This window comes from Danio rerio, chromosome 5 (genome assembly GCF_049306965.1).
Source record: "Danio rerio strain Tuebingen ecotype United States chromosome 5, GRCz12tu, whole genome shotgun sequence".
Lineage (NCBI taxonomy): Eukaryota > Metazoa > Chordata > Actinopteri > Cypriniformes > Danionidae > Danio > Danio rerio.
In genome coordinates this window covers 78,611,511-78,683,599 of record NC_133180.1, presented here as the reverse complement: position 1 = coordinate 78,683,599, position 72,089 = coordinate 78,611,511, and the positions used below count along the sequence as shown (strand labels likewise).

At 37.4% G+C, this 72,089-nt stretch overlaps 2 protein-coding genes across 8 annotated transcripts; both read left to right on the top strand.

Moving 5' to 3' along the window:
- The first annotated feature begins 5,220 nt into the window (after positions 1–5,220).
- Positions 5,221–12,824, top strand: tbx3a (T-box transcription factor 3a). 2 transcript variants are annotated; one of them, NM_001101670.2, is given in 8 exon segments: positions 5,233–6,066; positions 6,746–7,013; positions 7,401–7,547; positions 8,291–8,367; positions 8,564–8,721; positions 9,139–9,764; positions 11,027–11,693; positions 11,722–12,824. In NM_001101670.2, coding segments are annotated over 7 exon segments (2,070 nt in total). In that variant the 5' UTR covers positions 5,233–5,692; the 3' UTR covers positions 11,447–11,693; positions 11,722–12,824.
- Positions 12,825–28,312: 15,488 nt separating this feature from the next.
- Positions 28,313–61,897, top strand: tbx5a (T-box transcription factor 5a). Of its 6 annotated transcripts, XM_068221090.2 has the most exons (10): positions 32,213–32,654; positions 33,253–33,430; positions 34,568–34,662; positions 36,166–36,285; positions 38,653–38,800; positions 46,207–46,359; positions 50,423–50,514; positions 56,070–56,290; positions 57,809–58,339; positions 59,753–61,897. In XM_068221090.2, the coding sequence occupies exons 2-9, from the start codon at positions 33,287–33,289 to the stop codon at positions 58,312–58,314; spliced, it is 1,479 nt and encodes a 492-aa protein (XP_068077191.1). In that variant the 5' UTR covers positions 32,213–32,654; positions 33,253–33,286; the 3' UTR covers positions 58,315–58,339; positions 59,753–61,897.
- The last annotated feature ends 10,192 nt before the right edge of the window (positions 61,898–72,089 follow it).

Sequence of the window (72,089 nt, the reverse complement as noted above, 5' to 3'; positions counted from 1 at the left end):
TGATCAAACACAGTAAACACAACAAAAGATTAAAAAAATAAAATAAAAAATCCCCCTTATTAACCCAATGTTGGGTCAAATACAGACAAACCCAGCTGTTTAGTTTAAAAATGTCATTTAAATTAAGTAAAATGTTGTGTTTTACCCATATTTGGCCCAACACAGAACTCAAGCAACCCAACATTTTTACTGTAAATATTTGCCCTGAACATATACTTAAAAAGTTTAAAATAACAAAATGAACCCATGATTGGGTCAAATAGGCATATCCAGCTGTTTAATTTAAAAATGTTGTTTCAGTTGAGTAAAACATTGTGTTTATCCACATTTGGCACAACACAGCGTTAGAACAACCCAACATTTCTAGAGTAAATAATTACCCTGAACATATACTTTAATAAATGGCCCCTATTAACCCAATATTGGGTCGAATATAGACAAAACACGCTGTTTGGTTAAAAAAAATAACATAACTAAGCTAACACAGTAAAAACAACTCAAGATTTAAAAAAATAAATATAAAATCCCCCTTGTTCCACCCAATGTTGGGTCAAATATAGACAAACCCAGCTGTTCGGTTTAAAAATGTCATTAAAATTGAGTAAAACGTTGAGTTTGTCCATATTTCACCCAAAACACTGTATTTTTAGAGTGTGTAGTTCCTATGTGGAACTTTACTGTTATTCTCTTTGTAATTCTCCATAATTCACTTTTCTTGATCAAGCTGTTCATATCTGAAGAGTAACAGTATCAAAATTTGCAGTGGATCGAACATGTTTAAGAAAAACGTCTAAAACTATTGAACAACTTTCATTTTGATCTTAGGAGAACGTTGATTAACTTCTTATGATCCATTTCAAATGTTGACTACTGTATATAGTGTATACCATAAACTTCATAAACTGCACTCTGAAGAATGCCGGGATCCACACAACTCATTCATGTTGTCTCAACACAAATTAATTGAGGTGAATGTAACAAATTTAAGTGTTTAAAATAATTAGATTGTCCTAAAAATATCTCAGGAATTGTGTTGTTTCAGCTCATTTTAAATTAGTAGTTTGAACAAGCAGCAAAATTCCCTTTTTTAATGGGTACAAGTAAATTATGCAGAACAAAAAGCAACATGATGTGTGTTCTTCTTTAAAAATGACCCCGTGGAGAAATCAGCAATAATTACACACCAACTCAAACATCAGCTGAACGCATATAGAGAACAAATGTGCATCAGCTCAAACGGGCATCCTCAACACAGCAGTTCTGTAGAATTTATCAATGCACAAAAATCAAATCAAAGTTGACAGCCTGCGGCGAGCTGACAGGAATTTCCCGGCAGTAAATACCAGATCAGTGTAGTTCAGCGTCCGCGGCTCAGATCTGAGGCTTTTCAATGACCCAAACCAGCAGAGCAGGAGATCCCTTTGTTTATCAGCTCATCTGACTCAAATCTGGGTCTGAGCATGCAAACTCTGTGTGTGTGTGTGTGTGTGTGTGTGTGTGTGTGTGTGTGTGTGTGTGTGTGTGTGTGTGTGTGTGTGTGTGTGTTATTTAAAATAAAGTTTTGGCATAGATAAATTACTATTAGAAAGTTTGGAAGTTCTGCAGTGGCACAGAGTTTGCGGCATGCTTTAAACAGATTGAGCTCATTCTTGTATAATTATTATAGATTTGTGCACTCTAAAAATGCTGGCTTACTTCAACCCAAAGTCTGGGTGTAACACTGACTGGTTAATTTTTTGAATATCATCTATAGGTGCATTTGAACCCAGCATTTGTTAAAGTTTTAAGTGTTCACGCTTTACAATAGGGTTTCATTAATTCATGTATTTACCAACATGAACCAAATATGAACGATAGTTGTACAGCATTTACTAGTTCAGCATTTATAAATGCAATATTAAAATACTACTGCATGCTGTTAATGCACAACAACAAACAATGACTTTACTTTCAATACCTTAAACGATCATCAATCAATACTGTGTTCATTGTTTGTTCATGTATATTAATTAATATAACCATAATGTAAAGTAAACATGGATTATTTCTACAGTCTGCATTGCATTTCTTTAACAGCAACATTTATATTAATTTAAGACAGAATGATGCAAAACGGCTGCCATTAACCTTCACTTATTGCTTCATTGTTTGTTTGTGCACTGTTTGAACACTCCGCACAATACATTCATATTGTCCCAGCACAAATCCATTACCTTTAAGTAACATATTGAATAGGATTGAACATAAACTATTAAGTTGTCTCAAATTTAAGCTCATTTTACATGAGTAGTTTGAACAAGCAGAAACGGTTTTTGTGTTTATTTTAAGTTGTAATCTGCATGTTGAGAAAGCCTGATTTGTCAAAACTGCCTGCAGATACTGTCAGGATTCACAGCAGGAGTGCTCCAGTACGGCATGAATGGTGTGTGTGTATGTGTGTGTGTGTGTGTGTGTGTGTGTGTGTGTGTGTGTGTGTGTGTGTGTGTGTGTGTGTGTGTGTGTGTGTGTGTGTGTGTGTTGGAGGAAGAAAGCAGAATGACTTCAGTGTAGACTCTGCTCCTGAATGAAATATGCTTTACTGCAGTGCAGTTCTGAAGGAACACATTTGTGTGCCAATAAACTCAAACTTGTGTGTGAAACCTCGGTCAAGGGAAAAACTGCTGAACACCTCTGAAGAATGCGGAGGATTTGCCTGCCTGGTATGAACATTCCTGGCAGATTTAGGAAAAGCGTATAATGGAGCTGCCGCATCACGCAGGATCTGTTTGTGCTGACTGATCGTGGAGGTTTCCATCTCAATGCTTGTGCACAGATTGGTTTAAAATGTAAATATTGTTATGAAGCTTGTACAAATTGTAAAAAAGTTGGGTTCAGATTGTGCAGATTGCATTCAGGACTGAGAGATTAAAAAATGATTGAGTGGATCCTGTGTTTGGCGTCGTCTATTAATCTTCCTTTAACTACATCGATGAAATAAGCTTATAGCATTATAGAAGCATCCTCTCAAAGAATACAAGGTTGTTTTAATACTGCGTTGGGTCAAATATGACATTTTTTAATCAAATTTAAATTACAATTTTTGGTTTTGACCCATATAAGTGCTTTTTCATGCCACTTATTTTCTTCTGATTCTCGGGATGCATGGGTTATTATGCGTATACTATATGGCCAGCGATTATATTGTCATTAACTTGATAAATCCACTCAAAGACAAACACGCAACTGCTTAAATGTCAAGTGGAGATAAATGAAGTTAAATATTTCTGAAGGAATTAACTCTCTCCGTTGGTATGTTTACTATTTACAAAGTATGATCTTTAATTACGAGAAGCGCTCTCGGGAAATAGGATATTTTAAAATCCCCTCTGCTGTAAACAAGACCGGAAAATAATCATCGTTCATTCAATGACTACACGCAAAAATTGTTTTTGTAAAATATAGAGTATGCCAAAAATGTGCGAGCCTCAGACACAATATCAGAGTATCTTTCATTAATAGTTGACACTGTTCATTGCTATCTCATTGCAGTGGAAGGAGAACATTGTTATTGAGCTTCTGCTTATTGTAGCCATCAGACAGGCCACGGCAGCGATAGTATTTGGCCATCTGATGACGGCTGATAAATGCTTCTGTGCTGACTCGATAATTGAGTCAGTTTTAGGCACTGTTTAACTCAGATGTCTGCGTGTGTTGTTTACGTGTGAATGAAGGCAGTGTTTGTGTCGGGCGCCAGTGACAAACACACCGACCAGCGTCAGATCAACATCCATATCAACACAACAATGCGGCATTTCCAAACACAAAGTTGAGCAACGCGCTGATAATGCAGTGAAAACAAGTGAAAATAACAGCAGCCTGAGCTCATAACGTGTTTTTCAGCGCTATTAAAAATAAAGACGCGTCATGAAAACACTGAATCAGGGGAACATGCAGAGCTCATGACTGATTTTGCTCTTCTGAAATGTAAAAACTGACATTTATACACATTAATCCTCACTCTGTAAACGCTGGGTTTTTAAAAGCTCATTTTGGGTGAAAATGAACAGACAGGAGCATGGGGTTATGTTTAGTTCTATAAATTGAATTTTAAAAACTAAGCCAATGTTAATTTTGTCCATATTTATTCAACATTTTCAGAGTGTATTCAATTCAGTTCATCTATATTTCGCTTTATATGGCGCTTTTTACAATGCAAACTGTCAAAGCGGATGAAGAAACTTGTCATAATATGTCAAATGTTCAATTAAAAGCGTTTCAGTTGAGTTTAGTATGAGTGTCAGCGTTAAAGTTTATTCTATTTAAAATAAAGAAGTGACTGAAGGAAACATTTTAAAGGGGAGTTTAGTAGAGAGTGTTTGATTTACTAATTTAAAAAAACAAACTGTTATCGATCCTTTGGTTATTTAACATGTTCAGCAGTGAAACTCACATCAGGTGCATATTAATATAGTCTTTCTCATTTATGCACGCGCAATTTCTCTTGAAATATAGACAGGGGAGGGATGTGTACTCTGAATGAAAGTGGATCATGAATATGAGGTGATAATGCGACGCGTAAAAAGCTGCAGTGTGCTTTAATTAAATCTCGCTGGCGGCCGGCGCGGCGCGGCGCGGCGCGGCACAGTACTATATGGGTCAACGCGCATCGACTGGGTCAAATTGTTTTAGCTCACCTCATAGAAAAAAAAGTGTTTAAATAAAAACGAAACGGAGGAAGAATATTGAATAGTATTGAATAGAACTGAGCGAAAGCATTATGCTAGAAATTATCAGAACTAATTTCCTAAATAACACCACACTGGAGGATCCTCCGGTTAGTAATTTGCGTCGCTAATTTCGACGCGTGCGTCCGTGTCCTGTTGCGTTTCTCAGGTAGAGGAGCGCGATATTTGATCTGCAGTGCGCGAAAAGAGGCCAACAGTGACGCTGTGCGCACGAGACCGGGAAGTTCAGCTTCCCTGGGTCCCGCAGACCGACAGATGCGTGTCCTAATGATGTTGACATATTCACACAACAGAGAGTGAAGCAGCGCTGTTTCGCGGCAGCAATAGAGTTCTCAAACACCTCTTTATAAGTCTGAAGTCTTTTCCCTCCACCCGACCTGTTAAAACCACGCCTACGGAGCCACACAATTGGTCCGAAAGCGTCAAAGGGCCAATCAACAGAGAGCTGCGGCTCGAAACACGCAACACATCCACACCGCCGAAGCCCATGGAGTGCAGAAGCGCTGGGAATATCTGTGTGCTGGACGCGCTTCTGCTCTGCTGAAATGTGTGTGTGCGTGAAAGCACGGGAGAGAAAGTGTGTGTGCGAGCGTGTGAAGGTGTATACCTCCGACAAGTAAAGACAGAGGAATTATTCCGAGGCATCGAAATATTTCAACACGTCTCCTTGGCAGGACTTGGTCTGGACGATCTGATTATTAAGGGAATGTCTATTTTACTGACAGCCGAAGGAAGCGTAAATACGCCGCGAGTTGACGTACAGCGTCCTTCATTTTAGTGCTTTTATTATCATATATTTATATATTTTAAATTTCATTGCTCGGTGGTAAAAGACAACGATTAATGGATAGCTGTTTCTCACGACACTTTGCTGGAACTCAGAGTTAGGGGAACCGCAGATTTTAAGCGACTCTACATCCAGGCGATCGATTTAAGGAACACCGCACATCTGCAATCTGGACTTCCCGATGAGAGATCCAGTTATTCAGGGATCCAGTATGGCATATCACCCGTTTTTACCTCACCGGGGTCCGGAGTTTGCCATGAGCGCAATGCTGGGTCACCAGCCGCCTTTCTTCCCGGCACTGGCACTGCCACCCAACGGCTCGCTGTCGCTGCCCGGGGCGCTGGGCAAACCCATCATGGAACAGCTGATGGGCGCCGCGGAGACCGGCCTGCACTTCTCCTCGCTGGGACACCAAGCCGCGCATCTCCGGCCTCTAAAGACACTGGAGCCCGAGGAGGAGGTCGAAGACGATCCGAAAGTTCACCTCGAAGCCAAGGAACTCTGGGAGCTTTTTCACAAGCGCGGCACCGAGATGGTCATCACCAAGTCGGGAAGGTAAATGAAATTATCCAGCGCTTTGAATTCAATTAAGACAAACAGAAACCGAGATTTTATTTTGCAGCGATTGCTCCGTCGATGTGATTTGTAAGATTTAACTCGCATGTAGACGAGTTTCTAGCTTATTTTTGTTCTTTTGTTATTGTGTAAATGTTTTGTAACTAGGCCCATACATGTCGGAATCGAAATTCAGCGATCGGAACACTTTTAATTAGTGCATGTAGAGGCACTGCTTAATATTGTAAATAAACGAACAACTCAGCTGATTCTGAACAGATAACTCCAAGAATATACACACTCCTAAAATGCTGGGTTATAATTAAGATATTTAAATTTCAGCAATTTAAAATACACTTTTTATCCCAGCTGTTGGGTTTCAGTGTATTTGTAATGTTGTGAAATTTGAGTTGTCAAATGGCTTTGCTTTTTAACCGTGAACTGGTTCACTATTATCCTTAAATCGCATGTACAACTATTGCGCTGTTTTTATATTTTGGGGCATTTCACATGTTCAACCCAATGTCTGGGCCTACACGTGCACACAACTAAATCACGTCTGCACGCAATGCTGCTTCAATTCCGATCCACAGTAAATTAAAAGCCTCCAAATATACAGCTCGCTGTGCAGAGATGCAGAAATGTAACCCTGCTCGTTTATTTCTGCCCTCCTCTGTAGGCGAATGTTCCCTCCGTTTAAAGTCAGATGCACGGGCTTGGACAAAAAGGCCAAATATATTCTGTTGATGGATATTGTCGCCGCTGATGACTGCAGGTATAAATTTCACAACTCTCGCTGGATGGTGGCAGGAAAGGCTGACCCCGAAATGCCAAAACGGATGTACATTCACCCCGACAGTCCGGCCACTGGCGAGCAATGGATGTCTAAAGTCGTCAATTTTCACAAACTTAAACTGACAAATAACATCTCCGACAAGCATGGATTCGTAAGTTACAGTCATCAACTCCTATTAATGCATTGTGATTAGCATTATTATTGCTGTAAGTATTAGAAGTATTGTGGTTGATATTGATATAGGTGTAATCTTTATACAGTTTATTTGTATTAATCGAAAACACTCGATGCTGTCTGGCAAGCTTCAGTAATAAGAATTTAAACTATTGGATAATTGTTTTTCTTTATTAATACTTTGTATTATATTTTAAATAAATACACGGATGTGTTTGAGCTGGAAAAGATTGTTTAGAGGAGAAAATAAATAAAATGTATGACCTAGAAATACAGATTTGCACAATTCGTAAGTGCAGGATTATTAAATGTTATTTAAAAATCACGAATATTTAATATAACGTCAGCCTAATTTGTGTTTTAGACGATACTAAACTCCATGCACAAATACCAGCCAAGATTTCACATCGTGAGAGCCAACGACATACTGAAGCTCCCCTACAGCACGTTCAGGACCTACGTGTTCCCCGAGACAGACTTCATTGCTGTCACTGCCTACCAGAACGACAAGGTTGGTCAAAACGAACTTCTGTGTGTTTAAAATGACTGCAATGCATATCGCTGAATGCTTGTTGTAAATGTTTGGAAACCAGAAGAGCAGTCGTTGTTGCATTTCGGTCAAATATAAGCCTGCGTGTTGTTAAATGCTCCAGTGAGGCCTACATCATCACAAAAACTCGCACAGACAGAAAAACACAGAATCGCAGCCGCAGAAATTCAAGTTAGTGTGTGTGTGTGTGTGTGTGTGTGTGTGTGTGTGTGTGTGTGTGTGTGTGTGTGTGTGTGTGTGTGTGTGTGTTTGAAAGAATGAGAAGAGGGAGGAAGGAAGGGAGGACTGCTCACTGAGGGAGGTTCAGAAAGAACAAAAAGGAGACTCCGAAATTAGCGTGTGTGTTTATTAGAAAACAACTGAACAATATTACACAGTGACAACATTAAACGACGAGGAGGAAACTGAAGTCGTGTTGAGGGGTTGTAGATAATATAAAAGCCTCCCAAATTTTATGAGCTGGAAATGCTCTCTTTGTTTCCTGTGAAGTTGCTTCTGAGAAAGTAAAAAGTAGACAAGTTACTGCGTGCAGGCAGAGCTATATGAATATACAGCAAGCATACAGGACAGCTCATTACGTCTAATATAAGTCACAAAGACTTGTCTTCTGAAGTGCATTTTAGTGTTGCATTCAAGCTTATTGCATTTGCACAGAATGACGTAAATAAAAGCTCATGTTCTGTTTAAATGTGATTGCATTTTAGATCACACAACTGAAAATTGACCACAATCCTTTTGCAAAAGGATTTCGGGACACTGGAAATGGGAGACGCGAAAAAAGGTAAAGCTGGGCTCATTTAAAGACTGGACTCTGTTGGTTTTAATAACTGAATCGTGCATTTTCGTCGTAAAACGCGAGGAGAGCGGTGAACTCAAGAACACGCTCTTGTTTGAATCGTCTGTAATACAATTCTGAGTTTGCTTACAGAGGCAATTTCTCTTCTCAATGGCCTGTCTTGGAAATGTGTGTGATACAGGAAGCAGCTGGCTCTGCAATCGATGCGTTCATATGAGGAGCAGCAGAAAAAAGAAAACGGGACGTCAGACGATTCCTCAGGCGAGCAGGCGTCCTTCAAGTGTTTTCGCCAGGCTTCATCTCCTGCGGTCTCGACTGCTGGACACAATCATTTAAAAGGTACGACAGTCAGACAGACATGAGCCGTATGCATTTTCTCCTAGATCAAAATCGACATTTCTTTTTCTAGAGAATGTCCTTGGAAATGCGAGAACAAAAGTAGCCTGCGATTAATTCTGTCCGCGAGACTAAAACAAGTCATTGCTAATTTAAGAGCACGATGATTAGTTTTGTACGTGCAGTTATTTAGATGCTGGATGAAAGTGTGCTGCAGGAAGTCTGAGTCTGCTGTCCGCAGTGCACCATATTAGTATTAATGCGTGCGCGTTCTGAGTTGTGCTTTCGCCGTTTAAAACGATATGCATCTCGCTGCTGGTGTTTATAAAAAGTGACACATGTGTGTGGTGTAACCTTTCGGTTAGATTCGCATGATTAAACAATGAATGGTCTTACAACTTTCCCGATCTGTGTTGACAGATTTCTGTGACAGCGATGAAGACAGCGATGAAGAAGACAAAGACGCGAACGCGAAAGAAGGGCCAGACTCCAGCAAAATCTCCACCACCACCGAGGACTCCAAGGACCAGGACGCGGGTTTGGGCAAGAGTGTGTTCGGCGAGAGCGACTCCTCCTCGGGTCGCAGAAGCGAGAAGACCCGCGCGGACTCTCGGAGCCCCATCACCCTCATCTCCAGCACCACCCGCTCCGGAGAGGAGCTCAAGAGTCCGGTAAGAGAACCGGCCAAGACTACAGACGACTGCCGGACAGTGAGCAAGGAAAATTACATGCCATTGACTGTGCAAACAGACGGCGCAGCGCACTTAAATCAAAACCACTTGCACAATTTCGGATTTCCGCCGGGTTTGGCCGGGCAGCAGTTTTTCAATCACTTGGGTGGTGCCCATCCTTTCCTCCTTCACCCCAGCCAGTTCAACATGGGAGGCGCTTTCTCCAACATGGCCGCAGGGATGGGCCCCATACTGGCCGCGGTGTCCTCTGGTGGAGTAGGCTCACTGGACGGGTCCAGCCTGCCCTCGCCCTCACAGAGCCTCACCGGAGCCCCGATGCCGTTTCATCTGCAGCAGCACGTGCTGGCGTCTCAGGTAAGTCCATTAATATTAATGCACAGCAGTGAAAGTCATGTCATCGATGCTGTAGTCTACTAAAATAATGATTAATTTATTAGCACACTAAATGCTTTATATTTCAGTTATGGGTAATACAATAATATTCAGACCTAAAAAATAGTTTCCAGACTTGCTCTTTGAAAGTTTCCATAGGGAACACGATGGATTATTTTTAGGACATCACTGCGAAAATTCTGTCTTGGATTTATTTGTGTGCGTCTTTTTGAAAAATCTTACCCTCACTCAAAAAAACAACAAAAAAAATTGTAAAATATGAACAATCCCGTTTTTTTTTTTCATTTAATTTCAAAACTGCTGGGTTTCTCAATGTGACCCAACGTTAGGTTAGTACAGTCCCGCTTTTTACAGTGTTGTTTGGCGACGTCGTCGTTATATTTAAGTGTTGTTGCAGAAAAAACGAGGTGTGGCATACCTTGGTGATTTTAATAGTCTTTGTTGTACAGTCCATAAATTGTCAGCAAATATAGAGCAACTGACAACTGTTGCTGGAGATCAGTAATAAAGCTGCGCTTGACGGATGTGTGCCCACAGCAATACTCCGCAATTAATCTGACGTAGAATTAAAAAAGAAAAGAAAAATGAGCTTTTCTTGGATGAACACAGCACCAAAACGAGCATTACAGAGATTGCATAATTAATTTAATTAAAAGTGTCAAACTCATTTAATTTCAGCAACAAATCGTAGGTTAGCTCAGGTAAAATTGATCTTTAATAATAACAATTAGTTTAACCTTTTCACCTTAAGTATGTATATAAGCTAATAATGTATAATAGTGTATACTCGTGTCAAGAGAATGAGGTGAATATAAATTGACGAGAAAACGAAAGCGTGGGATAAAAAATAAGGGAATATTCTTACTTTATATTCAACATATTTTAGATCTCTGGCGTTGATTAAAATAAAATAAAAAACGACACTATCATGCTATGGTCAATTTATATCTACTCTACATTTATATCTAATATCTAACTCCGAAATAAAAAATGCTGGGTTGTTGTAAGCCAACGTTGCGTCAAATAACCACAAAATCAAAAGTTATGTTGATTATATTTATTGAATTTAAATTAATTTGTTTAACCAAACTGTTGAGTTTCTCCACATTTTATCCAGCGTTAGGGTTACAGGACCCCAGCTGTTTTCAGATTGCACTGCAATGAACAGTTTATTTATTATAATTAATAATTGCCCGTCTGTCAATCTATTTATCTATCTGTAGGGTCTGGCTATGTCTCCTTTCGGGGGTCTGTTCCCGTACCCCTACACGTATATGGCCGCCGCTGCAGCTGCTTCATCCGCCGCCTCCTCCTCGGTGCACCGGCACCCGTTTCTGAGCGCGGTGCGGCCCCGGTTGCGGTACAGCCCGTACTCGTTACCGAGTGTCCCCGACAGCACTTTGCTTACGACGGCGATGCAGCCCATGGCGAGCAGCGGACTGGAGGTGAAGGGCGATGGGATGAACACCAGCCCCGCTTCCGCTGCTCTGGACTCTGAGGTCACCAGCCGCTCTTCCGGTTCTGTTTCACTGTCGCCGAAAACCTGCACCGAAAAAGATTCGAGCTCCGAGCTGCAGAGCATCCAGCGTCTGGTGAGCGGACTGGAGCCCAAGCCGGACCGAGCCCGCAGTGTGTCCCCGTAGGCCGGCGACTGGAGGGGAAATACACGACATTATACAACCGTTTACAGCACGGAGGAAAAACAGGCTCAGAATGCACTTTGGGAAAAATAAAGAAATACAAACAAACACGTCAAATGATGCTATAGAGAAAGGCACAGTTCACTCAAAAATGACAAGTCTGTCATCATTTCCTCACCGGCCACGTGCTCCAAACCTGTGCGAGTTTCTTTATCCTAATGTAGAGAAAACCTGTAACCATGCTGAACAAATGCTGTCAGCAAAGTTGTTGCAAACAATTTATTTGTGTTGAATTTAAACAAACAAATTAAAATTTGTAATGTTCAACTTGGTTTGTTTGTTTAAAATCAGCCCGAATAAATTGTTTACAAACCCTTAACTTAAAAAAAGTAAATCCAAGCAATCATCCTTGAATGATTATTTTCAGTGCATTGACTTTTTTCTTTCTACAGACGTTTTTAGCTTTCTCCAAAATATTTAATTTTGTGTCTAATTATAGTGAAGGAAGAAACTCATTTGGTCTGGAGCCCCTTGATGGTGAGCAATAGTGAGTGAACGCTCATGTTTGTGTGAACTAACCCTTTAAGTGAAAACGGCAACTTTGATTCCCCCAACTATATTTGAATACCACTGAAGTATTGAACAGTTTGGCGAGAGACTGAATGAAGCTGCTCTTCTGTGTGTTTAAGGTCAGGGTGACGGTAATTTAATTTAATATGCACTCTGAACAGGTTCTTACTTCAGCTGATACCACTTTATGAACACAGAAAGCACCACCGTCATCAGGACTGCCGAATTCATCATTTTAATAATATTTTACAATGTGACCGAGTCAGTACTTCTTTCAGTCAATACTTAGAATATATATATATATATTGCTTTTTATTTAATTCTTAAATTAAGGAAGGCAGTCTAGTCAAAAAAATGTTTTGTTTTAATCTTTGTCCAAAGACCACTGATTACTTATTTGATTATCTGTGCGGTACTAAAATTGTTTATAAAGTCCAGCTTCGAGATAAACTGGGAAAAGGGATCATATGGATCGAGAATGGATCGTATGATAATAAAATGTAAATAGCGATATATATATATATATATCATATTTATGTAATTATTTCATAAGAATATTGCCTGTAAATATATCTGAGGTGCATTGTTTATTTGTTTGTTTGTTTGTTTGAAGGAACTTAATTTATTGTTGACATAAATGTAAAATAGTTTGTGAGCATTTTCCCTGTTGATTGCGTCCTCCAGACTCTGGATTTCACCCGTAACACCACAGTGCTAGTTTCTCTAGCGGAAAAAATAATGTGCCATCGTTTTGATTAACTGTTGTGTGTTTAAGTGCTTTGGTTCAAACAAATTAAAGACGTTAACACCATTTTTTTTCATTACAGTCTTCTTTACCAGCAACTAAAAATGCGTGTGTGTGTGTGTGTGTGTGTGTGTGTGTGTGTGTGTGTGTGTGTGTGTGTGTGTGTGTGTGTGTGTGTGTGTGTTAAAATTATTTTGGTGACATATGAAACTGCCAAGAATAAATAAATAAAATAAAGCAAATAGCTTAGATAAAAGATTCAGGAAAGGCGGAGAGAAATGCAGATTTTCCATTCTGCTGGCATTATGTGCGGACTCCAGCGTGCTTAATTCCTATCATTAACAGTCTGATGACGAGGCACTTCTAAACACGTACACATGCTCTAAAATATGCTTTAAATGGTTCTAAAATAAATGTAAACTATTTCAAATGATTTGTAAGTTTAATTCACTACAGACATACCAACAATTGAAGGATATAAAAGCGTTTATTCGAATATTGACCGATACTATCCCTGAAAACAGAGTTTATTAAAGATATACTCAGCAATTAAACACGAACGCGTTTATTTTTGGGTGTTGTTGAACACAAAAGACAATCTTGAGGAAACCAACATCCCCACAGATGTCAATGATTACCGATTCATCAGATTAGTGTTCATCAAATTGTGTGTTCAGTAAAAACTAACCATGTCAGGAACAGCTGGAATATGAGCATGGCAGAATATTAATTTTTGGGGGGGAATGTTCCTTTAGTTCTGTTCGTTCTTAAGTCGAAAAAGCGAAAGTATATTAGCACATCTCGTCAGCAGGTCCCTGAATTCTTTCCTGCACATTAGACATGTTTATGAGGCCTTTCTCGCATGTTTATGTGGACCGAAGTGAACCTGAAAGAATGTAAAATAACTTGACTGTCCACCCCGTGCAGCCTCGAGTCAGAGTTTATCAACACTATATCTTTATTTGTATAAAGTACGGTTAATAAGTAACGGCATTGGCGCTGAAGAACAGTGGTAAACACCAGGTAAACTATCGCAATTGCTCTTTCTATTGCTCACCTGGCGCCTTCGTTATCGGAGTCGTGTTTATTACACGGCGGCGACGGAGCGTCTGAGTTCTGCTGCTGATAAAGCCAAAGCTGGCGCCACCCAGCGGCCACGGGGCAAAGTACATGGCAAAGTGTCCTCCACACACACACGACGCATTTACAAACACACACATGCATGCATATATATGCAAAAAGTGTTAACTTAAAAATGATCAGTGTGTTATTTTTAGATTTAAAGGGATAGTTCACACGGAAATGATTAAATACTATTTACTCGTCCTCGAGTGTCACTTTTACAAGTTTCCCTTGTTGTCTTGAACACGATTATGTTCTGAAGAAAGATCTGCAACCACTGACTTCCACAGTAGGAAATCAAATGCGAGTCCTGCTTCCAGCTTTCTTCAATATATCTTCTTTAACTGAAGGTGTTTGGGGTTTGTAGGAGAGAGAGTGTTCATGTTTGGCCGACCTGTACCTTTAAATGAGGCTGTTATTTACAGTATTGATGGGTGAGCTGCTGAAAGACATGACAGAGATAAGAATATTAAATAAAAACCTAAATATGCATTGCTCCGGTGAACTTTTGATCGAGTAAGAAGGCACACTGATTCATTTAGCCTATGATTAATATTCTGTCAGAAGAGAATCTGTCGAAGTCAACACGACTCCATAGTTCACAATTAATAAATAAAACATGGAAATATGTGTAATAAATCACATTAAAATGCTGGGTTGTTGTAACCCACAATAGGTCAAGCATGGACAAGTGCAACTTTAGTTTTTTTTTTGTTTAATTATATTTAAATGTCACTTTGTAATGCAATGATTGAGCTCATATTTGACCCAGCGTTGGGTTACAACAACCCAGCATTTATTTATTCTTCTTTAGTGCTGTGAGCCATGTCTTTTATAAATCACTGGTGTTATAAAAGCCGAGAAACCTTCAAGTGTTTATTAAAATGCTGAATCTGTCGTCCTTTACTAAACTCTGTTTCCAAACATGATGCATTATTTTACCCTTATAATGTCTGAGATGTGTTGTCTACTGTGAATTCAGACGAATTGAGAGGTGCTGTGTTAAAATATCTCACTTTTATACATTTATATACATAAACAAATGCATAAATGACAGCATTTACACGGTCTAATGATATAATGACATGTATAATGACTGGTATTACATTAAATAAAAAAGAATACAACACAAATCGAGTATATCTAACATTTATATTAAATTTAACATGAAATGGTCATGACTAATACACAATTATAGTTCTGAGATGAGTGTAATGTGATTACAGTAGTCTCCAGAATAATAATGCTCAATAAAGATTACACACCGCCAGCTGATACTAATGCAGGAATGAACCTATGACTGGCCTACATTGATTACAGTTTGATTGCCAAATCATTCGCGCTGTAAATGCAAATGTTTAACTTTCAGTCCATTGACAGCACAATAACGGTGAGATCTATTTGGGTTGATTAAGTATGAGGAGCAGTTTTGGTGAGCAGATCCGTCTTTGTGTCGGAGCTGGAGCATATCCGCGATATTGAAGCGCCACCCAGCGGTCATCAGCTGAAGCGGACAGAGGACACACGCAGTCAGAGGAGCAGCTGCATGCTTTCCAGGCACATTTAGACAGAGCAAACACTCTAAAAGCGGGATCAAATATGGACAAAGCCAATATTTTGTTAGTTTTTTGTTTTTAAATAAATTGAAATTACGCTTTTTAATTAAATTAACATGTAAACAACTCAGCATGTGTTTTCATAACAGGAAAACAAAACCATTTCATGAAGGAATACATTCAGAATAAATACTAAGAAATGTCATTTAAAATTTGTAGCATGCCAGATTTCTGTATTATTATTATTATTATGTATATATTAGTGCTGCACAATATATAGTTTCAGCATTGATATCACAATGTGAACGTTAGCAATAGTCAGATTGCGAGAATATGTTGAGTCTGGATGATGATCATGTCGCAGGTGTTTTTCAGGCATGTAACTGAGGATTTTAAAAGCATTCAGGCTTCAGAAATTGTGCCGTTTGTAACTTTGACAAATGAAAAATGATTAATTGTATTGAACTGTTTATAAAACAAAGACTGCAGCATTACTTTACATTTGATTATTGATTACAGTATACCTGAACACAGTTCGACTCCTCAGAAAGCAATACAATGCAGTTTATTTCATCTGTTTCTTTTGAATTGAATTTATCCACATTTGTAGACTGTTTCTTATATTTTAAGCATTTGCATTCCCCTAAATCACAATCAATCTTAATAAACTCTTTCCTAATATAATAATATATATCTCAGAATAAAACATATCACAATGTTAGATTTGTTCCAATATCGTGGAGCCCTAATATATAAATAATGTAATTTACTAAACATTTTAAGCCAACAGTTGAGTTACAATAACCCAGCATGTTTTAAAGTGTAGCCTTAATCTATTCTTCTTAAACTAGCCATAATTAATATAATATATACAACATTATATTTAATTTCTAAACAGATTTAGAAATGTTAATTAAGTTGTTTAATAGAATACTACAGTTTTACAATTCTGGGCTGCTTTAACTCAATGTTGGGTCAAAACTGGACAAACCAGGCACTGGGTTAACGCATGAACTCTACATTTAATTGAAAAACTTGACTTGGGTTTGTGCATTTACACTGAAAAAATATGATTCAACGATGATTACCAGGACTTACTAATGTTTTTAAGTTAACAACTTATTTGGGCTGAACTTACAAACAAATTGAGTTGAACATTACTACATTTAATTTATTTAAATTGTAACAATGCAGCATTCTATAGATAGTGAGACAACACTTGGCAGCGTAAGCAATAATTCAGCAAGTATTTAATAAACTATTTAAAAATGTCTGAATGTTTAGAAAACAAACGACAAGTGCTGTTAATAGCGGAGTCAATCACACAAACACCTCAGCAGATCCTAAAATAGATTCTCCACAATGTTCCTACATGCAGTGCAATTAAACGATCAAACTCAAGACAGAAAATCCTCATCTGGAGCTCTCCGGCGTTAATTCATCAACAAAACCAGCATTAATAAGGGGATAATCTGACTTTAATTTGTATTTATCACATTTTAATATATCCACACAGGATATTTAGTTGATTGATGATTTATTTTTTGATGTGGCTGTTTCCACCACACCCAGATATGGGAACAGTTGATGGCTGCAACACACACACACACACACACACACACACACACACACACACACACACACTTTGCACTCAATGACCAATGCGCTGCTCAGATGAGTCACGGTAAAGTTTACAGATTCTGCTTCAGTGACTCATCTCCATACTGCTCATCTCAGGGAAAACACACACACACACACACACACACACACACACACACACACGCACGCACGCCATATTTACACCTCCACCCCTGCTTTCGGCGTTCACTCCTGCATTTCAGCAGTCTTGCCTTTCATGTGTTTCAGTCTGAGCACACACACACACACACACACACACACACACACACACACACAGATTTGGCAGACGATCAAAAGAACAGTCAAATCTGCTGTAACACAAAGCTGCTGTGAACTGTTGGCTGATGTGTGTTACAACCTGTTGATCGAGCTCAGTTTGGAGAAGCAGAGACTCCTCAGCACAGAAACACCGTCTGCACACTGTTCACTATACAGCACACTTCAGCATTTACTACAGTAAAATACTGACAGTAATTACATGCAAACTGTACAATACTGAACTGTACTGTACTGTACTATATGTAATATAACTTTGAATGTTACTACAATAAACTAGTGTTCATTTATTTTTCATAAATAATAATAATAATAATTCATTTAGATTATTTAAAATATATAAATTACATTTATTTAAATTAAAATAATTAATTAATAAAATAAAACAACATTAAAACATTTTTAATTAATTCATTATATTAATAAGTAAAATAAATAATCCATTTTTCGTCAGCTTAATCTCTATTTCAGAGGTTGCACAGCGGAATGAACCGCCAACTATTTCAGCAATTGTTTAACGCAGTGGATGCCTTTCCAGCTGCAACCCATCACTGGGAAACATCCATACACAGTGTTTGGACTATAGTGGAAACCGGAGCACTCGGAGGAAACCCACGCCAACACGGGGAGAACATGCAAACTCCACACAGAAACACCAACTGACCCAGCCGAGACTCAAACCATGAAGCATCATAATAAATATTAATAGAATATGGAATAGCATAACAGAATGTTATATTATATTATATTATATTATATTATATTATATTATATTATATTATATTATATTATATTATATTATATTATATTATTATAATAGAACCAGGACATTTAAAACGTAAACATGCTGACGGAAACAACCTCTGCTCCATCAGTCTGCACAACTAAATACAGCTCCACAATCCGCCATGTGTGGCCAATCAGCGCCCTCTTCTGTCCACATCTGCTTACTGACGCACCATGTGAACAATTCATTCACTCACTCATTCTTTCAGCTTAGTCCCTTTATTTATCAGAGGTTGCACAGCGGAATGAACCACCAACTAATCCAGCATATGTTTTAGGCAGCGGATGCCCTTCAAGCTGCAACCCATTACTGGGAAACACCCACACACACACACACACACACACACACACACACACACACACACTCTTATGCTACAGCCAGTGTAGTTGATCAGTTCCCCTATAGCGCATGTGTTTGGACTGTAACCAGAGCACCCGGAGGAAACCCACACCAACACTGGGAGAACATGCAAACTCCACACAGAAACACCCACTGACCCAGCCGAGACTCAAACCAGAGACCTAAGCTGAAAATAAGATGAATAATACACTTTATTATAGGATGGTTAAATAACAATAGCCTTTTTCACATTGTGGAATGGAGGGCAGAGCAGCACACATCCTTCACTCACTAGAGGAAGAAATACTGAAATATTCATCATATTAGGGCTGCATGATATTGGAACAATCTGACATTGCGTTATTTTGTTTTTATTGTGATGTACTTCGCTATACTTTAAAGGCTGTTATCTTAAGGTTCAACTTTGGCTCTTAGCAAACTCCTCATTTCCTCCTTATTATTAGTTATTAAGGTAGTTTAGGTATCGGGTTGCATTAGGGATGTTGAATATGGGCGTACAGAACATGAGCTTTATAAGTACTAATAAGCAGCCAATATCTCAATAACATGCATGCTTATAAGCAACTAGAGAGAACTGCACCCGAGAGTGTTACTGAATATTAATATTGACTGGGAGGATTTTGTAAAGGAGACAATCATGCACAACATGTAAGAAATGAACTACAAGCGTAGATAAATGCAACAAAGCAAAGATAAAGTTGAGATAAACAGCGCATGCTTTATGTAAATGTAAAAATTACACTGCGAAGACAACTCAGCATTGCATATCTTTGTGATGTGACTGTTGTAGATGCACACATTGTGATGAAATCATATATTGTCCAGCCCTAATCCACATATTGCACATTATGTTGATCATATCGGGATTATTTTTATTTAAAGTAAATCAGCGGAGGCCAACTGGAAATAAACATTTCATCTAACTATATTAAAAAGATCATCTTTATATATTTTAAATGCAATATGCACATATGATATTGTAACAAACGTACAGTGTAAAGAGCGCAGTGGAGATAAAGATGGACTGAGTATTAATCCAACACCCTGATCATGAGCAGAACACAAGACAAAGCTGCATTTCACTGTCATCCACAAACACTTTTCCCAAATATTACTGTAACAATAAAAAGTGCTGATTAATCATGCTCAATCAAACAGATGTCTGGTTTATTTCTTTAACGATCTACTACAATCAGCTGCCGTTTACACAGATATAGAGTATTTCAGTGTTATGTAAAGGGTAATGTACATCCAGCTGCTGTACATCATACAGAATAAACCCCATCAGCTGCTGGAAGACTGAGGTGATGAGATGTAAACAATTTACAGCAAACCGAGGCCATTACTGACGGAGAATAATGTACATGTACTCACTAATTCCTCAGTCTAACAGCTCTCCATGCTGCCTGTGCTGGTAGCAGGAGCTATTTTCATATATAATGCAAGCTCATTTTATTTTACAATTCAAAACATCACAGGAGATTAATGCACAACACAATGACGATGCATGAAAATATCTATAATACAAGTGAAAGAAGCAACAGAAAAACACCACTAACACCTGAAGATGCAATGAATAAGAACGTAAATACGCTATTGCACACTTTTAATATGAGTTATTATGATGATGACTCTACCTTGGCACTGGCTATCAGTAATATTTGAAGAGTTCCAACTTCTTATAATAATAGCGAGTGTTCACCTGCACTGAGGTTTATTCCAGCAGAGTGTGTTCATGATGTGTGAGCACTTATACAGCATCAGTGTTTCTCCTTGGTCAAACATGTCTATACATTTCCTAAACACTGCACATATTTACAAACCGCAGCCTCTATAAGCCGATACACACACCATCAGCACCAGTTTCCACAGCGCAAGAACACAACCAGCAGCTGCTGTGATTATAGTGGTGTTAGCGCCACCTGGAGGAACACATAATCTCTGCAGAGCCACAGGAGAAGATATTTTGAAGAATGCTGGAAACCTGTAACCACTGACTTCCAGAAGAGGAAAAGCAAATACTGTAGAAGTCAATGGTTACAGGTCTTCAGCGTTCATCTCCTTTAGTGTTCATCAGAAGAAAGAAACTCAGAGGGTTGAAGCGAGTGAGTAAATGATGACATGCTTCTCATTTTCAGGAACTGTTCATGTCAATCTCAATTTTATTTATATAGCACTGTTAAACACAACCAAAGCTTGACCAATGTGCTGCAAAATACAAATCACAAGCAATATAGCTAAAATAAACAATTCTTACTAATAAAATGCCAAAATTAAAGAGGTAAGTTTTCAAGCTAGAAATAAAAAAGCAGACAGAGACGATACAGAGCTGATGCAGAGGGCCAGAAGCACAGTCAGCCCTGCATTTCAGCCTCGACTCCGGGATGCATAACAGTCTCTGATTAGACGACTGAAGAGACCAACAGGCTGATGTTCAGTCAACAGGTCTGACAGGTGAGAAGGAGCCAGGCCATTTAGAGATTTAATAACCAAGAGAAGCATTCTGACAGTGACTGGACAGTGCACAGGCAGCCCGTGCAGAGCGTCAGACGGCGGGGATGTGCTCATGGTTTTAGTAGCTTGCAGCAGCATTTTAAACTGTAGGTGGGATAGAGTTGTCTGACTGATCCATAAATATAGTGAATTACAGCAGTCCAATCTAGAAGTAATGAAAGCATGGATTATTTTTTCAAAACTGTTTCTAAGTCAAAGCTGAAAATAGCAGGATTTGACCACTGCGTTCATCTGTCCATCAAATCTCAAGCCATCATCAGAGAGGACAGCCAGAGTTTTGACCCAGAGCTTCACAGATAAATCAGATTTACCAAGATTTGCTGGCGATCTCCAAGCAGAATTTGACCGAGCCGAACACAATTATTTCAGCTTTACTCTCATTAAAATGTGGAAAGTTTAAAGATATCCAGGCTTTCTGGCTCCACTGTCCTCTTAAATATGACCGAGAGCATTTTATTCTGTTGCAAATGTTTGTGTAACACCATTTTAGAGTTGAACACACCAGAGGTCTTCACATTTCCATTTTGAGCAGTGATATGATTGATCGTGGATGCTCTCTCATCTGTAATCATCAGTAAACCAATCAGGGGTGAGTTTCCCAAACAGCCACGAAACTCGAGGCTGAACTATCATGGCACGATGCATGGATTGGGAAAAGAGCGATGTAGTGACGAGTGTTTCCGGTAGTTTCTCTGTCGCAGATCCATCGCTTGAACCACATTAGTTATAATGTAAAACGCCCATAATGATGCGATAAACGGGGTGGAGGAACTACTGCTGCAGAGAAGAAGACCGTCATTTATTTATGCAGATTATGTTGTTTTACACACACACACACACACATTAAAATAATCCAATATTAGTTTTGGTAAAAGCATGCACTCGCTCTCCATATTACACTGTGTTCCCTTTACTGATATTATATATATTATAATAGTATTATATATATACTGATATTAACACAAAATCACTTACAAAAGCTAACACTATTCTAATATCATATAAAAATCATATAAATAAATAATGAGGCAATTTTTAAAAAAATGTAATGTTTAATATTTATTAGGACATTTTTTAAAATCCCACTTTAATAATAACAATAAAGATGATGATGACGATGATGATTATTATTATTATTATTAAGTAGGATATTGTTTATTTGTTTATTTATTTATTTTTTGAAAAGTCTACTTTTACAATTAAACACATGCAAACCACTGCAGAAGTGTTCTACCCAGCAGGCTCATGTCATGTACAGCACAGATACTTAATTATAACCCACTATACATTAAAGCATTAGCGTATGCTTTGTGTTTTGTTTCCACAAGCTTTGGAGACGTAACATAAATTCCGCTGTTAAATAATAGGTCTCCGATAGCTTTCGCTATGAGGCTGTGTTCAAAATGACATCAATGTTTTCAAAGTGCACTGGGAAGGGAGCACAATAGTAAACATGAAGATCACCTAAACTGAACTGTAAAAACACTTTAAGAGCAAATTACAGCTAAGAGAGACGAGCTTACTGCTTTTTTATTTTTAATCATTCCAAGTGTAAATGTTTGAATGTTCTGAATGAATAGGGCATAGGGGGGATAACTGGGAATAGAACACAGCCAGTAACTCTGTTTCTAACTACAGCTCCAGAGGTGTAGTTGCAAGCATACAGGTTTGCGACGCAGATTGCAAATGTTCGATGAACTCTGTTTGTAACGACAGACTGATGGTTTTGGGAAACGCACCCCAGATTACTCCAGACTCACTATAAATACCCTGACTAGCATTTTTTTCTTATCTTTGTTTTAGAGAAAGCCCCTGTTCACCTCATCTCCCCATCCTGCTTTACCAGGCGGAGCTGAAATTGAAATTTGAGGAAATTTCTGTCATTTAACAGTCATTATTTTACTTTTTTAATATTTTTTTAATAAGCCGTAAAATTGCGGATTTTTTTTACAGTGTATATGATCTCGGACCCTCTCATATGCTCACTGACCAGGCGGGAGCCCTGGGCTCAATCATCTCCGAGCTCAGGGTTCTCTCCCGGGACAGCATGCCAAACCTGCTAATATTATCAGGCAATATCTAAGTGTGAACTCTTGAATGTGGGTTTTAGCTGCAGTTGCTAACCTCAGAGCAGACTCCACATGGCGTGTCTTAAACACAATTATATGCATTTTCATCATATTATTGTTTTTAAAGTGTGAATTGACTGAAATATCACAGTGCACACATCATTAATCTGCTAATGCTGAATCCTTAAGACTAATTTCAGCAGAACAACCACACACTGTTACATTACGTGCATTTCAAAATGTTCTTCACTGCTGTTGCTGAAACAGAAGCTTTATTTATTTGTCTGTTTGATTATTTATTTGTCTGTTTGTTTGTTTAATTAATTAATTATTTGTTTGTTTGTTTGTTTGTTTATTTATTTGTCTATTTATTTATTTATTTATTCATTTATTTGTTTGTTTATTTATTTATTTGTCTGTTTATTTATTTATTTATTTGTTTGTTTGATTATTTATTTGTCTGTTTATTTATTTATTTGTCTGTTTATTTATTTATTTATTTGTTTGTTTGTTTGTTTGTTTAATTATTTATTTGTCTGTTTATTTATTTATTTATTTATTTGTTTATTTATTTATTTGTCTATTTATTTATTTATTTATTTATTTATTTGTTCGTTTGTTTGATTATTTATTTGTCTGTTTATTTATTTATTTATTTATTTTGTTAGTTTATTTATTTATTTATTTATTTTTGTTCATTTGTTTATTTGTCTGTTTGTTTATTTATTTATTTATTTTTTGTTTATTTATTTGTTTGTTTGTTTGTTTGAGTGTAACAGAGGTCAGTAAAGTGCTGTGCAGGTAAACCTCACTCCTCTGATCCCGAACAGGTGGTCTGAAATTTGCTGATGCTGAGGGCAATGGTTTTTAGCCTCCTTCTTAGAACCGACTCCTGTGTGGAGAATCGCCGGTCCGATCCCGCCTCAGAGCAGGTTCAGTGGTGTAGGACCAACAAAGTTACATCAGTGAAAGCTTTGTGCTGTGATCAAACAGGGCAGTGTGTAATTTCTTCTCATAAATAGCAGAAATCTGTCGAACTAATATATATTTAATGTTCATTCCATTGTTCAGTGCACATGTTTTAATATTCTTAATTTGTTTTGGTTTTAAGATTAAACTCTGTATTTTTTATTATTAAAGATGTATGTTGCAGACCTCTTGGCCAGATCACCCCTGTAAATGAAAAATAAATACTTAAATTAAATCGAACAATTTAAAAAATCTAAAAAATATATTATATCTTGATCTCTTTTTACTGGTAAAAAAGAAAATAATACTAAATATATATATTTTTAAATCTGAGATGAAGCGCCTGTAATACTGTGTCATACCACATGATGGCGATATTGACCCATTATTGGATTTGACTGATTAAACACTTCGGCCAATGTGTTTTTTTGCTTCCCTCATCCTCCACTGCGTCCAAACCTGCTGCAGTGTCTCTCTTCTGCTGAACACAAAAGAGGATATTCTGAAGAGCGCTGGAAATAACAGCATTGACTTGCATAGTATTTAATTAACACACGCATGCCAATGATGAGTGACTACACGTGTCTAACATTCCTCAAAATATCTTCAACAGAAGAAAGAATTTGCAAATGTTTGGAAATACCTGAGGGTGAGTCAATAGGGAGGACATTTTAATTTTTTACATTTTATGACGATTTTTTTAAATGCAAATGAAGAATTAAGCCAATAGTTGAGTTTGTTATTACTAGTTCATTTTCTGATCTTTATTATTGTTATTATTATTATTATTATTATTATTATTATTATTATTATTATTATTATTATTTATCATTATTGTTATTGTTATTGTTATTATTATTATTATTATTATTATTATTATTATTATTATTATGTATCATTATTATCATTAGCATTATAATTATTATTATTATTATTATTGTTGTTGTTGTTGTTATTATTTTTTATTATTGTTGGTATTATAATTAAATATCATTATTATTATTATTATCATTATCATTATTAATAGTAAAAATTATCATTGTTATTGTTGTTATTATTATTATTATTACATTACTATTATTTTTTGCATCAACGTTTAAAAATCATATATATGTTAAATAAAAATATGTAAACACATTTTATGTAAAACATCTTATTCACTACAATAGAAAATTAAATAAATATAAAAAATAAAAATAAATAATTAAAATGAAAAGTTAATTTTTATGATGTGTATTATTTTGTCATAAACACCTACTTCTGACTGAACATGCACTTCAATATTTGAACTGTTTATATACTGTCTAACCTGCACAAGTCCTTTGTAAATGTTGACTGTGCTGCTCTGGAAGGATGGTCAATCTGAAAAGCGCTCTACAAATACACCTGAACTGAATGGAGTATTGTTGCCTCAGATTCTGTAAGGGGTTCACAAACTTACGCACAACACTGTAATTGGTTGTTGTAAAAATAAAGAGCCAGCAGAGGGCGACAGATCAACACGAGAAAACGAGGAAACACTTCATCATCATCATCATCATCATCTTCACGATGCAAACATTCTGCACTAAACTATAAATGTATGATGACGGACTGTGGAAACTACTAACATCATAATTCAGCAATTATTTATTTACCAACAGCCATGGAATACAAATGTGTTCCCCGGGTGCTTTTATAAAGTGTTGTTGACCTGCAGAATCTACACAACACTAGAAAATGCACTTCAATGCATGACGTGTTATAATAATAATAATAATATAGATAAACCCAACGTCAGATTAATTATTCTATAATATATTATTCTATGAATATATTTTAATTAAACTTTTAAGCTCAACAGTTGCAGTTCTCCATATTTGACCCACTTTTTAGACTGTAATAAATTATGGGTTGTCGAAAACCAACACGGTGTCAAATATGGATAATTTTATTATTTTATTTTCCTTCAGCATAGTCCCTTTATTCATCAGGGGTAACCACAGTGGAATGAACCACCAACTATTCCAGCACATGTTTTACACAGCGGATGCCCTTTCAGCCGCAACCCAGTACTGGGAAACACCCATACACACTCATTCACACACACACACACTCATACACTACGGCCAGTGTAGTTGATCAGTTCCCCTATAGTGCATGTGTTTGGACTGTGGGGGAAACCGGAGCACCCGGAGGAAACCCACACCAACACGGGGAGAACATGCAAACTCCACACAGAAACACCAACTGACCCAGCCGAGACTCAAACCAGAGACCTTCTTGCTGTGAGGCCATCGTGTCGCCCGGGTTTTTATATTGTTATTAGTTTTAAATTACACTTTAACTCAACAATTGAGATTGTCCATATTGGACCCAGCGCTGGGTAAAATCAACGCATTGGCTAAACTTAACATTGGGTTAATGTTTTTTGTTCATTTAAATTACACTTTTTAACCCAACTGTTGAGTTTAGCCATATTTAATATGACACAATGCTGGGTTAAAACACCCCAGCGTCTTATCGAGTGTGATCAATTATTGGTTGTTGTTAATGAACACTAGTCAAATGTAGATAAAGCCACTGAGTTATTTTTTTTATTAAATTTAAATTACACATTTTAACCCAACAGCGTAGATTGTCCATATTTTAACCAACTCTGGGTTAAAACAACATATACATAATGTAGAATATGTGTGCATTAAGCACATCATTGGGACTAGAAGTCGTGTTTAGGGAACATGCTCTTGACTTTGACCCTCCTGTTGTCTTCATATATTCGGATTTCACCGTTCGGATCTCCCCTAAGCGTCTGAAATAAAAACACAGCTTGGTTTTTCGGTCTGCTGTTCTGCTGGTTCAGTTCTGACCCGTGAGTCAACAGGAGGATTAATGAACTTCTGAAGATGCCGACGGCTCCAGCAGTGTGAGCTCTAGTGCCCATGCGCGGTGAGGGGCGCGCGCCGGTGGGCTCGGGCTGCCGGTCGGAGGCTCTTCTGGAAGTGAATGGAAAAAAAATGCCAAGGGGACCGAAAGGCGGAATGCGGCTCCAGTGTGTGATGTGATTGTTAGCAGAATGTGTCAGGCCGAGCTCAGCGCAGGGGCCGCGCGCGGAGAGCTGTCGGGGACCCGCGCTCCGGTATCTTATCATGAGCCACCGGGCCGACATGCGGACATCAAACTCCCAGCCGGAGATATGCGACTTCTGCTGCAGGAAACACGCTAAAACGAACTTCTGCTGCGGGGAAAACACACTGAACACACACTCCTCCTGACGTGCTCTGAAAGGCGCAGTGTGTGTCCGTGCACGGAGGTTTCTGTAGTAAAGCAGCGGCCGCACGATAACAACACCGAACCTGCGCTCATCTAATGCACCATTCAGCTCCAGGACAATATAACATGATCATTGTGACGGTGCCATATTATTATCCCACACTTTACCTCGTTTATACTTCAATTCTCAAATTCATTCAACGCAAAATAAGGCAACAATAATAGTCAATCGCGTTCCGCCCTGCGAAAACATGATCAATAATTCCGTGTTTTGTGTTAATTACAACATACTAAGCTAATTAGGTTTCTGTTTTTAACCTGTGTAAGTCAGTTTATTGATACTTAAGCAAAGATTACTGATGGGTAACTTACTAAACTTTAATTTAAGGCAATCAGTAATGTTTTAAATAGTATTTTTGCGTTGGACCAAATACGGATAAACCCAACAGTTGGGTTAAATACATGTAGATACATTTTGATTACCTTTTTTTAATAATTACAAACCCAACGTTGAGTTAAAACAACCCAGCATTTTCCGACAGTAATAATAATAATAATAATAATAATAATAATAATAATAATAATAATAAACTATTTTCCATGTGATGGGTTGCAGCTGGAAGGGCATCCGCTGCAGAAAACATGTGCTGGATAAGTTGGCGGTTCATTCCACTGTGGCGATCCCAGATTAATAAAGGGACTAAGCTGAAAAGAATATGAATGAATGATGATGATGAACTCTGATTTTATTAACCCTATGTTGTGTCAAATATGAACAAATGTAAAGTTGAGTTAATATTGTACAATAAATTTAAATCACTTTTTTAACCCAACTGTTGGGTGTGCACAAACCTCCATATTTGACTCAGCACTTGATACAGCCCAGCATTTTTAGAGTGCAATAATAATAATAATAATAATAATAATAATAATAATAATAATAATAAAGACGTAGTTAGCCATATCTACAGGTTTTTCGCTATGAGAGGAAAGGCTCAAACACTCACAAACACAAACACACACACACACACACACGCGCGCGCGCGCGCTTGACGGTGTGTTCAGGCAGACTCACAGCACTGAAGGATTTCACCCTCAGGTTTGGAGTCCTTTAATTCTTCTCTGTAAGCTCTTGGTGTTGTAGTTTGTGTGTGTTTTCAGGTTTATCGAGGCGGTGTGTGTTGATTAAATGCGTTAAATCCTCGTTAACTGTTGTATAAAGGTATATAGGAAACACTTTGGAAACGTTTCACGGGCTCTACTTATGATCTTATAGTTTTATTGATTACTTACAAAGCTATTGTCATTTTATTAAGCGTTTATTCAAATAGCATTTATTTTAAATAAACGTAATAATAATAGTTCAAGAAACTAATAAGTTTAAATCTACATTAACAAAGCCCGGCTATGGCTCAAGCACTATGTGAGAATATCATGAATGTGTGTTACTGTTTCATTATAAATATACGTGTAATTTACTGGACTTTCTGAATATATGTTGAGTGAAATTCTCTTCATACATCTGCATGAGGTTTTCTTGTAAAACTTGATTCTTCATTGTTGAATAACAATAAACTCAAAGACAGACAAAAGTTTCCAATCACCAATTTTGCGCTAAATACCTGCTAAACCGCGCTAAAACACGCAAGAGGGATCACACACACACACACACACACACAAAATATATATATATATATATATATATATATAATGCATAAATAATCCTAATAAGTAAGTTTAATAAATTTGCCATGCGCTTTTTGACCTGTATACCCGACATGTGGATAATACCGCTTTGGGGTCTTGGTAATTTATAAAGCGCGTCAATAAAATATTGATAATTATAATAATATAAAAGATAATTAAAAGAATAACAATAAACTTAATCTCTTTCTCGAGTATATATACTGTTTACAATATTATATTAGACTAACTCTATGAATTATCATTATATTTAATATATTTTGTTCTATTGATGCTTTGATTTCTCATTTATAAGTTTCTTTGGTTGAAAGCGTCTCCCAAATTATTAAATATAATCATTTTAATATTGCTACTACCATTGCTACAAATAATAATAAAATATGTTTGTGTTATGTAGTGTTTAAATTGATTTTAGAGACCAAGTACTTTCGGCGAGTTTATAAACATTGGCACAGTGTTGCCATAAAGGAATCAAATGGATTGTTTTTTCAGACAACACAAACAGTCATTATATGCTGTAGATTTAGTAGAGCCAAAGATAGAATAATGTCAGGGTAAAAGCAGCTGCTTATAGCAGAAATGGGTCAACAAGTGTAGTGTTTCCTTTATAAACTTTCAGAAAAGTTTTAAGAACTTGAATTGAACCGCATGTACTGCGCTCAGGAGAGAAGCTGCTTCATGCCACGTCAGTGGTCAGGTCTATATTTACATTCGCACATTAGTAAATTGTTTTGACTAAAGCAAGTTGGAGGAAAAAAAAATAGATTCAACAAAATAAAGTTTAATTATCAAAATCAACTAGAGAACTCCTGAACGATTCGACTATTGTTTTTATTAAGAAAGCAGGCATTACTTCATTAACCAATAAACTGCTCTAAACCATTATTTTGAATCTTCTATCTACTGGCCTGCGGGTTTTTTCCTTGCGTTTCTGACATTTAGTGTTTAATAATTAAAATGGTTGTTAATGTAATTTACCCCCCCCCCCCCACACACACACACACACATACCTTCAGCTGAATCTAATTTAGAAGAACTCGCTGATATCCTGCAACAGATATTCTCTTGCACACGACGAAAAATAGTTGGGATGATAATAATAATAATAATAATGCGTTACCTTTTTTCTACCTTCTAACTGTCTTCCTTTAAGCACTGATTATCACCGCACAAATCAATAAGGTTGTTTTACAAGAGAATACGCGCTTAGCATTTATTTTCTCATATAGTTTGATAATAAATTTCCTCCGCATTTGAATCATTAAATCATATTTGTGGATTAAAGAATAAAACCACAAAATGCAGTCGTGATGTGATGTTTGTGATAGGAGCAGCTCATTGCACCAGAGGGCTGTAATTACACCATGAGTCAAAACATTGCATGCAAATGATCTGCTGCGTTTCAATGTTAATAATAATCATAATAATAATCATCATAATAATAATAATAGATGTTTGTGACGGATCCTCAGAGCCCGAGGCTGCAGAAATCAGCTCTGATTATTATCCATTAATAAACCTGTGGTTTTTAACCCACCAGTTTCTCCAGATGTTGTTTCTGAAGCGCAGGGTTATCAGCTGCTATATTTAGTTCATGGGTTGAAGCTTCTTGACTAGATCTGGCGCTTTACTATCCTGTGGTGTAACAAGTGACTCGAGAACGCGTCTGTCTGGTGGCCTGCGGGCTCCACATTTATATTCCTTTACAGGACATCTATCCCTATGACGATTAGCTGTTCATTTAAGCACTAGTTAATTTGTTTATTAAACTTAAATTCAACCTCGCAGGCCCACGGCGCTGTCAGTGAGCTCCCGGTGATTTCTAGCCAAAAAAATGGTGTTTGACTCCTTCGACATATTTTTGAGGAAATAATCAAATACCAATCCAGACAACATAACAGCCTGTCGAGGAAACTGGACGTGTGAAATGTTCAGTCATTTGGACACACCGCTGGCAGAGACACCAGTTTCTGGATCCTCCTCGAGCCACACAAACCAAACATTACACAAGCTCCGGGACTAAAAGTGTTCGTTTCAAACGTCCTGCTGAATTAAATGCCCCGTTAAGCTGTTTTGCGCGTGTCTTTCTCTCACAGTAAGTTCCCTCTGCGCCGTCAACAATGCCTATTAATAGAGATCAAAAGTTTTCAGACATGCATCCAGATACGCTCATATTGCACTATAAAAGTTACTGGGATGCCGTATAACCAAACGCTGCATCAGATATGCGCCAGCAGCTGGGTTTAAAATTGTACTGTAAATTTAATTTAACCTAATGTTGCGTTTGTCCATATTTAACACAAAGCTGGGTTACAGCATAATCATTTTAGTGTTCCAGCAAGCATTTTTGTATTTAAACAAACTCGAATACACATCTAATAGATATCAAAAACGTTTTGGCTAATAAAATGTTAAATTTAGGCATTCTGTAAAAATCTAATAGACATCTAAATATTGACGTTTTGGCTAGAATAAGTTAAATTTGGGCAGTCAGTCGCTATCACACGTCTAATAGACATCTAAACATAGTCGTCTTGGCTAAAAGAGGCTGGATTTGGTCAGTCAAAAGTCAGTCAAAAACTTTTGGCTAAAAAGACTAAATGTGGGCAGTCGGCAAAAGTCTAATAGACGTCTAATAGACATCTAAACATAGTCGTCTTGGATAAAAAAAAACTACTACTACACTTGGACACTCAGTATAAATCTAATAGACGTCTAGATATCTAAACAGACGTTTTGGCTAGAAATACTTAATGTGGGCAGTCGGTAAAAATCTAATAGACCTCTAATAAACATCTAAATATTGACGTCCTGGCATAAAAAGCTAAATTCGGGCACTCAGTGAAAATATACATCTTAGAATAGCCCAAAACTAAAAACTCATGTCTAATCTGTATTTCATCTGGTTCTCACTGATAGCCCAAATTTAGCCACTTTTAAACCAAGACATCTATATTTAGATTTTATTAAATACAAAAATCGCTTTATTGGGTGTATTTCTTTATTTTTAATTTCAAGTCTGTGATATTTGCATGTTCCATTAAATTACATACTGCATATCGGTTGTGGTGTAACTGGTACATATGTTAAATGTATGCTTAAAGGTCTCCTCGGAAGAATATGAGCTTATGTGGGCTGGGTGGGGGTGATGCGGGGGCTGCTGTGCTGTGGGTGGACCGACATTGTCACGGCACTGCTGTCCACATTGCAGACCGACCCATACAACCGACGTGCTTCATCCCAGAGCTTCCGTTTCCAGTTGGTTTGACCATTAGAGAGGCAGAAAGACACAGAGAGAGGGAGAGAGAGAGAGAAAGAGAGCGAGGGAGGAGGCGATCGGGCTTCATTTCTCCGGGAATACCAGCCGCTGAATGCGCGATACTGGCGATAGCGCAAGTCCCTCACTAGCACTAGCAGATCTTGCTTTGTTTAATCGATACTTTGGTGGATGAAGATTCCTGCTTCCTTGAGGACATCGAGGAAATCTATGGATTCACCGAGCAGAATCCCGTGAGCTTCGCGCTTGGAATATATTTATCATTCAAAGAGGGAAGTTCGCTATCAACCGCTAGTGCTGGGAGCTGATACGAGCTTTTAGGCTGTTTGTTTTGGTTGTTTAGGGATTCGACCAGCGGGATCGGAATTTAAGGTAATATCTAAAGCCAGATTTTCACGCTCGTTTGAATCTGATTGATTCACTTATAGGCCAGCAATCGCTTCAGATTCATGAACTATCGGTGTACAAACTATTAGTGATACACACATAATCATCAACTGTTGGTTATTTAATAGAAAACCAGCTATCGTTCACCAGTGCATTTGTTTTCCTGAACTACAATAAAGTTTTAATGGAGGCCCGTGTTTTGATTTTATCCACAGACTGGTTTTAAGAAAATATGAGCCGCATTGAAACCTCTTTGTGATCTGCATTTTAATGTGCGTGTTTGGTGCAAAGTTGAGTCCACCTGAATAATGTTTGTGCAGAGAGCTCCAAATTATAAAATGTTTAATAGGATCAGAGATAGTTTTATTCTTATTGATAAATGTTTGTTTTTTTCTAATTAACACTGCTGTACTGTAATAAAGTTAATTTCGGTTGTTGTTGAATGTTTTCATTAAATCAGATTCAAGAGCACACTGATAAGTTATATCACCGTAATCAAATGCATACGGGCGTCTTGAAGTGATGCAATCTGAACTAAACTGCAGAAATATTTGATGTAAAATCTTTTTGTTTCTGTATTTAGGCCTCACGGTAGACATCGTACAGGCCTCTCCGACATGGCGGACAGTGAAGACACCTTTCGGCTCCAAAACTCTCCCAGTGACAGCGAACCAAAAGATTTACAAAACGAAGGAAAATCAGACAAACAGAATGCAGCCGTCAGCAAATCCCCGTCATCGCAGACTACATACATTCAACAGGTAACGTCAACTAGTGCCTCGATGGTGCGTGTGCGTGTGTGTGCGTGTGTGTGTGTGTGTGTGTGTGTGTGTGTGTGCAAGTGCTTTATGGTAAACTAAACCTGATAAACACCTCTCTTTTAGAAATATTTCGATCATTTTCATATTCAAAAAGTTTTCATTTAGCTTTAGGTTAGTTATTTATATTAAAAACACTAGTATATAAGTAACTAAAATAAACATTCAACAGATTACTTTAACTTTAACTAGTGTCTTGGCGTGTGCGTGTGTGTGTGCCCAGAGTCTTTAGTAATTTTAAGTATTAATACAAATTTAAGAAATGCAATATGTTTTCACGTGGGCTACAGTTATTTATATATCTTTATTTAAAATAAGATTATAAGAAACTAAAATAAACGCGCGCGTGCGTGTGTGTGTGTGTGTGTGTGTGTGTGTCCAGAGGTAAGCTAAACTTGATAAAACCTCTCTTAATTTTTTTATTATTAATATTGTCTGTATTTTTATCGTTTTAAAATTAATAAGTGTTTACTTATTGCTTTTAGTTTATAGTTTTGTAAATGTATGTAGCTCTGATTAAAACAGTACAGGTGTGTGTGTGATGTGTAGAGAAGCTCGATGCAGATCTGCCGCTGATTTCAGAAAGGCTGTAAAGCTGTGATGTAATTTTCATCATTAATAATTTTAACAATATTTCTAAACAAACAACAGTAAGGCCGAAATATGTGTGTATGTCAGTCTGGCTCTGTGTTCCCGTGGGAATCGCTGACAGTTCTCGTGTTTTCCAACTCATCAATAAAACATTTTATAGAAAATGTTGTTTGTAAATTTGATCAGTTTTTGGAAGGAAAGAGTCAGGAAAGCTGATATGGCAATAAACTCAAAATCTGACTCATTTCATCTCAGTAATATTACGACATTTGTTTGCTCAATGGACTTATTGAGTGGTTTACTCAAATCTTAATATTCTGCAAAGTAAAAATGTTCATTTCTGAAACTTTATTTCGGCCGTCCTTATAGTCTATAAGCCAGCATTATTTGTTTACAATCTGACTATCTATTTTGACTTTTCCATGCATTATAGTTTTATTATTTCGACGCATGTGTGCTCACTCTCTGTCTGCATGCTTCTTTAAAAAGGGAATGGAGGGAATCAAAGTTTACTTGCACGAGCGAGAGCTGTGGACAAAGTTTCATGAGGTGGGAACAGAGATGATCATCACCAAAGCAGGGAGGTAAGACGCGAATGTTCACAAATGTTTCGGTGCATCTTTGAGGGCATGTTTTAGATCGAATGCGCACAAACGCAAATTTATCCGTATAATAATTCTAATACTAATGATTATTACTTCTAATTATAACTTATTGACTTAGTGCTCACGGCAAATTATTTATTCGATTTGATTTTTTACAAAGCAAAGGGCAGTTATTAATATTTAATTTATAATCCAATCTTTATACTGACTTCAGCAACATTCCAACTTGCTTCAGGCGATAAGTTAAGATTTAGGCTAATATAGATTTATACATCATAATAACAATAATAATAATAACAACAACAATAATAATAATAATAATAATTTATTGTAGTGTTTAATTTTAATATGTTAATATAAACAATTTAAACCCATAAAGCTTATGTTTTTTTGAAATTAGGCTTATGTTTGTTTGTTATATTATTATTATTAAGCTATTATTATTATTATTATTATTATTATTATTATTATTATAGACTAATTCCCGTAATTCAATATTCTGACTTTAGGCCTAAAAAATTTAAGTCTAGGCTATTGTTTAAGTTATTACTGGAGTCATTCATCATCTAAATTCTTAAAGTGGATTTTCTACACATGTTTGAGTCATATACTGAATTTGAATCAGTTAAAACATTACTAATGACTTTACCCACGAAATCTACATTTAGCGCGATATTTTTTCCTGTTATAAGGACATTAATTGATCATAAACTAATTTTTATAATCAATAATTACTCTGGTGGTTTAAAGCGCCTTTGAAATTCTTCTGAAAAGTGCTTTAATAAACATGTCAATGTTTGTGATCAACTTGAAGACAACAATAATACAATCTGCTCTGAAAATTAATTCAGAAGCGGGTTAATTTTGTCAGCGTTTTCAATGATAAAAGTCCGTCACTGAGCTCTGCGAGTTGGACAGAGAGATTGTGTTGGTTTACCTCCATGAGTCTGTGTTCATGCGCACTTTCTGTCATTTATCATTATTATTAAATAATAATCACACCGCAGCCGCTTTCAGGTTTATAATATTTCACACGAGCTCGCCTTTATGCTAAAATCATTACCTCGTCTGAAACTTGAACAGTGTTCAGATCTGAAAAGTTTTTATTTCTGAAAGTGATCAAGTCAAAATGCATCACGTGTGCGTATCGCGCCAAACTCGCGCTAATTCTCCTCACTTGCTAGCCTAGCTTTAACTCACTCAGTGTTGGTTATTTTAGTTTCACGTATTCAAACGTGCTACTTTTCAATTCTGTGCTTCAACTGAGGTAGATCTGCAGGCATACACAAGACTTTGAATGATAGATTTTAGCTCAATCCGATTTAGCATTGTAGCACTCGCAGAAGTAAACACCATTTAGAATAAAGACGGATTAAAGCGATCGCTGCTTTGTTTTCTCCAGTCATAAATGAACACTAAATCTATCATTATTCTTGAGTTTAAGCTTGAGAATTGTGTAATATTTCGCTGTTTTCTCCACAGGCGGATGTTTCCCAGCTTCAAAGTGAAGGTCACCGGGTTGAACCCAAAAACCAAATACATTCTGCTGATGGATGTTGTGCCAGCGGACGATCACCGCTATAAATTCGCCGATAACAAATGGTTCGTGAGTCATGAATTGTTTTACTAACTGATGTAGGTTATTATTTATATTGCCAATTATATTTTTTACTCAAGTATAAGTTGTTTTTTACCGTCTTCCATCTTCTGACATTACGGAAACCTGGTCATTACAATAGGTTTAGTTAAATTGTTTATTAAAATGAACAAAGAATACATGTACATTTATTAATCACAGTATGCGTTATTAAAATCCAAACATTCGCTATTCACGAGGACTAACAATGAACGGCTGTTTTCATAAATAACTAACAGTGTTAGATTGTTCTAGTAAACAGATAAACTGAAGTTAACTTTATTGTAAAGTGAGAACAGAACACCTTCTCGAATGTTTATACACGCAAAAAAAAAAAAATAAATAAAAAGCTTGGTTATTTCAAATCAATTTTGGGTCAAGTTTGACCAAACTAATTGCTGTGTTAACTGTTTAAAATAATTTATAGACCCAAAATGTTACCCAGCCTTTATGCTGGTTCATATTTTATGCAACTTATCACTTTTTAGAGAGCAACATGATATCAACTTATTAATTGAATTAATATATTACACAATTGTATTATTACTAGTATAGTAGCTGATGGAGTTAAATGGTTGAAATATTACTAAATGGATCCACTTTAATCCCGTTTTCAAAATGACATGTTTATGTAAACTTTAAAATGCAATAAAAACTTTACAATTAAAATATGTTGGAGTTGTCACAAACATTTAGTTGATTATAATTAGAGTTTGAATGATTATTATTTAGGAGTTGATTATACATTTCAAAACAATAAAAAAGCAAATAATGGTGTAATTCCAGCAGAAAGCAGAGTATTTCGAGCAAACGCTCTTGTTTTCTCCTCCTCTTTCTGGGTCAGTGGTTGTAAATGGTTGAGGTTGTTGAGGGAGGATGTCCACAAGCCAATATCCCTGATAATTACCCGTTCAGTGCACGCTCTGGAACTAATGGCCCTCTTGATCAACCATCATCTTAGCCATTAAGCAAAGAAATCGCCTGTTGAAAGACATTATGTACAATACACAAAGCAGCCATGCATGATGAATGGGAGGTTGGATCGCTTCTTGACAAGATTCGATTTCAATGAAGGAAACACATGTTGAGGGAACAAAACATCGGGCTTTAGCTTTAATGAAATTATGCTTGCAATAATGAATGCAAAGCCAAATAAAGAGACACGTGACAACATCAATAATCAGATCACAGGAAACTAAAATCAGAAAATGCTCAAGAAAAACTCACAGTGATGCAGATGTACAACACTGGAGAAATACGCTTGTTGTTTGTTTAAACTACTTATCTAACTCAATTATTAAGGTTTTTAGAGACAACTTAATTGTATGATGTTCAATCTAATTAAATTTGTATTTATAAAATGACCCAACACAAATGGATTCAGTGGAACCCAGCGTTTCCTGCAGTGAAGTTCAAGATAATATTAATCACACTTTTGGTAAATTTTAATTAATTGAAAATTATTTCCCAAGTGCTGCTTAGCAGAGACTTATTTCAACACATTATTAAACAATAGTTTTTAATAACTCATCTATTTATTTAGTCTTTACCATGATGACTGCACATAATATTTGACTAGTTATTTTGCAAAACTCAGTATATTCAGCTTAAAGTGACATTTTAGGTTAACATAGGCAAGATAGGATAGTTAAGACAACTCATCGGATAACAGTAATTTGTTCTGCAGACAATCGAAAACAAATATTGCTGGAGCCGGCTAATAGTACTCAAAAAGTTATGTTTGCTGTTTATTTAAAATGAGCTGAAACAACATGATTCTTGATTATTTTGGGGACAACTTAATTGTTTCATGTTCTATACACTTAAATTTGTAAACACTAATAAGTTAAATTAATTATGTCGCAACACAAATCGACAGCATGGAACCCAACATTACCTTAAAATTAGTAAATTTCTAATCTAAAAACAGCCAAACTAAAATAAACAACGCTTTCTTTCTAATTCAAAATTATTAAACACTGAAAAAAAATGTGTTCCACACAATTGCTTCATGTTGTCTCAACACAAATTAATGTGATTGTTTTCACAAATGTAAGTGGATTGAACATTAAACAATGAGTTGCTTCACCTTATTTTAGATAAGTAGTTTAAACAAGCATGTTTTGAGTGTAGGAATACGGTGAAACAGCACTGGGGAACTATTGGAAAAAGAATCAAAGTTTTACAGGAGGGCTGATGCTTTAGAGCTGGCCTGTGTGTGTGTGTGTGTGTGTGTGTGTGTGTGTGTGTGTGTGTGTGTGTGTGTGTGTGTGTGTGTGCGTGTGTGTGTGTGAGTTAAGTATAAATGAATATATCTGTGCGCTACGCATCAGGTCTGTGACGGGGAAAGCTGAGCCTGCGATGCCCGGACGGCTTTATGTCCATCCAGACTCTCCGGCCACCGGCGCTCACTGGATGAGGCAACTGGTGTCTTTCCAGAAACTCAAACTCACAAACAACCATCTGGATCCCTTCGGCCATGTGAGTGAAAATCTGTCCACTCTCTTTTACACTGTCTGCTTGTCTGATATTACTTTATATTAGCTTTTACACAGTGGGCAGCTGGTTATACACTTTGAGGACTTGTATTTGGATTTTCATGTTTTGATTTACTGTAAAGAACTTTGTGACTTCACTGAAAAATGATTTGTTGGATTTATTATTTTATAAGGCATGTGGTTGCACACAATTGATATTGGCTGAATTAAAGCAAACATATTAAAGTTGAACATTACTAAATTGAATGTGTTTGCTTACATTAAGCTCATATCAATTGTTTGTAACCACTTGCCTTATAAATAATAAATGCAGTAAATCATTTTTTTCTTGTCTGTAAAAGAGGATAAATAAATTATCTTGACTTGTTATAAAAAAGCTGCTTATTTTTGACAAAACCACCAAATGCTGGATTATACAAGTTTTCAGTTGCGACTCGAGAGTGTGAGAATACATTTATTCGACTTTGGCATTTGTGTAAATATTTGTACAGTTTATATTTCAACAATTTAGACCATTTAGTTATTCATCACTTTTATAAATGTAATTATTTGATGCAGATCAGTCTCGTGCTGTTTAATGATTAATCATCACTAATCCAACTCAAAATGTATATGTACAAACATGCATGTCAATACTTTTCAAACATTAATGAAATATTTAGAGTATTTAACATATGAATATTAATATCTACATTTAGGACTTATATTGAGTGTGAAATTCTGAGTTTGTTGTCTGGTCAGGGTTGGTGGTGTTTGAAGGATAGTGGCGAATAATGAAGATTTCAGATTTTAAAAGATGAGTGTTTTTCTGAAAGTTGGCTGTAAAGAATGCTGGGCTGTTGTAACCCAATGTTGGTTATATTGCACATTTCTTGATTTGTTAATTGAAATCCGCTTAAACTGATGCAAGTGTTGGTGAGTGATGTTAAATATATTGCAGCGAGTTAATTAGGATGCTGCCGCTGTGTGTAGGGCAGCGATACAAAATCCTGAGCTAAAATAACGAGGATTTGTAAAATAACGAGGAAGGCTGATTTATTATTTACGAGATCTGCGTCTCACACATGTCGATGTGATCAGGTAAAGCTGCGAGCGAACAAGATGGTTGCTGTTGTTCAAAATACTTATTTTAAACGCTCAAACAACACAATTGTTGAGATGTTTTGGGGACAACGTAGTTGTTTTATGTTGTATCCACTGTTAACCTAACTGATTTGATTTGGGACAACATGAAGGAATTAAGTTAACTTAGTAGTAGTGCGGGGAAAAGGTTAATCCCGATTAATCATATCCACAATAAAAGTATATTTTGACATATATATATATATATATATATAACTTAATTGTTTCATATTCAATCCACTTAAATTTGTAAAAACTAATAAGCTAACTGAATTCCTTCAACATTTTTTCAGTGTATACTTTATATTATAAACATGTTCTCCAATATATGATGCATGTGTGCAAACTTTGATTTTGAATATGATTAAAAAATGATTCCTTTGGATCTACTTAAGTTTTTTAATTAAGTGGCTGTAAACAATTGATATGGGCTGAATTTAAACACACATTAAGTTGAACATTACTCAACTTCATTTATTTATTTAAATTCAACACATATACATTGTTTGCAACAGTTCTGCAGGATTTATTTTTGTCAGAGCACGATTATCTTTTGCTCAGCTCTACTTAGTAGTCTTTACAAATTTAAGTGAATCAAACATAAAACAATTAAGTCTAAACAACCTCAAGAATTGTGTTGCTTCAGCTCAAATGAAGTGAGCAGTTGGTGCAAGCGTCATTGTTTGAGTGTGTGTGTATGTGGAGCCCTGCTTATTTCATGGTGAAACTGGAGACGGGGAAATGCTGAAGAGGTGCTGCTGACGAACGCCAGATCTGCGTAATCACACGTCTTAAATCCAGTAATGATAATTGTGACAACAAAAACACCAGCAGACAGCCTCAGATGTGGAGCAGAGATTCATTCACTCGCTGTAAACTGCTTCCAGGTAGCAGAGATATTTACTAAAGTCCAGCATCCGCCTTCAGCCCCAGAGTCTCACACTGTAAATTGATTTAAATGCATTCACTAACATTTATTTAGACCTTGTTGTAGCATGTTGCTGGTTGAAAATCCTTCTGCAGTTGCATTTAATTTTACAATAAAGCAAGGCATTAATAGTTTCAAAGTGGCATTTCTCTACAGCTTTGGTCAAGATCTTGATAATACAATATATCAAATATAAATTAATATATATTTATATAATGATTAAAGCAATTTTTCACAGTGTTCCCTATATGATATTGTTTTCTATTCTGGAGAAAGTCTTATTGATTTCACTCTGGCCTGAACAAAAGCAGTTTTTAATCACATATTATCAGCCGTCTTCAGAAACGCTTATTTCTAATTGTCTACAAGTGTCCAGCGACTCGCCTAATTAACCTCAGTAACTGACTTTAAGCTGATAGTATGGAGTAAATATCCAGTCAAATATTGAGCACTGTCATGGCAAAGACAAAATAGATCAATAATGAGAAACTCCTTATTAAAAGTAAAAGTTAGAGAAATGTTGCTTAAATTAAAATATCACACAGGAGAGCGGATAATAAAATCTCCAGCGATCATCACGACAAGACAAGCTGATTCCCTGATAAGCTTCAGAAACAGAGAGTGTGTGTTTGTGTGTGAGAGAGAAGGTGTGCGTGCATAAATGAGTGAGTGTGTGTGTGTGTGTGTGTGTGTGTGTGTGTGCTCTGATCACGGCTCGCGGTCGTTGTTCCTCTGCCAGACCTCAGATGTAACTGCAGTGAAACTGAAGCTCGGCTGAATGTGAAGCGAGTTGTAAATCTGAGTTCAGAGCTGCTCTGTGATTGGCTGCAGCGTTCCTGGCGTTCCTGCTTTACTGCTGAAAGGGAACTCTGGGATTTATAAATGAAGGACGGACGGATTCTTCTCCAGCAAAATAACAATCCCCGGTTTTGTTGTTCCAGGTGGTTGAAATAATTTCAGCCCTATTTATAATTACTGCTGTCTGAGAAGCATGCTGGAAACACAGCGGAGCGGCCAACACTGCCACAGCACTGCCTCTTAATGAGACGCCAGCGATGAGTTAAAGATGTCGGACACAAACACAATAACTCCCATGTGGCCCGCGCACACATACACACACACACACACACACACACACTGATCAATGCTGGGTTGCTGGAACTCACTGATGGCTCAAACATGGAAAAACACAACTGTTTGTGGGTAAATTGTTTACATCTCATTTAAATGACACTGACTGACCAAAATGTTGGCATTGTCCACATCTGACTCAACATTGGGTTATGACAACCCAGCATTATTTAGAGTGGAACCCAGAGTATTTTAGTGAATAAACTCTAAAGAAAAAAGCTGAGTTGTCATAACCCAACATTGGGTCAAATATGAACAATCCCAACATTGCATTAATTTATTTGACCCAACACCGTGATATGACGACCCAGCATGTCAAAAGAGTAAATGCAGAGCTCAAGGCATTTGCAGACAAAGGCTTTAATTGTTTTAGTACTTTCTACAAAATGCTGGGTTATTTCAAGTAAATATGGACAAACATCCCCCTGGGGTAATTCATTTTAAATTAAATTTACAGACACTTAAAATGGGTAAAATAAAAGCAAACCCAAATGTTGGGTCCTATAAATTAAGAAAGAAAACAAAACACAAAAATAGGTTTAAATAACCCAGCTTGTTTTGAGTGAATTAACTCTAAAAGTTAATGATAAATAATGCCAAGATGATTTAATTACAAATGACACTTTTCAACCCATCTATTAGTCTTTCTCATATTTGACCCAACATTGTGTTACAACAACCCAGCATTCTGAGTGTTGGTTGAACACAAGTTTGTTTGTTTTTATTAAATTGACACTCAGAATCTGCTGGGTTATATCAACTCAAGATGGGTAAATTAAGGATAAATCCCAATGCTGGGTTATATAAACTTCAACAAAAAAGATTTACCCAAAATTTCCTTAAAATAAAACAACTTCTTTAAAGTGAATTAACTCTAAACTTTCAAACAATGTTGAGTTAACCCAACACTGGGTCAAATATAGACAAACTCAACAATCTAACCAAAAAGAGTAATTTAATTATAGATTAAAGATATTTAACCCAATTGCTGGTGTTGTTCATATTTGACCCAACATTGTGTCACAGCATTTTTATAGAGTATTGTTTAAAGAGGTTTTTAAAATTACACTTACACTCAATAAATGCTGGGTTACGCAAAATGGGTAAAACAAGGACAAACCCGAATGTTGAGTTTCATAAACTTATAAGAAATATTAACAATTTGGTTGAAATAACCCAGCTTTTTTGAGTAATTTAACTCTAAAGTTTTAGGCAATGCCAAGTTGTTTTGTTACTCAACGCTGGGTCAAATATGGACAAACCCAACAATTAAGTTAGAAAGTGTTAAGTGTTAACTATTGGGTCTGTCTATATTTTACCCAATCAGTGTTGAAATAACCCAGCTTTTTAACCAAATTAACTTTAAACTTTAAGTTCTGATGTAACCCAATGCTGGGTCAGATATGGACAAGCCTACTAGCTCCGCTTTATAACCCACCTGCTATTGGGTTTGTCCACGATCAGTGTTGAAATAACCCAGCGTTCTGCTAGAGTCCAGCATTCGTCAAGTGCATTCTTTGCCTCTCAGATCCACGCAGAAATATTTGAGGCAAAATGGCGTGGTTTGGATAGCGCTGTGTCACACTGTTTATGTTGAATGAGCGAGTGTGAGGATGAGTGATGGACGCAGGTATAATCGGAGCGTTTCTGCGTCTCTGTGATGTCGGAACATGAAAGAGCGCTCGTGGCCCTCGGTGATCGCTCACTATCATTAAAAACCAGCATACAGGGCCAGCGGAGAAACACACACACACACACACACTGGGTGGTCCCGCAAAGAAGAAGAAGAAGAAGAAAAAACATTCTGATGTGCGCTGAGATCTACAAATATTCTCATCTCAGCCCTGCAGAAGATCTGACCAACTATACCACACTCAAAAACACATTCATGCTGCTGCTTACCCGATTATAATGAGCTCAATCTATAGTTTGCATGAATTTAAAAGCTGTTTGGTGACTAAAATAATATTTTAATAAGTATATCTGTTCAATAAATCTGTTCTGCTCAAATGCACTAAAACATTCACTGAGAAATGCACATTCATTTTCAAACTCTCGCATGCAGAGCACTGCATCTGTTATACAACATATAGGACACGCAAATTAGTATTTATGCTGCTTACCCATTCAAAATGAGCTGAATCAACACAATTCTTGAGTTTTTGGGGGACAACTTAACTGCTTTATATTCAATCAACTTAAAATGGTAAAAACTGTGAGTTAACTTGATCGATTTGCATTGGGACGGCATGAAGGGATTGTGTGGAAGCCTCATATATTGGAGTGCACAACACTGTGAAGAACGCAGAGCTCCACTCAACACTTTCATCTCCTCATTATTCAAAGCAGTTGAGTTCACTTCATTAAGTGGATTAAACATAAAACAGTGAAGCTGTCCCAAAAACAACCCTGGAGAATTGTGTTGACTCAGCTCTTTTCAAATAAGTAGCTTGAACAAGCGCAGAGTCTGCACTGTCAAAAACATCCCGAAATGAGCAGCTTTCTCTATTTTGTGTTTCATGTTTTTGTTTTTGTTTATTTCTGCTTCTGAATTGCATTATGGGGTCTTAATCTGTCTTCCAACAACCTGTGTTTGTGTTGTGTGTGTGAAAGCTTACCAGAAACACAATCGATTTAAGTTGGGTCAACATCGAGGAATGAAGTTCTATTATTAGTTAGTTCTTACAAATTTAAGCGGATTGAACAAAAGACAATTGAGTTGTCTCAAAAAGGCTCAATAATAGCTGGATTTAAATAAGTATTTGACAGTGATGCATTTAGATTTTGTCTTCAGCAATAATTCATCTGGAAGAAAGGAAAAGTAAAGCAATATTGTGTGTTTAAAGTTTACTGCGAGTCTGTCCTGCTCTCCAGCTCTCAGTGTTGAGTACGGCCAAGAGGGAGTGACCGATGACACGCATGATCAAAGCAGAAACACTGCAGTGTGTGTGTGTGTGTGTGTGTGTGTGTGTGTGTGTGTGTGTGTGTGTGTGTGTGTGTGTGTGTGTGTGTGTGTGTGTGTGTGTGTGTGTGTGTGTGTGTGTGTGTGTAAACTTGGCACTCGCACCCAGAATGCAAAGTTTAAACAAAATCCTCGGTCGACTACATTATAGACACACACACACACACACACGCACGCACGCACGCACACGCACACACACATCTGACTTGGACGTCTGCACAAACCCACAAGAGTTTGGATAAAAAGTAATTTTAGCAGTATTTCATTAAAATCCAGAGTTATGGCCATGGACATTTTTTAGCGCAAATATATATGAATATGCGCTCTATAAAATGCTGGGTCGTCTAAACACAACGTTGGGTCAATTATGGACAAACCTAACACCAGGTTGATTATTTAAATTTTAGATTTAAATGATATTTTAAGCTAATAGTTTGGGGTTTAAAGAGTGTTATGCAGTGCTGACCATGAGTTCACCACTCAAATATCTCTCTTCTAAATTTATATTTCAATGTATATTTGTGCAAATACATTAGATTAGTCTAAACTGGAACTAATCTAACCAAAAAAAACTTAAGTTCAAAAAACTGAGCACAATCAAATGTATATATCAGGGGAACATATCTTAAAAACTGTTAAAACATCAACATTATACAATAAAAACTACACATTTATTAAATTCAGATGAAATGTGTGCAGTTTGCATGAATTCAAAAGCATTATCTTTCTATTCCCTAAGCTTTTTGGTGACTAAAATAATTTTTTAATAAATATATCTGTTCAATAAATCTGTTGTGTTCAAATGTACCAAAATATTCATTGAGGAATTAATATTAATTTTCAAACTCATTTCTCTTTTTCAGACTCTCTCTCTGTTTAACGAGATACTTTACAGACCAAAATAAATAAATGAATAAATGAATAAATAAATAAATAAATAAATAAATAAATAAATAAATAAATAAATAAATAAAGTGCGTCGATTACTTTTCTCAGAACATGAAGATGCTGAAAAATGTGCACCGCAAATAAAGGCGTTAATATAAAAGTTCAGATATACACTGCACTATTTATTAGCGTCATCGCCTTATTCGTGCATGGAAATATGATTGAACTATATATCGTGCATGAAAAATATGAATATATTCCCGTCAAAAGAAAAGGTTTTAAATAGTGCGCGTGAAAATCTGATGCTGTTTACTCTGTCGATCGCGTTTGAGATGATTCTTTATATTTTTCCTCGCAGATCATCTTGAACTCCATGCACAAATATCAGCCCAGGATCCACATCGTCAAGGCGGATGAAAACAATGGATTTGGATCCAAAAACACCGCTTTCTGCACTCACGTGTTCCCGGAGACCGCGTTCATTGCGGTCACGTCTTACCAAAACCACAAGGTAAGAATTTAGATTGATTAATTAATTAATTCACTTATTCATTCATTTTTCGGCTTAGTCCCTTTATGAGTCTGGGGTCGCCACAGCGGAATGAATCCCCAACTTATCCAGCATATGTTTTACACAGCGGATGGCCATCTAGCTGCAACCCATCACTGGGAGAGTTATATTAAATTAATGAATGATTAAATTAATAAATAAACGAATAAATAAATAAATAATTTGATGAATTGAGAATTAGAAAATATGATGCAAGAAATATATCACAATTTGTCAGTCTAAGAAATTAGGATGGAAATATCTGCTGAGGTTAAAGACAAAAATTCGTGTAATATTCGTCTAATCTAAAGGCAAACAAGTTATTAAAATTAGCTGATCACATATTGTGTGTCAAATGTGCTCTGCTGTTTTGATTTGACTGTATGATTGTACCTGGTAGGCGCTGTAATTAATTATATGCTTATGCATCGTGTAAAAAATTTATATAGTAAGTTTAAGTGTGTGCTGGTTTATATTGTTATGCAACAACTTTATTAACTGACTTCGGATTTTTTTAGGAAACAGAATTAGGCTAAGTATTTTACAAGTCGGCTTAGTGTTTCTCCAGAACGCAAAGCTGTGTTGAGGTTAATAATACGCTATAATACGTCTTTACCAGATAAGCGTGAATTATTACGCATTCGACTTCGAAAATAAGAATAAGCCTAATTAAAATAATAATGATATTAATAAATGTGTATAACACTACTGAAACTATTTTTCTCTAATCATTTTTATGTTGTTATGTTTGTCGGAATATTTCCATAATTCAAGCATTGAAAATTCATAATTGTTTACGAGTGCATTAATGTTACACGTGTTGTCGAACTCTTACAGGTTGTCAAACTCTTAAAATAGGATAGGAAAAAATACAAAGAGGGAAAAATCGTTTACAAAAAAATGTCTTAAATAAGTATATCCTTACGATAAGATGCTTTGTCCCAGTAGCCTAGATTTAGGACGGTAAATGTAACTTTCATCCCAATTATTTATTTATTTATTTATTTATTTATTTATTTATTTATTTATTTTCTGCGCCTTCCGTCAATTGACTTCGTGATTCAGTAGATTAATAATTAATCTAAATATTAATAGGCCTATTTGCGAATAGAGAAATTATTATTTCAGATGCGCCGGGATTACTTCGGTTTCTGAAATAATAAATTAAACTTCAGAAATATGCGAACATTCAGCACAAATAATAGTCGAAGTCATTTCTCTTGCGGTCTGAAACTTTCTTTATTTGAAGACTCCTGAAGAAACCTCCCGCCCGCATTTACTATAAAGCGAAAATAGTAATATAGCCTATACAAGCCTAAGGCCTTTTTGAAAACTACCCATTTTAAATAAAAGGTAATTTAACCCTTTTTAAAAACACTACATTTTGTTCAAGTATGCCTCTGTCTGTGTCTGGAAATATATTTCGCACACACGCAACAGGTAAAAGCGCGTGCACCTGTACGCCATTAAAGATAATGGGTTTTGAACAACGCTTTGAAACCAACAATCCAAACAAGAGCACACAGAACAATTTATAAAAGCACATAACACATCCAGAAAGCAGCTCGGGTTGATGTGATTATTTCAGCTTTAAATATAAATACCGCACGAAATAAAAATAAAAACGCGACTTTAAGCGCATGCGCTTTACTGTTTTCTAAATCACATATAGACTACCTTACTGAAGACAGTGAGATCAATAAAATTAATATAAGCTAAATATAAAAAACTGAATCGGAAATAAACACTGATAGCGTTAAAATAAAATGAAAGCGACTGTAAAAGTGCTGCGCTTCAGCTTGGGGAAAGTAACACGCAGGATTTGAAGGTTTGGGTAAAAATGTAAACATATTCCGTCATCAGATTGTCATATACAACACGGGTCGCTTCGGTAAAGTCTGCCAAGCAACAATGCGTTTATGAGCTCAAAGGTGCGTAAAACATGAATATTTTACAAGATCCCATCTCGAGTGAGAGCCAAAACAGAGTTAAAGATCAAGTCCTGTTAGGAAACACACCACAACAGCCAGATATACACACACGCACGCACGCACAGACACACACACAACCACACACACACACAGAGAGGGAGGGGGACACACATACACATACATAACAGAAAGAGAGAGAGAGAGACGCACCCACACATGCACAACAGCCAGAGAAAGACAGAATCATCACACACACACACACACACGCACGCACGCACGCACGCACGCACAGAGGGATAGATCTCATTAAAAGACAAACACCTGAACGGCTTCAGAAAGTGTAAGACATTATTTTTGCTGTGTGATATGTTTTACAAAATCCTTTGATCACATTAAATTTAACCTTGTGTTGATGTATGGGTAAAAATGACCCAGGTCAGGTGGGCATCATTTTAAAAAAAGAAACACACCTAAACACTTTTTAATCTTGAAGTTTATTTTTAACTTAAATTAATTTGAAAAAGTCTGAATTCACCCCAACATTAGACAAAGATCATCATTTTTCTATTTCCATGAAGTAAATTTATAACAGCGGTTGTCTTTTAGATCAGGTTTGACCCTAATGCTGGTCAAATATGGACAAACACAAATGTTGGTGCATCCAGAAAAGCTGTTATTTACATTTAATTGAAATAATAAAACGATCCAATAATTGTCCATATTTGACCTAAAACAACCCAGCATTGCCCGATAACTCACTATCCACATGGTAAATATTAAATCCTATATTCACTTACGTCTAGAGACAGGGTTCATACACATTTAACTACTCAAACTCCATGACTTTTCCATGATTTTTCCAAGACTGTCAAGTAAATTTTCATGACCGAATGTTTCATGCATATGTGTGGTAAAAAACAATACATGTTCAAGTTTATTACAGCATCTCGTAAAACATGCAACAATCTATTCAGTTTCAATTTATATTCATTCATTCATTCATTTTCTTCTCGGCTTAGTCCCTTTATTAATCTGGGGTCGCCACAGCGGAATGAACCGCCAACTTATCCAGCATGTTTTACACAGAGGATGCCCTTCCAGCTGCAACCCAGGAATGACACACACTCATTCACACACATACAATACAGACAATCTTAGCTTACCCAAATCCCCGTTGCGTAAAACATACTAGAATAGTTGGTGGTTCATTCCGCTGTGGAAAACCCCTGATAATTAAGGGACTAAGCCGATTAAAAATGAATGAGTGAAAAAAGTCACAAAGCAAAACGTAATGTCTAGTTAGACTTAATTTAAAGGTTACACATGTTCCATCTACTTACTATAGTAATTAAAGTTAATTATGCATAATCACACACAGCTCACCCTGACCATATAGTAAGAGCAGTAGTTAGATGAACATTTACACTTTAACACAGAGTACTGCACACTGTTCACCGTGACTTCATTCGTTCATTAACACACACTGATAGGGTTCAGATTTACGGTTAGTTCCATGTTATTATGCATAATTAACGACTATTACTATAAAAGGACATGCATTATGTGGAACAAGGACATTACGTGTTATTGAACAGTCTAGTGTTCAGTTTTAAATGTAGAAACACTGACAGAAGAAACAGTTTACAGCAGACCACTGACACTATTTATAGTTTTGATCTCACAAACTGTGGACGATTAAGATTGAGGATGGGTTTTCCTCATATGTGAATTATTAGAAACTTTTATCAGGCAGAAATCTTGATCCAAATCTTCAGTACATTTCAGCAGCATCAAACCAACCACAGCGGTGGAGAAAATCCAAGCTGAATCCTCTCATTATCTGCTGACCTAACCCAGTAAATTAAAGGATATTATACTGTACAGACACTGGTCAGTCAGATATCGATTCAAAGACTGAACCGTCTGAAGTGATCAGTTTAAAAAGAAAAAACTGCAAACAACAAAGAAATAAAAGAGTGTTCTGTGTCAAAATGAACCTTCTTCACAGTCAAATTCACTATCAAGATCAGCGTGTAAACCTCATGGTTAATTTCAGACAAATGTAATCCTTATATTGTTGTTGCTTTGTCTAGATCACCCAGCTGAAGATCGAGAATAATCCCTTTGCCAAGGGCTTCCGGGGCAGTGATGATATGGAGTTGCATCGCATGTCACGAATGCAGAGGTGAGAAAACCACATCCATAAAGACAACCCGACTCATTTACAACACGTCCCTCCGTCCACATTACTCATTCAGTCATTCTCCTTCACCTAGTCTCTTTAATCAACAGGGGGCACCACAGCAGAATGAACCACCAACTATTCTAACATATGTTTTACACAGCGGATGCCCTTCTAGCTGCAACCCAGTACTGGGAAACACCCACACACACTTATTCACACTCATACACTACGGCCAGTGTAGTTGATCAGTTCCCCTATAGCGCATGTGTTTGGACTGTGGGGGACACCGGAGCACCCGGAGCACTCTGAGCCAGGACTTAATCCAGTTACCTTCTTGCTTTGACGCCACAGTGCTGCTAACCATTGAACCACCATGCCACTCGTCTACATTTTTGCAAAACCTAAAAAAATGTTGCTCTGGTCAGGTTTTATTGGAGGATTCATATGAAAAATCCACTAGAGGGCGCTGTATATGTTTTTTGCAATACGCTAGGGTGCTTTGTGTTGTATGTTTCAAATGACAAATCCACTAAAGGATGCTGTCTGCAATATTCCAAACCTGAAATATATTCATTAGAGTGTTTTGCTGTTAATTACAGAAGATGAAACCACTAGAGGGCGCTGTCTACATTATGCGTTACTTAGCATTTGGTTTGCTGTACGTTTAAGATGACGAATCCACTAGAGGGCGCTGTCTTCATTATTGTGAATCTGAAATATTTTGCTTAGGGTACAATTCATTGCATGTTTCATACGACGAATCCACCAGAGGGCGCTATTTAATATTGCGAATCTGAAATGCGTTACTTGGGGTACATTTTCTTGTAAGATTATGATGACAAATCCACTAGAATCCACTGTCATTTACTCATTCAATTTTCACAAACTAAGCAGGGCTACTTGCTTATTTAAGGCAGTGAGTTGCATTATGGGATGTTGATCTCTGCTCTGTCCACTTCTGATGTTGAAAATTAACTACAGTTTAACAAAGTGACTTTTGCTGATATTTTAGTGGTGTGAAATAATATCAGGAATATTCGATATCTAGAGGAATAAGTGTGTAGAATAGCAGGAAATTTATTACAAGGTCTCTGTAGTGTAATATACAACACCAGCACACACAATACAGCCCTGCACACCATTATAAATGTTCATGAAAGTCACTTTATTGAAGTTTTCAAGGGTAAAAGTTGTTGGGAGGAAGATCAAGCATAATGAACTTCAGAAGCAGAAATAAATGAAAACGCCTCAATCAAAGACTAAAAACCCAAACAGGACATAAAACACAATTTCAGGAAAGCTTAAGAGACCAAAACCCGAACAAATAAAAATATAGAGAGAGGCACAATGTCAAAGGCCAAAGAGAAAAGGCCAGAAACATGCGGAAGTGCAGTTCAGTCCTGGATATTTGACTGTGATTTTCAGCTGATTCTCTCCAGATGACTGCTGTATAACGTGTGGAAAAACACATTTTCAAAGCAGAAGCTGCTCGCAGGCGTCGTCCACTGTAAAATGACAGACTTCACGATACGCTCGGAAAAAAACAGCAATGCTCTTTCCATGCCGTAGCTGTAACTTTCTCTGTTGTTACTTTCAAACAAGCACTGAGTAATGTTTCCCACGAGAGCCGTCTATTGACTTTCCAGATCATGACACAAGGACTACTCAACCAAAGCCGGAGCGGATCTCCTACTGAATCGGTTTTATGACTGTTCATTCAGCAGATACTTCTGTTAGTCATGGAAGCATCCATTAAAGGGTCAGTTCACGCAAAGCTGAAGATTCCTCATCATTTTCTCAATCTGGAATGCTTCAAACCTTCTGTTTCCTCACAGCAAGAAGGTCTCTGGTTTGAGTCCCGGCTGGGTCAGTTGGTGTTTCTGTGTGGAGTTTGCATGTTCTCCCCGTGTTGGCGTGGGTTTCCTCCAGGTGCTCCACAGTCCAAACACATGCGCTATTGGAGAACTGATGAACTACATTTGCCAAAGTGTATGTGAGTGTCTGGGTGTTTCCCAGTGTTGGGTTGCGGCTGCAAGGTCATCCGCTGCGTAAAACATATCCTGGATAAGTTGGCGGTTCATTCTGCTGTGGCGTCCCCTGATTAATAAGAGGATTAAACCGAAAAGAAAATGAATGAATGAAAACCAGTAACCCTTGACTTTCATTTGTTTTTCCTACTATGGAAGTCAATGGTTACCGGTTTTCAGCATTCTTCAAAATATATTTCTTTGTGTTCAATAGGATAAAAAACCACATGACTTCATGAAAATGAGTAAATAGTGTGTGTGTGTTTTCTTTTATTCCAACTTTATATATAGGATTTTCCATAAATGTAAAAATATCAGACATTTTAGAATATTAATGTACATTTTGACAGCTAAGGAGAGCGAAAGTAAACAAAGATCCAACATAATTGAAACAATTATTGATCCCCAAATATATATGATAAACAAACAAACAAATTAATTGATTAAACCCCAAATACATCCATTAAAAACAGATATTTAAAGAATGCTGAAAACCGGTAACCATTGACTTTCATTTGTATTTCCCACTATGGAAGTCAGTGCTTACCGGTTTTCAACATTCTTCAAAGTATCTTATTTGTGTTCAACAAAATAAATAATCCACATAACCACAGGAGGGCCAGTAAATAGTGAGAGTGTGTGTTTTTATTTCCAAAAATGTAAAAATATCAGACATTTCAGATTATTATTGAACATTTAGACAAGTAGAAAGAGACAGAAAGTGAACAAGTATCCAAAATAATTGTGACAATTTTTGACCAGCAAATATATCTGATAAACAAACCAATAAATTGAACCAAAAATATATACATTAAAAAGAAGATACTTTGAAGAATGCTGAAAGCTGGTAACCATTGACTTTCATTTGTTTTTTCCCCACTATGGAAGTCAATGGTTACCGGTTTTAAGCATTCTTCAAGGTATCTTCTTTTGTATTCATAGAATAATGAATCCACTTGACCATATGAGGGTGAGTAAATAGTGAGTGTGTGCTTTCTTTCCTCCAAAAATGTAAAAATATCAGACATTTCAGATTATTATTGTACATTTTGACAAGTAAAAAGAGACAAAGTCAACAAGGATCCAAAATGATTGTGACAATTACTGACCCCCAAACATATGTATGAATATATAAATAAAATATACATAAATAAAACTTTAAAAAAAGCTTGTGAAATAAGAACAATTGTTTAAACACCATATTAAAGCCTGGGCACATGAGCTGTCACATATTAATGAAATGAACTAGCATCCAGTATGCAGCGAGTTTCCACATATTCAAAGAGAGAACCCCAAATATTCTAAAGGTTTTTGTAAGAACCCTTCAGCCAGTGTCTAATTCTCTCCAGTAAATGAGATTTTAGTGTGAACTGCCCCTTTAAAAGAGAAATGACTGCATTATTAAGGCAGAGACTGAAGAGACTCCCCCGCGCCGCTCTGCTGAAGTCAAAGGTCCTGATATGCTATCTGTCCTGCTCTGTCAAACGCTGAGACGGAGCGGGTCTGCTCTTACTTAAACTCAGACTGGGAAACAGGTCAGTGGTTCAAAAGAAAAGCCGAGGTATCAATGCAAAGTGCCACTTATGACTTTCACTGATTAATTGGCATGGAAGAGAGAAACCCTCCCGCCGCAGACAGATGGAGAAGAGATCACTGCTGCGAGACTTCAGACATGATTCACTCACGATTAAAGAAATCCTAAATAACTGTTAAACTGTTATTCTGGTGTAAATCTCTGATCTTTGATTTGTTGGTTTGATTAATAAATGCTGTGATCAATTATTTTTCTCTGATGGAGTTCTGCCAGGAGATTTCAGACTCTTTCCTACAGTGAGATTCAGCTGATGAGCGTCAAACTAAGAGCCAATAGGAGCGCAGAATGTTATGAGTGGGAAATCACAGCCAATAAGAGCACAGAATCTGATGACACAATCAGAGCCAATAGACTAGCTGTGGTATTTCTGTGCAAGCTACAATCAACTAGAAATAATAATAATAATAATAATAATAATAATAATAATAAAATAATAATAATAATCGGCAGCGCAGTGGCGCAGGAGGTAGTGCTGCTGCCTTTCAAAGCAGAAAGGTCGCTGATTCGAGCCTCAGTTGGTGTTTCTGTGTGGAGTTTGCATGTTCTCCCCGTGTTGGCGTGGGTTTCCTCCGCGTGCTCCGGTTTCCCCCACAGTCCAAACACATGCACTATAGGGGAATTTGGTAGGCTTAATTGTTTATTGTGTATTTGTGTGAATGAGTGTGTATGGATGTTTCCCAGAGATGGGTTGCAGCTGGAAGGGCATCCACTGTGTAAAATATGTGCTGGATAAGTTGGTGGTTCATTCCTCTGTGGTGACCCCAGATTAAAAAAGGGACTAAGCTGAAAACAAAATTAATGAATGAATATTAATAATAATAATAATAATAATAATAATAATAATAATAATAATAATAATAATAATAATAATATAATGATAATAATAACAATAATGATAATAATAAATAATATTAATAATAATGATGATGATGATAATAAATAATAATAACAACAATAAATATAATAATATTACATTATAATAATGACCATAATAATAAATAATAATAATACCAAATAAATAATAATGATGATGATCATGATAATGATGATAAATAATAACAATAACAACAAATAATTATAATATTACTAATAATAATAATGATAAAAATAATAATAATGATGATGATGATGATAAATAATAATAACAATAAATAATAATAATAATAAATAATAATGATAATAATAATAAATAATAATAAATAATAAAAATAATAACAATAATAATAATAATAAATAATAATGATGATAATAATAATGATATTATTAATAATAATAATAATAATAATACATTTCATGGGAATCAAGATCTTAGACTGAAAGACAGCATGTAATTTATTGTGTTTATATGAGCATCAGTACTCAAATTATTGACCTTAATCTAAATAACCCAGTAATATGATTTAGGTATTTATGCGAGTTGCTTTTAGAATGTTCCTGTTTTACATGTTATATCACAAACATCCATTAATGTCATTACATCACCAAGCTCTCCAATGTTTCCTCCTGATTTTCATGTCATCTCAAAACTCCACATCTATAATCCTCTATCTAGAAACACATCTAGAAACACTCTAATGGCTAATGGACAGACGGCTGCTTCTCACTCAGGGCTGCTGTTTATGCTAATGATATGGAGAGATGGGCACTAGTGGGCGGGGCTTTCCCCCTCTGATTACACATACAAAGGGAGAATGTCAATCACAGAGTTTCTGCATCAAGTCTGATTAACACAACACAGTTAATTCATGTTGATCATCAGAGGCTGCTGGAGAAACTCACACACTGCTGACACACACACAACTGGGGTTAAAGTCCTTATAAAACTGATCTCTGCATTATATGTCCACTTTAATCATATTAAAGTCAGAGTATTGGTGTCCACATACTGCATGTGTGCCATGAAACACTATAAATGTCATTTCTGTCATCTCTAGCACTAAGGAGTACCCGGTGGTTCCTCGCAGCACTGTGCGGCAGCGTGTGGGCAGCAGTCAGAGCCCGTTCAGCGGAGACGTCCAGGGTCTGTCAGCGTCTGGAGCCATAAGCTCACAGTATTCCTGTGAGAACGGCGTTTCCAGCACATCTCAGGACCTGCTGCCTCAGTCCAGCTCCTACCACGAACACACACAGGACTACCACTGCATCAAGAGGAAAGGTGTGTACAGCTTAAGCCGGCCAGCTGTAATCAGCATTATGTTTGTTAGATGTATTACTGTTACTGACAGCCGATCTCACGAGGTAATGTAACTATCTAACCTATCGTCAGAAGAGTGGCTAATTCGTTCTAAATAAAACTATTTAATTTATATGAAGGCATAAGATTTTAAAAATAGGTGTGCCTCTAAACCACACACTGATACCTGATCCTCATTGAAGGATAAGCAAACCACACTAATATGTACGAATGAGATCATCAGATTAAGTTACGGACTGCAGTGAGATTGCGTTGGTTAATGAAAATGGTTCGGAAAGAATCTGAAATATTTATGATAATTATTCAATTGTAAATGTTGAAAAATAAGTATATGTATTTTTTAAAAGTTGTAGATTGAACTAAATTGGCCTTTAACCGCAAAGATCTTGTTATTAGCGCCACTGGTGGCCGTTCAGTGAACTGCAGATGGAATTTAAAGCTCATGCTTGCGCTCACACACACAGAAACAAAAGTCTACAGTCTGAGCTATAATTTGAATGAATTATTTTCTTTGCATGACACACTGACATTAAAGTACAGAACGGCCCTTACGTTATTATGCTGAACATTTTAATCATTAGTCTGGTGTGTCAGAGCACAGAAGAGAGACGAGAGAGAGCATGAAACATCTAGATTTTCCAGAGGCCTTCCCATAAATCACTCTACAGTCAGAGAACGTCTTGTTATTTCAGTTATTCACACACTGGCAACAAAAACATTTAAGTGAGTGTGTCACCACAAACTGCTAGTCCTTTGCATAATCAGCACTTGTTGTGTGTATTGCCTCTTTTTGTTCGAAATGCATTCTGGGTAAAAAAAAACACATCTTTCTAATGAATTCTATATAAAAAGTGTGTATTTCCAATGCATTTAGAATAAAAAGTGTGTATTTCCAATGCATTTAGAATAAAAAGTGTGTATTTCCAATGCATTTAGAATAAAAAGTGTCTATTTCCAATGCATTTAGGATAAAAAGTGTCTATTTCCAATGCATTTAGGATAAAAAAGTGTGTATTTCCAATGCATTTAGGATAAAAAGTGTGTATTTCCAATGCATTTAGCATAAAAAGTGTGTATTTCCAATGCATTTAGCATAAAAAGTGTGTATTTACAAAGCATTTAGCATAAAAAGTGTGTATTTCCAATGCATTTAGGATAAATAGTGTCTATTTCCAATGCATTTAGGATAAAAAGTGTGTATTTGCAATGCATTTAGGATAAAAAGTGTGTATTTCCAATGCATTTAGGATAAAAAGTGTGTATTTCCAATGCATTTAGCATAAAAAGTGTGTATTTCCAATGCATTTAGCATAAAAAGTGTGTATTTCCAATGCATTTAGCATAAAAAGTGTCTATTTCCAATGCATTTAGGATAAATAGTGTCTATTTCCAATGCATTTAGGATAAAAAGTGTGTATTTCCCATGCATTCTGTGTAAAACATCTGTCAAACTCTGAAGTGTGTTTGTTGTATCTACAGTGGAGGACGAGTGTCCTGCAGGAGAACACCCCTATAAGAAGCCGTATGTGGAGAGTTCCTCCAGTGAGGATGATCACTACTACCGGCCCCTAAGCTACTCTCAGTCTCTGGGTCTGAGTGGCGGCGCCCCCTACAGGCCCGAGTCCAGCCAGCGCCAGGCCTGCATGTACGCCAGCGCCCCGCAGCCGCCTGAACCCGTGCCCAGCTTGGAGGATATCAGCTGGCCGGGCGTCCCCCCATACAGCGTCCCGCAGATGGAGCGTCTACCGTACCAGCATCATTTCTCTGCGCACTTCGCCTCCAGGCAGATGCCGGAAGCGCACGGCATGTACGCGAGCTCCGTGTCCCATCAGTGCAGCCCCAGCGGCGGGATCCAGTCGCCCAGCGCCGGCCTGCAGGGAAACGAGTATCTGTACGCTCACGGGCTGCAGCGCACACTGTCCCCGCATCAGTACCACACCGTGCACAGCGTCAGCATCATGCATGACTGGAACGAAGCCAGCTAACATGCAGATGCAGATTACAGCAGGGGTAAAGGAGCACTGGACACATCACACATGTCTCTTAGAATACAGACTGCTCTTTTATTGCATCTTTTTAAAATTAAAAACACATTAAAATGAAGCAGCAAACATTGTGCTTTTTAAGAATTAATAAATAAATTAAATGATTGAATAAAATAAAATAAAATCTGAATAAATAAAATAAAAATATATTAATTAATAAATCATTAACATATATAATTTAATTAATTAAAAATATTTATTCATTCATTTTCTTTTCGGCTTAGTCTCCTTATTAATCAGAGGTCGCCACAGCGAAATGAACCGCCAACTTATTCAGCATATGATTTACACAGCGGATGCCCTTCCAGCTGCAACCCATCTCTGGGAAACACCAATACACACTCATTCACACTCATACACTACAGATAATTTAGCCTACCCAATTCCCCTATAGCGCATGTGGTTGGACTTTAACCGGAGCACCCGGAGGAAACCCACACCAACACGGGGAGAACATGCAAACTCAACACAAGCACCAACTGACCCAGCCGAGGCTTGAACCAGGGACCTTCTTCCGTTGCCCCTAATTAAAAATATATGAATAACTAATAAATGTGTAATAAAAAATAAGGAGATTAAAATTTAATAAATAGATCAATTTAATTATGACATACCAGACAACTATATTTCTTGTAATATTTTTATTAAAAACACATTCAAATGAAGCAGCAAACAATGTGCATATTAATAATGGCAATGAAAATAAAATGATAATAAATAAATAAACAGAAGATTAAAATGGGCAATATATGAGAATTACTAAAATAGAAAAATATAAATACTTAATTTATTTTATTAAAAAATATAAATAATAAATTATTAAATTAAAATAAATAAATATAAGTTAACATTTTTAAGAAATAAATCATTCAATTATGACATACCAGATAAATATATTTCTAAAATTCAGAGACATGTTGGTCATCATATTTCTAATCATAATAGTGTTAATAACTCATCTTTAATAACTGATTTCTCTTATCTTCATCATGATGACAGTAAATAATATTAGACTAGATATTCTTCAAGACACTAGTGTTCAGCTTACAGTGACATGTAAAGGCTTCACTAGGGTAATTAGGGTAAAGTTAGGGTAATTAGGCAAGTCATTGTATAACAGTGGTTTGTTCTGGAGACAATCCAACACTAATATTGCTGAAGGGGTGAATAATATTGACCTTAACATGAGTTTAACACTATTAAAACTGCTTTTATTAGAGGAAATATTGTGAACATTTCCTTACTTTAAAATATTGCTTGAGAAATATTTATAAAAGAATGAATATTTTACAGAAGGGCGAATAATTAACCTTTGAGAATAATGGTGATGTGTTCAGTGCTGTTTAACCCGCTGTATTTACACCTTTTATACCTACAGCTTGTGTCAGGATCATCATCAGTTTGGTCTGCTGAGATTGCAATGTGAAAACTGACTGCGAGACACAAGGACAGAGACGTTTTATATCAAGACTGAAAACGTTATAAGGAAACTAATCCAGTTTTATAGTCTCTTTTCTTCCCCATTTCATTATTGGAGATGTTTTCCACATTGTACTTTGGAAGTATGAGGTGCGATGTGTTTAGGATGGTTTCTGTTAACTTGTAGAATAATGGGAAAAATGAAACAGAGCTTCATTCGTCTGTCCAACCACAACAGATCTGCTCACACTGCAGGAAAATGCCTCACTAAGAGTTTTACTCTCGTTTCTAGTCCAAATATCTATGAGATGTTAAATCGTGAAGCATTTTCTGGACAAGCAGAGAGTATTGTGTTGTATTTAGAAACAGTGAGTCTAAATAAAGTGAGTTTTTCATTAAAACAAGCAGAATAATCTGACAATGGGGAAAGCAGAATAATCAAATTATGTCTACATTATTTCACTTCCCCGACTGTCAGATTATTCTGCTTGTTTTGATGAGAAACTCTCTTCATTTTGACTCATTATTTCTGAAAATATATTTGTTGCTTGTCTAGAAAATGCTTCTTGATTTAAAAATCTTTAGATATCTGAAGTAGACATGAGAGTAAAACTCAAAGTAAGAGAAGCATCTCCTGCAGTGTAACCCTTAAAGACCTAGAGCTTTGGAGATTTGTGTTCGCCTGTATTTCTGTTGTTGTCTTCAGCAGTCTTATTCTTATTTCAGCATCAAGTGTCATATATCCTCTTAAACAGAAGAGCCTGACGTTTGATGTGGGCATACATGCAAGACATTTTACTCTGTGATCGCTCAGATTTCCCCAATACAAACAGTCTATGTTCACTGGTTGAAAACAGTTTGGGGTATTGGGACGATGCATCAACAACCCAACAACTCATGCCATATCTCAGACCATGTCCAAATGGGCCACTAAAGAGCTGAGGATGTCTTCTTTATGTCACTGTTTGAATGGAACAGATCGGATCAGCAGTTCTTAAATGTTTATCAATAACACTTACTTTAGCCGTGAGAAGATGTGCGGGTCTTTAAGGGTTAAAGGGATAGTTCACTCAAATGTACTCATTTATTCACACTCGAGAGGATGCAAACATGAATATCATTCTTCTGTTGAACACAAAACAAGATATTCTGAAGAATGTTGGAGAAACAGCCATGACATCAACAGTACAGACAAAAAAAAGATGCTTTTCAGTTCGGGTTAGGGTTAGTTTTACTTGATTCTTCAGAATATCTCCATATAACGAAACAGAATTGGAACAAGCGGACGATGAGCAAACGAAGGCTGAATGTTCATATCTTGGGTGAACTGTCTCTTTAAGCTCAGTGTTTTACTTGGTGAATGCAGATTTTATTCAGGGATATATTACTTTTGTTTTGTCTTTAGAGAATCATTTATGTATCTGTGTCTGTAAATTAGCATTAAGTCTTTGATAGACTCTTTAAAAAAAAGCTGGGTTGTTGTTTCTGCAACTAAATATTGGGTGAAAAATCATTGAGATCATTTTATTTCATTTAAATTACAATTGAGCATATCCATATTTGACCCACCGTTACAGCAGCCCAGCGTTTTTCAGAGAGTACAATAGTCTGTGAGATGAATTGGACAAACAAGCACTTTTAATCCTCTAGATGATCTGGACTCATGAATCAGCACTCTAAACACAGCAGATTGTTAGACTAATAGTACTTATAAGCTAACGCTCTCAATATTTCTATATCTTCTGGACATCACAGACTCTTGAACTGCTAGAAGCTGAAGCATCTCTGCTATGGAAATGTTGATTTTGGACACTCGTAGTCAGCAGATTTTTCCTGTTAATAGTATTTATTTTTCCTGTATTATAAAACTTTCTTTCCCTTTAATCTCTGTTTGCTAGGTTGACTTTTCGACAATTGTTTTTCATCTTCATTTTGAGTTTGGTAGTCAAACATGTTTGTTTTTTTGTTTAAAAAAAAAAGGAAGAAATGAGCTGGGTTTGGTTTCAGATGTGTATGAATTACTGTCCAGACACACAACAGGAATTACAGAGCTGTACATACAACAACATGTACATAGAAAGCTGAATAAATGTCAAAGACTTTACCTGGAATTCTGAATTTATTGAACGCAGCTCAACAACGCCATACCACAAACACATTAACACTTACGTTTCATTTAGTCACTTATAAAGACCTTAACCTACATGACCTTATTGGAGCTATAGAATAAAAAAGCTCATCATCACACTAAACATGCTGGGTCAATATGGAGAAATCCAAATGTTGGGTTATTAAGTGGCATTTAACTTTTGTGAGTTGTGTTGCAGGATTATCTGCTGTCATGGCTTTGCATTCAATAACTGGGATTATAATGAAAGTCAATAGGACAAAAACAGCACCAACGGGGAGTCAGTCAGACAGAGTGTTGATAAGTTCAAAGAATTTCCCCCAAAATATGTGTCAAAATAAGATTTGTCAGCAAAAATCATCACATTTGCTGAAATACAGAGAAAGCCGAGGCCATGTTAAGACTCATAATCAACCCAGAGTGGATGAAAATGACCCAACAGCACACAGAAATTTAATTGAATTGAAATATTAACCCAGCACTGGGGTTGTCTATAAAATGTGTTAAGCTTTTTTAAATATTAACAAATTAAAATGAAGTGACTACGAATTAAATGTACTCCCTATTCACTCTAACATTTACAGTTTCGATCTTCTGAATAAAAGAAGATATTTTGTAGAATGCTGAAAACCTGTAACCACTGACTTCTATAGTGGGAAAAACAGACACAATGGAAGTCAGTAGTTACAGGTTTTCAGCATTCTTTAAATGATCTTCTTTTGTGTTCATCATAATAAAGAAACAGGGGCGGCACGGTGGTGCAATGGGTAGCACAATTGCCTCACAGCAAGAAGGTCTCTGGTTTGAGTCCAGGCTCGGTTAGTTGCTGTGTGGAGTTTGCATGTTCTCCCCGTGTTGGCGTGGGTTTCCTCCGGGTGCTCCGGTTACAGTCCAATCATGCGCTATAGGGGAACTGATCAACTACACTGGCCATAGTGTATGAGTGTGAATGAGTGTGTATGGGTGTTTCCCATTGATGGGTTGCAGCTGGAAAGGCATCAACTGCGTAACACATGCTGGATAAGTTGGTGGTTCGTTGTGCTGTGGTGACCCTAGATTAATAAAGGGACTAAGCTGAACAGAAAATGATAAACAGGTAGAGGTTGATTTTTAGGTGAACTATCTCTTTACAGTTTATTTGAATACATTGCTTTCAGAGAACATCCTGTATTTTGCATCAGATATTAATGATAGAGAAGACAAATTAGCAATTGTGCAGAAAATCCTGAGGATTAAAGAGGGTTTAAGCAACAATCACAGGCCTCTCTGTAAATCTCCAACACGTCAGCCTTGAGAAAACAGACCATTCTGAGCCATTGTGGAGTTAACCATTGACCTCTAGTGGCAGGCAAACATGTAGATGTGAAAAAGATGAGTGTTTTGGGGGTAAAATGACAAATAGAGAAGCGTAGGCTGTGTTTTGGTTTAGTGAAACTGTAGGATTAGGCTAAACTGATAAAGTGTGATAAGGAAAAACTTTACATCTGCAGATGGAGGTGTACTGCGCTGATCGCTTTCTGATGACACTCCTGCAAAAGCTCCAGAAATTAAGCTGAAAGTGAACATTGATTTCACAAATATAACAGCAGATTTACTTATACAGTTCCATGATTCACCAAAACATGGAGGTAATCTGATACTATTTGATGATATAATCAGTGATATGATATTTGTTGATGCTCACAAAAAAATTCCTTGATACAATTAAAATTTAATGGAAATTCATTCATGTTTCATCAACTTAGTCCCTTTATTCATCAGGAGTCACCACAGCGGAATGAACCACCAACTGTTCCAACATATGTTTTACACAGCAGACGCCCTTCCAGCTGCAACCCAGTACTGGAAAACACCCACACACACTACGGCCAGTGTAGTTGATCAGTTCCCCTATAGCGCATGTGTTTGGACTGTGGGGGAAACCGGAGCACCCGGAGGAAACCCACGCCAACACGGGGAGAACATGCAAACTCCACACAGAAACACACACTGACCCAGCTGAGGCTCAAACCAACGACTTTATTGCTGTGAGGCCACAGTGCGACACCGCTGAGCCACCAGGTCAACTTTACTAGAATATTGATCAGTTCAATTCAAGTGTATTTGTATAGCGCTTTTCACAATAACTATTTCTCCACAGCAGCTCAACGAAAGGTGTGCGGAATCACGTTACAAACTAATATAGTAAAATATGGCGTGACTTATTTACAATAATAATCATGCACAATCGCAACCAAGGCAAGTAAGATATACATTTATATACAACTAATGTTGATGTTTCTAAATTCTGTGTCAATTTCATATTCCGGATCACCCCGGGGTGGAGTTTAAGGACACGCCTCTTGTTACAACATTAAATGTTTTCATACAAATAAAATAGTACAAATTAGCCACTTTCTGAGAATAGGTAAAATAGTTACGTTTCCTCGTAAGATTGGGCCGATATACTGTGAAATGAATTGAATGCAGTAAACTTATATCGCATAATTATTGTACATTTGGTCAGGTTAGCAGCTAATTCGTACAAACTTGATTTCAATTGTGTGAAAATTTACAATATAAGGAGGCGTGGCACCAAACCCCGCCCCTAAACCCACTGTAGATGAGCAAAAAAACTAAAAGTTACAAATGAGATCGTACAAATGAATACAAATTAGCAATTAAATCAAAAACATACGAACTGCCATGATCGCATTGAGCACGAGAACGTGTTCGCTAAATACGCAGATGGAGAGCCAAAATAAAAGTCCACGTGAAGCAGACGTTGCAGAGACGTTTATTTCATTATGGTGATTTACTTCCAACTTAAAGTGAATAGTGATGGGGGTGGGGCTTTCATTTGCGCATCATTAATAGAGTATATTAATATGCAGTTGCTATGGAAACCTTCAGGTTGCTTTCAACAGAGGGAGCCAATCCAAACACGGAAGCACTGAGAGTTTATTGAAGATTTCCACAACAGACACCTTTACCAGCTGATTAACATGCGCAGATTCATCATCACCTGAAGAATCAGGATGTGAGAGTGATAAATAAACAGGTGGCTCACTGGTCAGCACTGTGTCCTCAAAGCAAAAAGGTCAGTGGTTTGAGTCCCGGCTGGGTCAGCTGGAGTTTGCATGCTCTCCCCGTGTTGGCGTGGGTTTCCTCCGAGTGCTACAGGGGAACTGATCAACTAAATGTAGTGTATGAGTGTGTGTGTGTGTGTGTGTGTGTGTGTGTGTGTGTGTGTGTGTGTGTGTGTGTGTGTGTGTGTGTGTGAATGAGTGTTTCCCAGAGCTGGATTGCAGCTGGAAGGGCATCCACTGTGTGAAACATATGCTGGAATTGTTGGCGGTTCATTCCACTGTGGCGAGCCCTGATGAACAAGGGGACTCATCTGAAGGAGAATGAGTGAGCGGATGTAGATGTCATGCGGACTCTAACAGGTGATTGGTGGTCTCAGTAATATGCAAATAATGACATCACGTTATGTTAATTTGATTGATTGCTCGTTCTACATATAGAGTAAGAGTGTGTGACGTGTGGAAGGGCCAGAATGAGTGTGTATTAGTGTTTGGTGGATTCTGTGACCCCTTTGATCTGACGGATGATCCTCTCTGGACAACCTGCTCCTACGCCTGCAGTCGGACCCTGAGCGGCCCCCGAAATTCATTAACCCTGCAGCCCTGCGGCCCCGGCCCGTACACACTGCTTAGCGGCTGATTGATGAGCGCACCCCCCCACACATCTTCCGATCAGACAAACATGTGTGTGTGTGTGTGTGTGTCTGTGCATGTATCTCTGCATGTGCTTGTCTGTATCTGCGTGTGCGCATGTGTTTGTTTGAGTCTAAAGGTGTGTGTGTGTGTGTGTGTGTGTGTGTGTGTGTGTGTGTGTGTGTGTGTGTGTGTGTGTGTGTGTGATTCTGGGTCTGAGTCTGTGTGTTTGGAAGTGTGCATGTGTGTGCGTGTGTGAACGTGCATATGTCTGTGCATGTGAGTGTTTGAGTCTAAGGACGTGTGTGTTTGTGTGTGTGTCTGGGTCAGCATATCTGCATGTGTGTGTTTGAGTCTAAAGATGTGCGTGCATGTCTGTGCATGTGTGTGTATTGTCTGTGTGTGTGTGTCTATACATGCATCTGTGTGTCTGCATGTCTGTGTATTGTGTTTCCAAGTCTCTGTGTGTGTGTGTGTGTGTGTGTGTGTGCGTGTCTAAGTCTGCGCATATGTAAATGTGTGCGCGTGTGTCTGCATATGTGTGTCTGGGTCTGTGCATGTGTGTGTGTGTGCATTTGTGTTTCTAAGTGTGTGTGTGCAAGGATGTGGATGTGTGTGTGCGCTTGTGTGTATGCGCATGTGAGTTTGTGTACATATGTGTGTTTGAGTCTAAGAATGTGTGTGCGTGTGTGTGTCTCTGCATGTGTGTTCGAGTCTAAGGATGTGTGTGTGTGTGTGTGTGTGTGTGTCTGTGCATGTGCATGTATGTGTGTGTGTGGCTGTGCATGTGTCTTAGTCTGTGCATGTGTGTTTGAGTCAAAAGATGTGTGTGTGTTTCTGCGTGTGTGTGTCCGGGTCTGTGCGTTGGCGTCTGTGCATGTATCTGTGTGTGTGTTGCGCTGTAGAGAGTAACACTACAGGTCTCTGCAGACTCAGTGTGAGTTTATTTTTGCGTGTAATGGAAGATGCGCTGATGCAGGAATGAAGACAGCAGTTGAGGAAATCACATCTTCTACATCAGCATCAGCGAAATCATCAGCTCTAATCAATGACCCTCACACACACACACACACACACACCGCTGGAGTAAATGAAACAGTCAGAGAGCAGTGGTGCAGTGCTGACGTTCACATTAATATCCAGAGATGGAGAAGAGGCCGGCGCAGCACAGATCTACAAGAGCAGATACAGAGGGACGCTGGAGAAATGATGAACTACTGGAGCCCGAGTCTGAAAAGAAAACAAATCACTGTCACATCCTGCATGAGCACAGAGAAACCCAGAGAACAAGAGCATTCCAGAGGGAGGGAAAACCAGAGGGGGATTACTTTATTAAGATGTAGTGAAATGCGGCCCGCTCCTGACGGATGACTAGTTCAAAAAGCACGAGTTCCAGAGGCAGATCCGTCTGCAGGAGTCACACAGCTGCTCCAACACTGAACCACAGCACTCAGAGCTGACATCAACACAACGGCTGAAGCACACACTGCGCTCTATATAGTGTGTGAGAAACAGTGTGTGAGTATAGGACTTAACAGTATACAAGAATTACCCGGATGATCTTAATGATTCTGTAATGATCAAACACTACACTGCACCGTGACAGAATCTATGAACGTGAACTAACACAACGGACTCAAGACGACTCAAGGGTTGATCATGTTTCTTTACAGGTGTTTGTTTTTTCTGAACACTTCCTGAATGTATAAGTGGGTTAAACTCGCTCAGTTTGAGGCAGGAACCGGCGGACGTGCAACAACTTTAACAGTGAGGTAAACACAGAACAAAGCTTTCCATCCAGAGCTCCTTCATGCGACTCCACACTTGTAAACAATCACTCCATTGGGCTCCGCACGGCTCTTGATCCTACCCAGACTCATCAGCGCTACCAAGCCGACCAATCACAGAGCTTGCATTATGCTTCGTTATGACGTGTAGTTAAATTTTTTGAGCGGTTTGCATCAACGTCGCCGATGGCTCGGTGTAGGGCTATGTGTCAACGCGTGGGCTGCACTGTAGCATATGCATGCGCCTGACGCAGAAGTATAAATCAGCCTTCAATACTACTCACATTCACACTCTAATCAACACACTTTCTTCGAGTAGTAAATTAACATTCAAACGTACTACATGCTTAATTAGGCAATTTCAGACGTGTATTAAGGAACTGGTAAAAGGCAGGAGTTAACAGTAATGAATCTGACTGTCTTTAGAGGAGTGTGTGTTCAATATTATCTGTTCATCTGCCTCTGAGAGATGAGTACAGCTGCAAGTGTTGATTTGTTTACAGTGGTAACCAAGGAAACACTATACTTGCGTCACAATTCACACACTACACTACACACCTACACACTCACCCGTGTAGTGCTTGAGTTTAGTGTCCTTTCAGAAGTGACATTACCATCATTTGTCAACCAGAAATTCAAATAGTTCCCAAGTCGATTTATAATGGTTAATAAGTCAAATCTAAGAAATAGTACAGCTCCTCCCCTTCATCATCATCATCATCAGAAGCTCCTCCCCTTCATCATCATAAGCTCCTCCCCTTATCGTCAGAAGCTCTTTCTCTTCATCATCATCATCTCCTCCCCTTCATCATCATCATCATCTCCTCCCCTTCATCATCATCAGCTCCTTTTCATCATCTTCATCTCCTCCTCTTCGTCATCATCATCAGCTCCTCCTCTTCGTTGTCATCATCATCATCATCATCAGCTCCTCACCTTCATCATCATCATCAGCTCATCATCATCATCATCATCTCATTCTCCTCTTCTTCATCATCATCATCATCATCATCAGCTCCTCCTCTTCATCATCAGCTCCTCTCTTTCATCATCAGAAGCTCCTCCCCTTAATTGTCATCAGCTACTCCCTTTATCAGCAGATGCTCCTCCCCTTTATCATCAGTTCCTCTCCATCATTAGCCCCTCCCCTTTATCATTAGAAGCTCCTCCTTTTATCCTCAGAAACTCCTCTTTATCATCAGCCCCTCCCACTCCCCTTTACCCTCAGCCCATCCCAATTGTCATTAGCCCCTCCCATTCATCATAAGAATCTCCTCCCCTTCATCCTCAGCCCATCCTCTTCATCATCATCATCAGCTCCTTCCCTTTAACCTCAGAAGCTGCTCTCCCTTGTAATCAGCTCCTCCCCTTTGTAATCAGTTCCTCCCCTTTATCCTCAGAAACTCTTCTTCTTCATCAGAAGCTTGTTCCCTTTGTTATTAGCCTCTCCACTTTGTTGTTAGCTCCTCAACCTCATTAGCTCCACCCCGTTGACGTTAGCTCCTCCCCTTCATCAGCTCCTCCCCTTTATCCTCAGAAGCTCTGTCCCTTCGTCATCAGCCCCTCCCCTTTGTCATGAGCCCTAACCCTTTATCAGCAGCCCCTCCCCTTTATGATCAGCTCCTCCCCTTTATCTTCAGGTTTTGCCTCTAACTTTAAATGAATGAGCACAGACGCAGCCTTACTGTGCTCATATGAAGAGATTCGTTTATTTGCGTAACTAATCTACTGAGTAGCTTATATGCACAGCAAAATGTAAATACTTTCATAATAATTGTCATAACTGCATAAGGTCTTCCATCTCTCTTTGTAAAAAGTAAATAATCATATGAAGTCGGGTCCGTGAGTTCAGTGAATGGTTACAGCCAGACTCGTCTGCAGATTTCTGATTGGTCTCTCAGTAAAGTGAAGTCGGGGTCAGACAGCGAGTGGACGGAGCGGAGAGCTGATCTGATAGCAGGTTTTCTGTGAAGCGCTCCGGTGTTTCAGCAGAGACATGCATCAGCTGGATCTGCAGCTCTCAGGCTTTCAGCACCGGCACAGAGAGGAGCTGGAGTGTTGAGAGGCTTAAAAACAGCCAGAGGACTTACAGATATCAGAGCGCACGCTCCTGCCAGAGACTGAACCACTGCTGTTACTGTGAAAGGGGCAGTTCACACACTAATGAACACGCTATCATCATGAGCTGCGTTTACATCAAAGATTTACACGCAAAACTGTAATATCACATTAAATAAAGCAGCGTTTCCATCCACTGACACACAAAAGAGAAGAAAATCACCACTTTAAACCAGAGCACACACACACACACACACACACACACACACACACACACGAGTCAGAGGAATGAGGTGGAGTGCTTTGAGAGAAGCCACTGTGCTCTTTTTCTTCTCTAATAACAGACTAAAGGCATTGAACTAATTGATTTGCAGTGTAAACTTTAAGTTATTCTTTATTATTTCATGTTTTAATTGCAGTTTCTACACTCTCAAAATCATTCAGCATAAATCCACAGATTTTTTTATAATGTTTTTGTGTTTTTCTGTGGGTGAAATGACTTGCCTTTACATGTGTGGTGTTTACCTGTCGCATCTAAAATCTTATGGACAGCACGAGGCACGTTGCTTCCTTCATAAATGTCCTTGTTCTTTGTGCTCTTGTGGCGTCTGTCATTGCAAGGCAACCATAAACCATTTTCTCAGATTATGCAAACTGACAAGCCCTCGCTTCAGCTCTGATATAAGCTTTAGTTTGAGCGCGCTGCGTTAGTCTGAGGTAAAAGTATGAAGCTGATTGGTCAGTTCTAGTCACATGACTTCTATTGCTCCCTATTTGTGCACGCAGGATTTCCGCCTCCATTGGAAATGATGAATTTGCGTGCACAAGTATTTGAAAGACTACTTAACGGGACTTTGGTATAATACATATATATTACGGCTGCATAATATACCGTTTCAGCTAAGGCAAAAAATAAATTATCACAATTTAATGTTTCATATCATTCGTTATCGATATTTATTGAATATATTTTAACAATTAAATTTATGAATATTAGGATTTACTTTTTATTTAAACTTATCAACATTATAAAGGCAAAGAGTTTTAATAGTGAGAGATAAAAGTGAGAGATAAAAGTGAGAGACTCTTAAAGTTGATGAATAAAATGTTATAAAGTGTGTGTGATGGTGAAGGTAGATCAACATCTGTCAGGTGTGAATAATAATTATCAAAAACACTAATTACGATCATTAAATCACATGTGTTCGGTCAATAAATATTAATATATTTATATATTTCCCAGCCCTAGTTTTAGCATCGATAATGCAATGTGCAAATCTGCAATAGTCACATCGCTGAAGTAAGGTTGGATTATAACTAATCAGGAACCACAGTTCAGAAGATGGGAGGTTTACCCATAATCTAACAGCATGAAAGATTTTAACGTAAAATTATTCATTCATGCCAAACAGTTAATTAAGACATATTGTAATATTTTATTAACAATATACAGTTAAAGTCAGAATTATTCGCCCCTCTTTCAATTTTTCTTTCTTATTTACATATTTCCTAATGATGTTGAACAGATTCAGGAAACTTTCACAGTATTTCCCATAATATTTGTTCTTCTGGAGAAAGTCTGATTTGTTTTATTTCGGCTAGAATAAAAGCAGTTTTTAATTTTTTTTAAACCATTTTAAGGTCAATATTATTCGCCCCTTTCAGCTATATTTTTTTCTGATAGTCTACAGAACAAACCACTGTTATACAATAACTTGCCTAATTACTCTAGAGAAGCCTTTACATGTGACTTTAAGCTGAATTCTAGTGTCTTAAAGAATTTCTAGTCTAATATTATTTACTGTCATCATGGCAAAGAGAAAATAAATCAGTTATTAGAGATGAGTTATTAACACTATTATGATCAGAAATGTGCTGGAGAAATCTGCTCTCCGTTACACAGAAACTAGGGGAAAATTAAACAGGGGTGAATACTTCAGGGGGGCTCATAATTCTGACCTCAACTAAACAGCAGGAAATCCAAATATCACAAGGTCAGAACTGTTCAATATCGCGCAGCCCTAATAGAAATGTCCTGTCTGTGCATTATTTTGAGCAGACTTTTCATTTCCGGTGAATAAAAATAAAAGGGAAAATGTTATATCGCAAGAAACATCACTAATGCAATGCTCAACAGAAACAATCACGCATTCAGGCTTTCCTCCATACTTCACAATCATGGCGACACAACAAGTCCATCGATCAGGACTTCAATGCGGGACGCTTTGGGTGATTTATGAAGACTGATGAACAGCCCCGGCATGGTTAAAATCATGCAGCCAGAGATAACCAAGAGTACAATCATGGCATTGATGTAAAATGCACTCATATCTGATGCTAATGCATGTCAGAACATCTCCATCTGTCCTTGTCTGGATGGTGCGGTGGGGGTTTGGGAGCCTAATCTGAAACTAGGACTGGAAAATAACTTCCAGCTGTCTAATCATTAGGACTGATAAGGCACCCAGGTCCTTTCCAGAAAAAGTTCGAGTCCCGCTGGATGGTCTGGTCCACCCGCGAACACCGCTTCACCTGCATTTTTCCTCCATATGGAAAATATTGAGCGTCTATTGTGCAGAAGGTCTGCGCCGTCTCAGAGTCTGTCGTTCTCATTATTTGTTGACA

Excerpts from the sequence above, each read along its gene's own strand:
- tbx3a (XM_073950467.1), top strand. The coding sequence starts at position 5,693 with ATGAGAGATCCAGTTATTCAGGGATCCAGTATGGCATATCACCCGTTT. Across the intron at positions 8,722-9,138 it reads TGGACACAATCATTTAAAAG|ATTTCTGTGACAGCGATGAA; the intron begins GTACGACAGTCA and ends CTGTGTTGACAG. Across the intron at positions 9,765-11,026 it reads AGCACGTGCTGGCGTCTCAG|GGTCTGGCTATGTCTCCTTT; the intron begins GTAAGTCCATTA and ends ATCTATCTGTAG.
- tbx5a (XM_068221090.2), top strand. The coding sequence starts at position 33,287 with ATGGCGGACAGTGAAGACACCTTTCGGCTCCAAAACTCTCCCAGTGAC. Across the intron at positions 36,286-38,652 it reads AAATTCGCCGATAACAAATG|GTCTGTGACGGGGAAAGCTG; the intron begins GTTCGTGAGTCA and ends GCTACGCATCAG. Across the intron at positions 50,515-56,069 it reads CGCATGTCACGAATGCAGAG|CACTAAGGAGTACCCGGTGG; the intron begins GTGAGAAAACCA and ends TGTCATCTCTAG.